This window comes from Eschscholzia californica, unplaced genomic scaffold (genome assembly GCF_041429995.1).
Source record: "Eschscholzia californica isolate CP2 unplaced genomic scaffold, dmEscCali1.0.p SCAF_4, whole genome shotgun sequence".
NCBI lineage: Eukaryota > Viridiplantae > Streptophyta > Magnoliopsida > Ranunculales > Papaveraceae > Eschscholzia > Eschscholzia californica.
The window spans coordinates 31,067,229-31,139,317 of record NW_028238461.1 but is presented as its reverse complement, the minus strand read 5'-3'; the positions used below and the strand labels follow the sequence as shown (position 1 = coordinate 31,139,317).

General features: G+C 40.1%; 2 protein-coding genes and 1 long non-coding RNA gene across 5 annotated transcripts; 2 read left to right on the top strand and 1 right to left on the bottom strand.

Moving 5' to 3' along the window:
* Window positions 1-12,335: 12,335 nt before the first annotated feature.
* LOC147544127 (uncharacterized) lies at window positions 12,336-17,369 on the top strand. The gene is made up of 2 exons (XR_015223261.1): window positions 12,336-14,376; window positions 14,484-17,369. It is a non-coding gene; the product is annotated as an uncharacterized LOC147544127 (long non-coding RNA).
* A 2,036-nt stretch (window positions 17,370-19,405) lies between these two features.
* LOC147544126 (uncharacterized) lies at window positions 19,406-27,955 on the bottom strand. 3 transcript variants are annotated; one of them, XM_086635953.1, is made up of 7 exons: window positions 27,477-27,955; window positions 26,011-26,247; window positions 24,425-24,561; window positions 23,768-23,867; window positions 21,259-21,810; window positions 20,479-20,816; window positions 19,406-20,029 (listed from the first exon to the last, which is right to left on the bottom strand). In XM_086635953.1, the coding sequence occupies exons 2-7, from the start codon at window positions 26,177-26,179 to the stop codon at window positions 19,874-19,876; spliced, it is 1,452 nt and encodes a 483-aa protein (XP_086492079.1). In that variant the 5' UTR covers window positions 26,180-26,247; window positions 27,477-27,955; the 3' UTR covers window positions 19,406-19,873. The 3 variants fall into 3 exon arrangements, with proteins under 3 accessions (XP_086492079.1, XP_086492080.1, XP_086492081.1); XM_086635954.1 differs by having other exon boundaries at window positions 27,513-27,858; XM_086635955.1 differs by having other exon boundaries at window positions 26,011-26,225; window positions 27,477-27,686.
* A 37,868-nt stretch (window positions 27,956-65,823) lies between these two features.
* On the top strand, window positions 65,824-71,247 carry LOC147544125 (BolA-like family protein). Its single transcript, XM_086674128.1, has 3 exons — window positions 65,824-66,006; window positions 70,754-70,776; window positions 70,854-71,247. The coding sequence occupies exons 1-3, from the start codon at window positions 65,944-65,946 to the stop codon at window positions 71,044-71,046; spliced, it is 279 nt and encodes a 92-aa protein (XP_086530254.1). The 5' UTR covers window positions 65,824-65,943; the 3' UTR covers window positions 71,047-71,247.
* The last annotated feature ends 842 nt before the right edge of the window (window positions 71,248-72,089 follow it).

Sequence of the window (72,089 nt, the reverse complement as noted above, 5' to 3'; positions counted from 1 at the left end):
TAATGCTAAGCTTCGCTATAGTCGCTCAGATGCATGCCTACAACATCATACTAGGCAGGAACTTCCTGAGAGAATCAGGGGCAATAATCTTCATGAACCACCTCATGATGAAATTCCCAATCCCAGGAACAAATCTCATAGGAACGGTCAGAGGGAATCAAGAAATATCCAGGGAATGCTACTTAATCTCTGCTCAGGGCTGCGAAGAGGAAACCACCAACACCAACCCGGCCACTGTCGGAGGAGATAACTTCTATGGGGACCCTACAACAGACATTCAGGACTGAAAACTGATGACCACGTAGGTTACCATCAATCTTTTTCCTTTTTATTATTACAGAATAAAAGCTGTTAGGCAGAAGAAGTAGTGCTACCAGCTACATATTTTACTAATAAATAAAATGTTTTACCAAAAAGGCGGTACAACAAAGGAGAAATCCTAGTTAAACTCATCTCGCTCTAGTCCAGCCGGTAGCCCTGATAGCGAAAGCGACGACCAGGGGACCCAAAGGTAGCCTTGGTAGCGAAAGCAACGACCAAGGCTCCTAATGTAAAAACAACCCTGATAGCGAAAGCCACGACCAGGGACAGGATAGCTCTGATAGCCACGGCGACGACCAAAGGCCCTAAGGAGAAGTCTTAGTTAAACTGAAACTTCATTCGAGTAAAACGGACCCCTCACCAAGGTCCTAAGGAGGAGTCCTAGTTACAACTGGCCGTGCTCAAGCTAGCAAAATTAGGTAGCTCTTGTAGCTAAGGCAACGACCAGAGGACCTTGCAAGGAGCAGTCCTAGTTAAACAGAAGACTTTACTCGAGTGAATCGCGATCCCCTTTGAGGGTCGTAAGGAGAAGCCTAATTAACCTACAACCCTGGCAAAGGTAACCGGCGGTATAAGGAGAAGTCCTTGAGAAGCTAGTCATGCGGAAGCAGACAAAAACAACCCTAGTAACCCAAGATACGACCAGGAATACGGGAGGAGTCCCGGCGAAAACTAGTTGCGCTCAAGCCAACGAAATCAGCTCTGGTAGCCCAAGCTACGACCAGAGGTTTAAGGAGAAGTCCTAGCGAAACTAGTCGAGCTCAAGCCGACGAAAGCAGCTTTGGTAGCCCAAGCTACGACCAGAGGTTTAAGGAGAAGTCCTAGCAAAACTAGTCGAGCTCAAGCCAACGAAACCAGCCCTGGTAGCGAAAGCAACGACCAGGGGTCCGAGGAGAAATCCTAGCTAAATTGGTTAAGACCAGACTAATAAAAGACAGCCCTGGGAGCGATAGCCCTGATCGGGGGCACAACCAGACTCGAAAATCACTATGATTCTCGGAGTTATGCTAATTTAGGTTTTATTTTGCAGAAGGAAATAGATTAGAGCATGATAGATTAAGTATAACTTTCTTTAGTTTTTGCAGGGGCGATCATTCGGAGCATGCGTAGTAAGATTAGGAATGCATTAGTAACACTAGGGCTTTCAACAAGTAAGTATTCCATGTTTAAGTATGTGCAAATAAAAACAGAATTAAAAGGAAAAGCGTCAAGAAATACCCATCATCAACTATTTACATGTTATACGAAGAAGAAGAAACAGGAGAAGAAGGAGATAAGGAGATTACATCGGAAGGGACTAGTTCTATAGAGGTCCGTATAATCACTGCCACGAGACGAACCAAGTATCCCATCACTTCAACGGCCACTCGTCGGTCGTCGTTCAGCACCCCTCTCTGGGAGAGTTGCAGAGGACAAAAGGGCTCGCCGAATAGAACCGCCTCTAGATTCTCAAAGACCGACAAGTCGATGAATCGGAAAACCCTGATCGGACCTTCACCTTCAACGTCAATGTGATAGCGACGGACGTAAAATCCGGGAGCAAGGAGCGTCAGGCGAAGACTAACTCTATGGTTGTCACGAGGGAGGAACCCCTAGATAGACAAGCTGGCCATGAAGGAACAGATGAAATTATCCACCCATCTGAGCCATATTTATAGTCCTGGGTCATGGGAAGACGGAACGAGCGGACGGTTCAACCGAAAAATATTGGCAAAGCAGTAAGTATGGGAGACGAATCATCGCTCGCCCACTAAAAGGTGGTCATTACTCGGAAGGTAACAAATGATAAGGGGAGAGCCATAACAGATAGATTCATTACTCAGTTAAGTCTATTATTGCAACATAAAGAACATCAAGAAGAGTGTGACCATCAGATCTATTATAGGAGAAATTGCTCGAATAAAAGAAAAAGAAGTTGACGGTAAGAAAGCATTAAAAGAGCAAAGGAACAAGCCCACAACGCGATCAGGAGGAAAATCCCCTCATTAAAAAGCATCACCCACGAGCAGCCGAAGAAGCTTTTAACCAGGAGCCAGGTCAAGAATGGTGTCCGGCCAGACTACCATTTTTGGGGCCGGACTCAAATCGGTATCCCGGGTAACTATCTCCATTATAGGAAAAGTTACCCTTAACTATCTCCATCACCGGAAAAACATCACCAAAGAAAACACCAAGTATGAATTCGAACAAGGGCCTCATATTGGAGCTCCAATGAGGACAGAAAGGAATTCACAAAGGAAAAACCTTCTTTTATTTAGCGTTCGACAATGAAGAGTTGAAGAACGAAGGCAGGTTATTTATACTTGAAAAAGGATAGCCAAGGGACTTTTTGAAAACAAACAAGGATCATTAAAGGCGAAGAACAAACACATCTTGGAAACACGCTAGCGAATAATGATCAGCGATACACACAGAAAAAGTTCAATTGGCAGATGGGATTCCAGCCTAAGAAGACGTGATAGTCTCACCACTAGCAAGACACACGCGTCCACGCATCAGCACTGAAAATAGGCAGTGAGAAGATCAAATACGTGACGTCACAGAATCACGCATGGGAAAGAAATTAATTACTCGGGCAGAAGTTGTAGCGTGTCTCGAAAAGACGAGCCACGCGTCAAACCGTCTAAGGCAAACGCAACTCAGGTCAGTTCTGGAAAATACGGCTATAGGGGAAGAAAGCTTTAGCACCAGCAGCTCCCACCAGCTCAGTACAGATAAGCCCAAAAATGCGCAGCTCTGGAAAATTAGAAGAAAGACCAAGCTTCACCAAACAACTCTGGTCTAGGTAAAATCCTCGTCTTCAGGATCTTCAGGTAAAATCCTCGACTTCTGGGGGCTCATGATGATGCATAAAAATGTCCAGACGTTGACTAACGTCTGAAGAGTCAAGATCAGACCTGAAGTCTACTGGGTCAACCCGGCTTAAGATAGCAAAATCGCTAAGCCCCTGATGGTCCACCAAACATTCCCTTAACTGGGAGGTCGGCCAGAAGAAACCATCCCTGCAAACGCCCTTGGCATGGACAGGTCAGCCCTGGGGTCTTCAGAGGAGTAAGGGGGGTCCAAACAGATCCGGCCAATGTCTTACGCCCAGAACTGGGAAGGCAGCAGCGCTCGGCGATCTATCGACTTAATACTGAATCTTCCAGAAGGATCTCAGTCGGCCACACATCTCGAAGTGTTTAAGCCCGCTTGAACTCCACGTAACTAAAGGAGGAAACTTTTCCTCTAGGATCTATCACATCGACAAGATATCTACGAAGAATCCTTGAACTTAGGAACTTTCACTTATCAAAGATCCGAGATAGACTCTAAGAGAAACCCTAGATATTCGAGAGAGGAAACTTTTTCTTTGGTCTTACGGCAGCCGCCTCACCACCGTCACTAATCAAAGTCGGCCTAACATCGCCTATAAAAGGACCCCCACATCGTCCTTCAAAGGACACAATCTCTTTACCCTAAAAAGATCACCCTAAACTCAGAGTTCCCATAACTCGTCCCCCAAAAGGATCAATCAATATTCATTATTTTACTGCAAAGAGCGCCCTGACTGGCTTGATCGTCGGAGTGGTTTTCGAACCCTTTGTAGGTTCTCCCCCTTGGGAGCAGACGAACAGGAACATGAGCTAGGAACGAGGAGCAGAAGCAAGGTGTAGAAGTAGGGAGCAAGGAGCAAAGCAAGAAACGTAGCAGGAAACAGAGGAGTAAGCAGAGCAGGAAGCAGAGCAGGAAGTGGAGGCACTGAGCAGAACAACACTCAACTTAACAGAACGATCACATATAACAGAGGCTGTCATGCATCAACTCCGTATTTCATGCTTATCTAACGGAAAACCATTGACATCAGCAAGTTGTGCTCCGGATTGCAGCTTTGTCTCAGAGATCAGCTCTACTTCTGAACCCTGCTTCCTATACCAGCTTTGCCTCGGTAATCAGCCATTGCCTTGTAAGCAGGTTGGCAAGTCGTAAAACGGGTTAGATATCAACCCGTATTCAAGACACTTTCAGCAATTCTCCACCTTGACTTGAATATGTCCCTCTTGACTTCATCTGCCACCATCATAGCTCAACGCCTCTAAGCCATCTCCCTCCAGCCCTTCCAAGTCTTGCCCCTAAAAAAGGCTCAACATCTGGAAATCTCAATCAAGTTTAAGCAATGCTTAAACTTAAAAGTTGTAACTTCCTTGGTCAACATATCCGCTGGATTATCTGTTGTAGACACCTTCTTCACGGTGATCTTCCCTTCTTCAATCACGTCCTTGATAAAGTGATACCTAATGTTAATGTGTTTAGTTTTCTCGTGATACATTTGATTTTTGGTCAAATGAATCGCACTCTGGTTGTCACAATAGACCTTTGTCACTTTCTGCTTCAGGCCCAAATCACCAACTAAATCACTCAACGATATTGCCTCCTTCACTGCCTCTGTTGCTGCCATGTACTCAACTTCTATTGTAGACAAGGCTACTACCGATTATGGCACTGTTCTCTAACTTATGGCACTCCCGCAGAGTGTGAACGTATAGCCCGACGACGATTTCTTGCTATCAAGATATCCTAAGAAAATCTGAATCCACAAATCCAACTACCGACCCAGAAGTGTCATCCCTTCTGTAGTAAACTAGACCAACGTCCCCAGTTCCTCCTGGATACCGTAGTATCTATTTCACAATCTGCCAATGACCTCTTTCGGGTCTGACCATGTATCTGTGACTACACTAACAGCATGTGAAATATCCGACTTTGTACAAACCATAACATACATAATGCTACCTACTGTACTTGCATAAAGAACCTGACACATATACTCTGTCTCTTCATCATTTGTCGGTGACAGTTCACTCGAAAGCTTGAAGTGTTTTGCCAATGGAGTACTGACAGGTTTTGCCTCTGTCATACCAAAAAACACCTTCTCGATGTACGTTATCTGAGACAAGAACAATTTCTCAGCATATGTGTCTCTCTATATCTCTATACCCAATATATTTCTTGAGGCACCCAAGTCTTTCATCTCAAACTCACCCTTTAACTGATTCTTTAACATGTGGATTTCTGATGCCTAGGAGACTATTTCAGTCCATATAAGGATTTCTTCAGCACACAGACCTAGTCTTCTTTCCCAAGAATCTCAAACCAATCTGGTTCACAAATATAGATTTGTTCCTCCAACTCCCCAAGTAAGAACGTAGTCTTAACATCAAGTTGCTCCAATTCCATATCATACAATGCAACCATAGCAAGTAATACTCTAATCCATTTATGTTTATGTTCAAGATGAACTACGCCATGAATGAATGGAATAAGTCCCCGGAGGAACTTCATACGATGCTCCTAGTATTTGAGGAGAGCGTAGCAATAGTATAACCAAAGAACGAGGCTCCAATGGTTCATAGGAACAAAGGCTTAAAACATAAGAAGAAATTGGTGTCCAAAGGAAGAGGCAAACGAGTTGCAAAATCCATGGACAAAGGTTGTACTTCTGAGTCTAAATGTCTCTACTGCGATATGCGAAGGACATTGGAAGAGAGACTGCTCTAAGTTCCCGGAGGACAAGAAGAACGTAATAGTGGTTTCGGGTTCAAGTATAAACAAGTGACTGTTACTTTAACAAATACTGTAATATCCCATTTCGGTATGAGATACCTAATGCTCCTATGATCATAAATTGAACATGAGCAACTGAGAATTGGGTATTTGGCTAAAGGAGAAAATATCCAAGAGGGAGCAGAAGCCAAACTAGCTAAGGATGCTGAAAGGGATCGAAGTCTTTAGTAGGCACTAGTCTATATTATTTTATTTTCTAGTTGAACATCGTCTCTGTACTATGTATCATAGAGAATCAATAAAGAAGTTTAGTTTTATATTGAGATGTCAACTAATCGAGTGATCTGACATCATAAGATACGTGTGACTCATAAAATAGAAACATCCTCAAAAGAGGATAAGGACATTGTGTCCAAAATAATCGAGAACGCTTCATAAAAGAAAAACTTGTTTCCTTCTAACGAAGCAGTAAATCGACTGACAAGAAAGAAGAGTCTTGATCAAACACAGAGGTTGATCATTACTTCTAATAAATCCAAATTGGAGCGTCCAATAGGATAGAGTTGAAGTCTATGGATCAAAGGTTGTCCTCCGAAAACACTATGTCTAGACATAACTTCCCACACGAAACCACATCCGTCTAAAAGCTAAGCCTATGTAAAACATTTACAAGGGTAAAAAATTAGCTAGTCTGATGCAATTTCTTGAGAAGAAATTTGACACATTCCACAACCAATCAGAGAAAAAGTGTTTATTGCTCGTGATGGTATTCTTTTAATAATTAATGCTTCGCCAGATTATCATAAAAATATTTGGGAGAGAAAGTACGAATCGAATTAGTTCGACCAGGGGAAGAGTCATGAGAAAGTCATGGAAAAGTACTGGTTGAATAAGTTCGACCAAGAGGAACAAACTGTTAAGAACAATTAATCGGGGTCCCTAAAAGGAAATAAAAGGTAACTATATATTAAACTCTAAATACCTACCGCACAAAATGAACACGATTCACAGAAGAACTCTCAAGTAGTTGAAAGTTGCTCATACAGAAATGTCTCTAAGTTTGAGAGCATTTTGAATAGTTGTTCATAAGCCCTTAGGGTCACAATAGTTTCTCTAACAAGTTCAGAAGACTGAGATCTTAGTGATGGAAGATAAAAGCCATAGACCTGCACAGACATAAAAACCAACTCTGGATTTTGGTTTGAAGCCAAAACAACATGGAATCCATATCTCAACAAGTTTTGGAACTTGATAATTTGGTGAAGGGAGTAAAACCCGACGAAGTTTCCAAAAACTAGACAAGGAGATAAGGATCACAGGTTTATACCGTGAGACTATGAACTAAATCTTTTTCGGTCTAAGTTTTGTCTGCACTAACATGGAAAGTCAGAACTGCCTTCCCTAATGAATTATGGAAGTTAAAAGGTTATCAACTTTAGAACTTAGTAAGGTACGCATGCTTCAGAAATCCATCGGTGGATTGAAGCAAGCAAGAGTTAGAATCTTTGATTCAGCAAGGCAATCAAAATGTTTGGTTCCTAAGAAATGAAGAGAATCTTGAATTTCGAGAATTCAAGAAGGTATGTGGGAGTAACAAGTTTCCAAGGTCCGGTGTGCAGAGAACGTACCCGAATTGAGAACAACATAGAGATGTTGAAAACAGTCAAGAACTGACTCAATAAAAGGACCACACACTAAAGGATAAAATGTTTTTGGGCATCAAAGGTCTACATAAATAGATTAAGATGATGATAGGATTAAGTTAAGAAATTCGGCACGCCAAGATTCTTAAAATCCAAACTGAAAAAATTTTATATGAGAAATTCGACCCAAATCTCATGACATAGAGCTAAGCAAGACTCAGAGTCTAATAGGCGATGATGAGTAAGCACCCATAAGGAAAAAAATTCATGCCCAGAACATGAAATTGATCATGAAGGATATGATTAGCATTTAGACATCTCGAATACTGAGAGTATAAACAGACGTCAACATCCAAATTCAGGTTACATAATCTGAAACACTACTAAAGGACATCCTAGAAAGCTCTGAGGATGAAGTAGTACAAAAGTTAAACATGTTACACATTGCAAACTTCCAGACATGGAAGGAAAGTAGGCCGAAAGTGGTTTCGAGCCGAGAATTGTTACAAACTCTACAAATCTAGTAAAGAAATTAGAAATTATCAAAGAAAATTGAAGTCTAGTTCAATTAATTGATAATTAGCGAAGTTTAACCAGATTACATCTGTTGACAACTAAACTGTCACCTAAGACGAAAAATGAAAGAGTTCATAGAAGGGTCTAAGGCATAAGGTATATTCTGGAAATAACCTTGACTTGTAAATTGGGTGAATAAAGGAGTTTACGGGAGATACTCAAAATTACAAACTCTCGTTATCGAAAATAAATAAAGCTATTTATTTCATAGTCGTTTGAGTTTGGCGTACTGTTTAAACGACAGTCCATGGATAAAGAAATATCCCAACTAGGTTTGGTCAGATACGTGATCTGACGAATGAAACCCTATTAAGTGAACTTGGAGTTATTTCATTATCATATCCCTACTCCAGGTTATTGCATGGACAACAATGACTTACGAAGACTAGCACGTGAGATCGACAAAATTGAAGGATATATGTCATAGGTCTGAAGGAAGATATCCTTTTGAAGGAGTCTCCTTCGGCCAAGATGGAAATGCGTGCAATTTGGAGAATAGGATGACGATGACCTTATCCGGAAGATCATCTAGTCCAGTCCAATTAGGGATCGTAATGCTTAGCTAGAAGCCGCATACGATCGTCGGATCACTTTGGTTATCCGCGACTAACATAGACCGGATCCTACAACGGGGTACATATTAGAGTTGTAGCTTGAATGGAGAGAATAGACTAGTGGGAGCTTTCCTATAGATGGATATGATCCAGTCCGATAGTGCCAAATACAAAGAAAAGAACCGGCCTCGAAGTGGAAGCCCGACAAGGCTTAAAAGGAAGTTTTGGGCCGGAAAGATCAAGCCCACTTAAGGCTTGATCCAACCAGTCATAACAATGGAATGGGCCGGCCAGGCCAAGCATATCAATTGGCTACTCTGGCCGGCCACGTAAGAGGGAAACCATAAATGGGAATCCCTCTCATTTAGGATTCCTTAAGTCAGATTATCTTTTCTGTGACCCATATTGAAACCTAATAGGAATAGAATTCTAGTTAGGGTTTCTCTATATATGGACCAGTTAGACAAACAAAAAAGGTGTGGATTTTTCTCAAAAAAATTATCTCTTTGGACATCTTAGAGAGAGGATTTTAGAGAAAAACTCCCAGATCTTTCTAACTAGTCAAGAAGAAGAAGTTCTTCATCTCAACCTTCATTAGGGTCCTCTTTGACTTAAAGGGAGGGAATTCAATCCAACCTACTTGGTGTCTCAAGTGTAGGAGCTACTCTTTTGAAGCTTTTGATCTTCCGAACAGGCGACGAATCTAGTTCGAGGGAAAGTGAATAAGGTATTCTTCTTTCCAAGTTTAGTTCGTAATTAGTTCATTAATGTGATCCCGGAAACCTAGTGTTAGACATATTAGGTGTCTGAGATTCTGCTAACAATATTAGGTAGTGGTAAAACCCAACAGTGGTGTCAGAGCCACTTGCACGAACTAACTTTGACTAAAAGAATTAGATTCAAACTTGTTCAGTTAGATAGATAAGTTTGAATAGAGATTCGAACATGTATTTGATTAGTTTGAATGTGATTTAGACGTAATCGAATAGGTTTTGAAAGAGTTTCAATGCATGGAATCATTAAATTTTCGATTTTTTTGAAAAGAGTTTTCGAAAACGAGTTTAAGTGTTTTTAAAAAGAGTTTTGAAAATCAAGTTTTTTGATGTTGAATCATCACCAAACAGCAGTTTGGAATCGATCAAAAAAAAGAAGGAACAAGAAGAAGGTCGAAAAGGCAGTTTCTAAAAAATTTAGAAACCGGCGGTCTGGCCGGCTAGGACGCGTTTGGGCTGGTTCCGCGCATCTCGGGTATATCCCGAGACACGGAATGACCTGTCTGGGGCATATCCCAGTCCGCGTCTGACTGGAGTCCGAGACGGACTAGGATGTTTGAGACGCGTTTGGTGTCCTAGCAGACCGAGATGGTCTATTAGACCGAATCGGGTCCAGACGCGTCTGGAAAGTGCCAAGACATCTCGGACTTCATGTCCGAGATGGTCTAGGCAACTTACTGCCCCAGACGCGTCTTGGACACGTCTGTACGTGCCTAGGTATCTCGGACCAGCAGACCGAGATGGTCTCAGGGCCCGTCCATAGGCCAGACGCGTCTAAGAAACGTCTGGAGCTAAAGGACATCGTCCTTTCCGAGAGCCAGGACGTGTCTTAGTCCGAGGGGCCAGAACGTGATGACCCTAGGTTGAGGCATGCTCGGCCCACACCAAGCCATGCCTTGGCCCGACCCGAGAACAAGTTATGGGTCTAGGCCGAGAGTGTGTCTCGGCCTTGGCTGGACCTTGTCCCGAGCCATTTCGAGTACGAACTCGGATTTTGGACTAAGATTCTTCGGGTGTCGACTCGAGTGGGAGTTTTTCATCTTTTTGCCAATTTTCTCCCGATTCCACACAAGTTTTTCTATGAGCGATTCTGTGACCTCACAGATCTGATTCTCTGATCACGCGCTTCCAGCGTTAATCTTTTAGGTAACTGCTCACGATAACTCTGTTGCCATGCGTGGATACGTGGCGTTCCTTGACTGGAGAGGCGAGCCTGTTTTGCCGAGTCTCATTAATACCTACTCTGACTTGTTCAGTCTTGAGCCGTCAGTGATTTGATCGAGCAGCGGCGGAGCGTTCAATTTCTTAAACGTAACCTTCTTTTTGTTGCCATGGAACCCCTGCTTTTATGGCAGTGGCAACTGCTACCACGTGTTTTCTTTTCATTGGTTTTTCCGTGAGAAACTTTAAGTTCGATAAATGGTAACTTAACAAAGGTGTGAAGGCGCGGACTTTCATGGAAACCAATGAAGGGGGGCTGCTCCCCCCTTTCCACCCTTCGCTGACGGGAAATGAAACACAAGGAAAATTTCAAGAAACAGTTACAGCAAACGAATCATCATCAACAACAGCAACACACCAGCAGAGGGCTTCTCCCTCTCCAAGCTGGGCGCAGCTGTTCAAGGAACAAGACTTGCCACCGACTGAAGCCAATGCCTTCAAAGCGCTCACAATAATGGATGGTGAGAAAGTTATGTTTGCAAACCTAGAGGAGTTCCATGAGGAACAGAGAAAGTGGGAATAACTACTAGTGGGGGGTGTTTGTGGGGGATAATGTTCCATATTCAGTTGTACGAAGCTCACTACAGAGAGTCTGGAAGCAAATAGGAGATATGAAGATCACCATACATGGGAAAACATCATATGCAGGGGCGGCTTTGGGCCCCGAGCTAGAGAAGGGCCCAAAATCTTATAGAATCCTATAAGCACCTTTATTAATGGGTTGTAAATTACATCAGGACCCATAGTTGCTTATAATTGATGTCAAAGCATGAAGTTTCCTAACCTTGATATAAATTTCACACAAACAGGTAGCCTTCATTAGGTAATTAAAAAGTCAAACTTACCATCTTCAAGTTGTAACCTAATAAGGTTGAAATCATTCTCTCACTAAAATCTGAACTTTCCTTCTTTTTCTCTCTCACACGCACACATCCCTATGATATGTGTTCTCCCTAATTTTTCTCAATAAGGTACTCTTTCTTGCTTATTATAGATTTATTCTTTTTTTTTTCTCTTACTATAATTTTTTGTTTCAACATATTTTTACTTTGAGACTTTAAAAATTATAATCTTATGTTTAATTACATTGTTACACCAAGTTCTTTAATCACATTTTTTGCTTGTATCGGTATATTTTTCTTTCAAATGTGTTGATTCGTTATTAGTCCAATTGTCATTTTTCTTATATGAAGTTTTCTGATAGTATTGTCATTACGAATAATTATACGACATTTGGTCAAAATCTTTATAAATTTTTTGTTTTGGTGGAAAAAGATAATTAATTTGTTTTTCTTATCTTCATCTCTTTAAGTATTTTTTTCCTAAAATATAGATATCTGAGTTTCAACCAAACAAAAAAAAATGGTTTCAACAAAACACAATGTAGCTTGTCTTTTTAACATTAAAAAAACTTAATAGTGGGTCTTAGGGCTAATTTTCAGTAATTTTTATTTGTGTAGAAAGGACCCCTTTTTCTAACTTTGCTTTAAGCCTCCCAAAGACTAGGGTCGGCCCTGATCATATGTTATTGAATTTTCAAGACTAGGGCGGGCCCTGATCATATGTCATTAAATTTTCATTGGATGAGGACAGGAGAAGTATTCTAATGAGTCCCCCAGACCCCCGTGTTTATACGCAATAAACTATTCATTGTCAAACCATGGAAGCCTTTTATTGAACAAGACTTAACTGAGCTTGAATCCATCCCATTATGGGTTAATTTTCACGAGGATCCATTAATTTTCTGGAATAAGAAAGGTAAACCTCTAATTGCTAGCTACTTTGGACAACTGCTCTCAATGGATCAATACACAACTACACAATCTCGTCTCATTTATGCCCGAGTTTACATCGAGCTCAGTAAACATCAAGACTTGTTCGATTTTATTCCAATCAGAGTAAGTAATAATAAGAGAGTAAACATAAGAGTAGAGTATTTGTGGAAACCACCAAAATGCTCTTTGTGTAAAGGTTCTGGCCATATTCAGCAACAGTGCACACAAAGTGTTCGAGAAAAGTCCCCAGCTAGAACTGATCAGTTTAACACAAGAAGTGCAGAGGTCCAGGATGAGGCATCTCCTACACAAGTTGTGCCTATGTCAACTGAGGATACTACCCTACGATAGGAGGACATGAGAATGCACTGGTTATACATGACACACGTCGAGCAGGCCCCAGACACAGTGAAATGGAGTTGTTAAAGAAGGGACCAATTACAAACTTAATAAATGTACAACAACATAATGCAGATGCCATCTCCAATAGCTGAAAAACTAAATCCAAAAATTCAAGAGAAGGACCCAGTAAAAAATTCAGAACAGGGTGGTGAGTGGTCTCTTGTGACCCATAAGAAGGGAAATAAGTCAGCTCGGTTGCCCAGCATAACCTCACCATCTTCAAGTAAGAGTCGGGACCATTGGTCCAATCAAGGTTCCAAGAGACAATGTGTACAGAAACAACAGTTGGAGAAGGAATCGATTCCAAGCACTTCTACAGTGATTCATTATGCAGAACACCCCATGGTGTGTGATGATAAGACAAGTAAAATGATGGAAACCTCAAGTGAGAGTGACTCTGGGGGCGAATACATACCGCAAAAAAGGGGTTTTGGGGACCAAGAACTCGGGAGTATGGCTTAATAATTCAGCTAGAAGAAAGGAATTGATGGAGCCAAAGGGCAGATTACTAGGTACCAGGACCACCGAAGATTCAAAATTGAAAGGTCGAAAATGCTCACGAATTATAAATGGCTAGTGTTGGTTGCTGGAATGTCCGAGGACTGAATGATGATAAAAGGATCATGGAGGTGCGAGATCTTATACGTGTTAGAAAATTGAGTTTGTGTGGTATTGTTGAAACGAAGGTTATGCGAAGTAAGAAAGCTAGAATTCAACATAGTCTCAACCCTTTTTGGTCTTATTTGGACAACTATGATGAGGGAGGTGATGGTAGTATATGGCTTATGTGGGACCCGAATGTGTTGTCAGTTCAGAAAATACATATTTCTACCCAACTGATTGCTTGTCGGGTGGATTGGAAAGGACAATTGTTCATGATAGTTGTAGCATATGGCCATACTTTCTTAGCTGGTCGGGCTCTCATGTGGGCTGAGATTGAAGACCTAGTCAGTGGGTCTGATTTACCATGGTTATTTATGGGCGATTTCAACTCAATACTTCATGCTGATGATAAGGTAGGGGTGATGAGGTGCGTCCGAGTAACTACTATGATTTTAATCAATGCATATAGAATAGTCATCTCCTAGACTGCCCATATACAGGTTTCACCTGGACTAATTCTCGGGCAGGTGATCAGAACATTCTATCAAAACTTGATAGATGTCTCATGACATTAGAATTACTTGGAGTTATTTCAAGGTATCAAAGTCGAATTCCTCCCATCAGGCTGGTCAGATCATACACCCATGGTGGTTTCTTTAAAAGTGATCCGAAATTCCGGGAAAAGACCTTTTAAATTCTTCAATTTCTGGATGGAGGAGTCGGGTTCATTGATATGGTTACACCAGCATGGGCGGTTGAAGTACAAGGTAATCTGATGCATCAACTGGTCTCTAAACTAAAGGCGGTCAAAAACAGGATTATTCAATGGAAAGGTATGAAGGTTTGTTAAAATGCCTAATCAGGTGGACTTGGCTAGAACAAAAATGAATGAATGTCAAGACGGGCAATTTGAGAATCCCATGGACCCAACACTACGTCGGGAAGAAAGAATCTCCATACGGGAGTATGTTGCAAATACCTACGGAGTGCTCCAGTAAAAAATAGCAATCACGTATTAAATGGCTAACACTTGACGATCAAAATACTCGTTTTTTTCATTCTTCTGTGCAGGTAAGAAGAGCTCGAAATAACATTACAAAGGTACTAGGGGGTGATGGGATCGAGATTTCTGATCCTGAAGTGAACCCAACCATGTTTGCGAACTACTATGAACTTATGAAGGCTTGCTAGGAACGGCTACTCCACATGAGGATGAAGATACTGTCCTAATGGGCTTTGTGTTTCCTCACACCTTAAACCCGGGATCAACACAACTTCTTGATGCACCGGTGACACGGGATGAAGTGTCAGAGGCATTATCGGCTTTGACAAAGCCCCGTGTCCGGATGGCTTCTCGTCTATGTTTTTCAGAACTCTCTGGGATCTAGTGGGTACTGACTTCACTCGAGCTATACAGTGCTTTTTCCGATCAGGATGACTGTTAAGGGAGGTAAACTCAACCTTCATCTCTTTAATTCCTAAAGTTTCTAACACTTCGTCCACGAGTGATTTCAAGCCTATTTCGTGCCGCAATGTAATATATAAGTGCATCACAAAGATACTGGCGACCAGGTTGAAGAGATACATTGCCTCATTGGTAAGCGAAAACCAATTAGCCTTTATCTCAGGCCGACTAATTCAGGATAACATCATGTTGGCGCACGAACTAGTTCGAGATTATGGTAGAACATAGGGTTTTGATATATGTGCAGTTAAAATAGATCTTTGGAAGGCATATGACACAATCTGATGATCGGCACTATTTAAAATATAAAAGAAATTTGGGTTGCCGGACCGGTTTGTGGGCTGAATTATAGAATGTGTCTCGACACCCAGGTTTTTGATTATGGTGAATGGAGGCTCGCATGGTTATTTTGCTGGAAAGAAAGGATTATGACAGGGTTACCCCCTTTCCCCCTATCTTTCTGTCATGGTCATGGAAGTCTTCTCAATGTTGGTTCCCCACGAGCAGCAGAATGGCACATTGAAACTTCATCCTCGATGTAGAGACCCAATAGTTACCCACCTTTGTTTTACGGACGATCTCCTGGTTTTTATGTGTGGGGATGTTGGATCTGCCCAGGCTTTACATATGGTAATTAAGAAAGTTTTTATAGGCACGGGACTTGCAGTGAACGAGGGTAAGAGCTCTATATTTTGTGCAGGCATGTCTGAGGAACAGAAAGAGTCGGTAAGGGTGTTATTATGGTTCCAGATTTGTACCCTTCCTATTACGTATCTCGGGTTGCCACTTCTAGCATCTCACCTATCATACAACTTATTGAAACAGTATTTGCCAGCATGTTAGTTTTTTGGTCTTCGGTTTTTGTTCTCCCGACGCGATCTTATAAAGAAATCAATCGGATTTTCAATAGGTTCCTGTGGAAGGGTCTGGAGGAGGGAAGCAATAGGGTGGCGGTGAATTAGCTAGACATCTGCTTTCCTAGAAATGACGGAGGTCTAGGTTTACGGGATATAAAGACTATGAATTGTGCTTTTAATCTTAGGCATGTATGGGATATTATTAATGAGAAGACCACATTATGGGTCCGATGGGTAAAGAGGAACCTGATTAGGGGTCAGAATTTCTAGACCATGATGGTTCCATCTACTTGTTCTTGGTGTTGGCGACGTGTATTGCATTGCAGAGATTTGGCAAAGGGTCTGGTTCAATACCTTATACATGATGGCAGTAATACTTTTTGGAGGGATATATGGCACCAAACTGGGTCATTGCCTGATTATTTTGAGTCACATAGGCGGTTCTCATCAAATGTAAGAGAAGATGCAAAGGTCTCAGATTTCCTTTTAAATGGAAATTGGCAAGTGCCAGAAAACATTCGACACTCCTTTAGTGAGGTCTTCGATACCCTAACTGACTTTGAGTTAGGGGGATTAAAAAAGGACATGGTGGTTTGGAAGATAATTGCTTCAGGAGAGTACACTGTTCGAGATACATACAATTCGATATGACGTAAGAAGCCTCCGGTCACGTGGTCAAACTTAGTATGGTGTCGTGAAGGGATACCAAAGCATTCGTTCATCACCTGGATTGCCATCAAGAGAGGACTGAAAACAAAAACCAAACTTCGCTCTTGGGGTCTCGAAGAAATCTGGTTGAAGCTGCTGAATTTGATGTGTATTCGAAGAAACCTAACGGGTAATTGGACTGAAGAGATAGAGTGGTGTATAAAAACTTTTCATGGTAATTCGGTACTTGGTCGAATGGGTGGTTTAGTTGTTAAAGGCTACTTTTATCATGTGTGGATGGAGCGTAACAATCAAGTCTTTAGAGGTGAGGTAAAAACGCAGCAAACACTTCTCCAGTTAGTGTTCCGAGATATTAAAACAAAGGTGATGGCTTGGAAAAAGAGCCCTAACACGATGGACGGGGCCCGACAGATTATGGACCGATGGAACTTAGTAATCCCGCTAAGTCTAAAAGCAGCCACAATTTGTAAATGGGTTGGGCCTGGTATGAACCAGATCCTTATTAATAGTATGGAGCTTTTGATGAATTTACTGGTGGGTTTGGCGCAATTTTAAGAGACCACAGCGGTGATTCTATCGTGGCAACAGCAGCAATGACCTTGAGTGTGTCAATGCTCATGCACGAACTACAGGGTATTAGTCTAGGTTTACAACTAGTGTTCCAACATGGGGTTCGAAGAGTCAAGGTTGCGACTGATTCCTCATTAACTGTGTCTATCTTGACAAACACGACAAAGACTCCACCTTGGCAAGTTCTCCGATTATTTCGAGGATCTGAAAAGGATTGTGAAAGAGGACAAGGATGGTGTTATTCGAGTCCGGCATACTTAGCTCTGAAGTTAGTAATTTTTGTTGTCTTTTTGAACAGCTCAGATATGTTTTTTTCTTGATTTAGTAGTCGTCTTTTTGTTAAGGGTCGGGGCCCTATATCCCAGTTGACGAAATCAAATAAAATATTGGTTTTTCCGTGTTGGCATCGATTAGCGCCTAATTCCACGCCAAGGGTTGTTTTATAAATATCCCAATTATTGAGGGGTGTCTTCTTTTTCCATCTTTCCAATTTTCTTTTTTCTGATTTCCTCTGTCGGTTGTTCTTGTGAATCCCTCTCTCTTCCTACTTTTGCTAAAGATATATATGGGTTTTAATCAAAGCCTACATTGATGAGCTAAAACTTTAACTTTTTTACTTTTATTTTATATTTTCGTTTAGGTAGTTTGAAAGAATACAAAACGATTTAAAGGCAAAAATTCGAAGTGAGGAAGAAATTTCCAGAATTTCGTGGGAAATCCACGAAAATATGCTAAAATTTTCGTGGCAAGTTTCCTTTTGTCTTGCCAAATTTTCGTGGGAAATCTACGAAATTGGCAAGTCAGAATTTTTTTTTTTTTTACAAAAAATCAGAAGTTAAGATCTCTCGTGTTTTGTCGGTTTTCCATGAAGCACGAGCAACTCTACTTGTTTGTAAAAATAAATCTAGGATTTTGAAATTTTTTATTTCTAGGTTTTAAAAGTTTAACGGGTTTTAGGGTTTTTAGATCTGATCTTTCTGGTTAGGAATATCCTTGAACAATTCCCTTCCCTTTATTTGATGTCATAATCTTCTCCAAAAAAAATTCTCTCTCTAGAATTTTAGGTTGATGATGAAGATGAAGTAGTAGAAGAAGACCAAACTTACTTAGGGTTTATGGAGAAAAGGGGAAGGTATTAAAATAATACATCTAATTCGAAGAGGACTTGAGTGAAAATAATAGAGAGTTGTCTCCTTAGAAACTGGTGTCCATATAAAAAAATTAATTATTTTAGTTGTCCACATAAGATAGTTGTCCATATTAAAAAAAAACGGTTGTCCACGTATTGGCCACCTTTCCAATTGAGCCCTAATGTCGTGATGAAGATCATGGCGTTTTATCTTCTCTGTCTTCAGAAAGGCGAAAAGGTTAGTCTATATGCTTTCGATAAGATTTTTTCTGTCAAATCTAGTGATCGTTGCTGGTATTACTTTTCTTCTCGTCTGGGCCATTTTTTTCGGCTCCCTATATCCCCAAAGATTATAAGGAAAAGTTTCTCTTCGTTCATCCTTCTCTCGCTACCGAAGAGTTCGGCTTTATCGCACGTACTGCTAATCGTTTCATCGAACTTCCCAAAATTATTGCCGATGCTCGGGACGTCAAATGCTTAAAAGTCTTGACTGCCTTGGACAAGGGGAAAGAGGGGTTTTTCGATAAAAACTGTTGCTTGTTCGATAGGACAATCATGCTGCTTTAAAAGAAGGAAAAAAGGAAAACAAATACCAGTGTGTTCAAGTCAAACATCAAGTTTTCAAGACAAACATTAATGTTTTCAAGACAAACATCATTTCATTAGAGACAAAAGGTTGTTTGTTCAAGACAATCATTAGTTTGGTAAATAAATACTAAGTGTTTTTATCCGCTACAACTATAAAAAACAAACTGTGGTTTGTGACAAAAAGATAGTTAGTTTCCAAATTAACTCTAACATAAAAGAATGGCCAAAAAGGCCAAAAAGTAATGTTTTCTAACTTAAGCAGTAAAACAAAAGGGAAATGGTAAATGTACAAAAAATCTTTGACAAGATTCTTAACAAAATGCTAAGTGAACAATCCCGATCAAAGTCAAACTTTGATCAACTTTTGTCTTTTAGTGAAAATGAGTCATTAAGTCAAGAATTTTGTCAAGGACTTTGTACATGTAGCACTCCCGAGAACAAAAACTAGAGAAAAGCCTTGAAAAACAGACCGAACAAAAGAAACGTTAAAAACAAAAAACCGATTAAAAAGAACACCTAAAATAATAGCAAAACGACAAAAAGAACAATTCGAGAAAGTATTAAAAAATTTGAAAGAAACCATTCCAACAATAACAATAACAAATTAAAACAGTACAAATTTTAAAAAAAATTATACACTAAAATATAAATGCCATTTTCGGAATTTTTGTTGTGTTTCTAGTAATTTCACAATTGGCCACCTAAACAACTCAAGGAACCCAACATTTCTCGCATATAATCACAAACAAGAGTAATGTCTACACCCAAAACAGAAATTTTGAACTGGGAAACTTAACCACCATATACGGTACCAATAGTAGCACGGTACCAATAGTAGCACAATAAGTGGTAAGTCAAATAAACGACACTCCTGTATTGAACTAACTAAGCATATATCTTTATCTGCACAGACACAAGGAAAAGAGAAGCACACAAACAAAGCAGCTAAAGTTTTGACACATAGTTACAGCTCTACTGCAGAGACATTCTGCAAGGAGAAAAATGAGACAAATGGAATGGCAGGTATTACCTGAACCAACCCTGAAAGAAGAATAAACTATACTTTTCTTGATTTTTAGTTTTATCATCAATGAGAGGTTCAATAAGTTGTGTATTTGGAGACAAGGGTTGCGGAGTCTGACTCACGGACTAACTGCAATTTGCTGAAAGTTGTCGTTAGCTGCTACTCTTCATTGTGGAATCTGGCAATGATTGGACGAACATCATCTGCATCCACCAAAGTCTCTAGAAAAGGAAGTAATGTGATTAGCACCCTGTCGGATGGATCGTCAAACCAACTCTTAATAGGAATCCCATTATCAACTTGTAGTCGAAAAACCTGAAATCATAGAAATGGAGAATCAGGCCATCTTCAGGGTATTAAACCCTTTGTTATAAAAACATATCAGTGTAAATACCCCTATTACTGGACCACAGGGACGGGGTTACTGGACTGCAACGTTTAAACTTGAAGTTAACATCAAGCAAAATTAAGATACGATTAGATATAACCAAACACGACCAATCCAATCCAAATGGCTCAAACCAACCCATCCATGCACCGGCTTGATGCGATTTTAAAACTTAAAAGCCAAACGGTTTGGACTGTTCCCAAAGCAAACCATGAGAGGTTTGGTAGGGTTTCGAATATCCATTATCCAAACTGGATCGGATAATGGTTACTCATAAAAAATCAGTAACAAACACCAATGGACAGCCCTAACATTTTGTACCGCAAAATAAGGAATGTCCAACCGGAGTATCATTGAGGATGACAAAACAAAGTACCTGCGGAGAATTATCAATTATGGCAATCTTTGCCAAGTCAACTCCTAAAACTGTCAAGTCCTTAGTATAACTACCATCCGAGAATACGCATGATTCTCGATAAGCACGCCTAGATATAAGCTTTCCACTTGGATCCAGTATATTCAGGAGTTGTTCAGCATAGCTGCTTTGACTGGCTGTGAATATAACAACCTCAAACATCTCTGCAACTCTCTCCAAGAACACCTGAAGATATGGTCTTTCTCTTACATAGACTGTGTGTTCTTTCATGTTAAAGAAAACCGAAAAGGTGAAATCTGCATCATCACATTGTTCCAGGGTAGAATGGACGAGTGTTTCTGCATACATCAAGTAAAACAAAATGAGCAGACTAACTCCAAGGGGAGGCAAAAAAAGGCGATTTCAGAACTGAAAGTATAAAGTTAATGAGGCTCACTTGGTGACTCTTAAGTCATAAGCTACCATATTTTCGACTCAGATTAAAACCATAGTCTTTTAGCCGTGAAGATTGTAAGACACTGCTGAGACCTAGCCTTACCTAAATTCTTAACTATCAGAACTCAATGAGGCTGTATGAAGACAGAGTACACACATTGAAGAAATAAGCCACTTTACTTATTTAGTTTTGAAAGGGGGATGCAGTTGCGAAAGGTAGTTGTCATTATTTTTCCCATAACAGGGATGCAACACATATATGAATAGCTTATGGAAAGTGCTTCTGAAACACCATGTTTATCAATGTAAGAAACACAAAAGAAGTGCAGAGGTTATCTTCTTTACCATCCAAGTCAAGAACCAGAGTGATTGACTTCTTTTTTCCAGTTTCTTGTTGCAAGAATGACGGCCACAAAGACGGAACAACATCAGACAGGTCAGGTAAATTTCTAATAAACAAGTGTGGATCAAAGCAATCAACTTCATCTGAGCCAACAGACTGAGAGTTTAAACAAGATTCTTCTCCACAAGATCTTTTCTGGTGAATGGCTAGATATGAGCAAGCATCATCTGACTTTATAAAGGGTTCTTCACTTATTGCATTTTCATGGATATTGCTTGTTTCAATAGTTTCCTCAAGGAGAGGAAGTGCCATGTATTTTTCAGCCAAATCAAACATGGTATCAGAAAGAGAAAATCCATATTCAGGAAAAGAATCGAACCCATTGATATCTTCTAACCCTGTATTTCCATCAAATGGTAAACCAGCCACAGACATGTCTGAGATATTGACATCTGATATATTGCATGTTTGATACCCATATGACCTTGTGTTGGACTCATCATAGTTCTCAACAACCACTAAATTGAGACTGTCCTTTATGGCAAAAGAATAGCCTGCATGTAAATTGGCTAATATCTTTAGTGGCAAAATTTGATTACAAGCACGCGTACCCTCTCAATAACTTCTCGAAATATCAAAAAATATGCTATACATAATACAAAGAAAAATTAGATTGAAAAAAAAGATGCATGCATTTGACAGATTTTTTTCTTTATAACTCGGTATAATTAAAGTGTCTGATTAATCGATCAGATCACAACTGAGGAAGTATCAGAAAGAGAAATATTATATAAACAGAAGAAAAAAAATAACCCTGGTGCTAAATGTCGACATATTTCCATTTAGATGACCGAATTGCTCCAAAATGAGTTCAAAATGAAATTTCACTTATACTTTCCCTTCGTAAATAATTTAACCAAAATGATAAAATATAAAAACCTAAATATGAAGAAAAAGAACATCCAAAATTTCAAATTCAGTATAAGAGTGGTCCATTATTCAAGCAATAAGAATTAAGAAAGATTTAAACATAACGTACAGCAAAATTGCTTTAGGATCCTAATAGTCAGCAGTTGCTAGTAGAGGCCGAGGAATGTATAAAGCTCTGACCAACAGTCTGCTCCAGTTAAACACAAACCTCAAGAAACTCTACTATGAAGGTATACTTGATTCGTGCAAAACTTGATAATAATCTAGGACTTAGGCGACCATGCCGCTTCAAAGTAACCAATGATCCAAGGCATATACATTTTTTAGAAATGGCAGACTATTGGCACGTTTCTGAAGCTTTGTAAATGTTTACACAACTAAGGAAATAGAGTATATTTCTTTCCAACAAGATAAAAAATTTTATCCACATCCACAATTTAATACCTAGGAAATAACTAACATCATAGACTTATATCAACACCTTTCCAGATTTCTGAACAAAACTAGTAAAAGAAATGTCACCTATTGTCAATGCAACCTAGTTCCAATTTTATCATCATGAAAATCTTAACAAAATTAATACTCTTAAGAAAAAGGCACTTGAAAGACGATTTGATATTCAAGGTAGAAATAGCATTACCACAACCTACATGACTACAAAATTAAAAAGGAAACCAGGTACTTCACGAGAGCCTTGGAGATGTTTCTAATGATCTAAATAAAGAATGGAGAATAATGGATTTCTTTAGTAATTAAGTGACGAAACTGAAAGTTTTCTAGGCACATTTTGCCTCTTAATGTGTGGATTTAACCCCAGTAAAAAGATATTTATGTAAGAGAATGGATGTCTGCAGTCAAATCTTGAATAAGGAGCTCCAATTATACGAAAATGAAAAAGTAAAACCTATCGTAACCATATGACGCAGGCAGCTAAATCAAGCATAGCCAGAAGTTGTTTCTTTTCAGAGCCAACAAGATACACAGAAAAGAAAGGGCAAAAATTGCGTTCACTGAAACATGACAATGCATCAGCCAGATTGTGGTGACCCAAATTTAGTCCTTATACTTGTATTAGTCATTGTTAGAAAATGTATAATTATTTCAAATCTTTAACAAGAAGTTCCAATTGGAAACAACAATAAATAAATAAAATCTGTGGCATCCATGAAGCAGACAGCTAAATGAAGTAGAGCCATCCATAGTTTCTTCTTAGAGCCAACCTAATATCCAGAAATAGAAAAGACAATAATATTGGAAGTTTGCTGCAAGAGGCAGCACATATACGGATATACCTTAGCGCGAAACTTACTATCTTTTAGTTATATGAATTTCCCTTTCAAACCCTCCAGTCAAAACGATAACAACAGGTGGTGTTGGTGATGAAGAAGAGTTTATCAGGTAACTCTATCTAGGTTCATTTAGTTTTATTGATTCATCAAAATAGTTTGATTATGTGTCAATAAGCTGTGATCTACTCTCCACACAGGCATTAGCACGCTTTGTAATGCAACCGTACTCAGTGGTTAGAAAGGGAATTGTAAAAATTAAATCCCGAGCGCAAAAAAGATATTGGTATGGTACCTTCCTGATTTATATCCGGTTCGCATCCATCTAGATTGAACAAGGGAGAGAAGATTGTTTCCACATTTGATGCGCAAGTAGCTGGTAGGAATTGTTCCTCCTGCGGACACATGAAACTATTATTTTGAATCAACTGAACAAGACAAAGGCAATATAAACTACTCATAATTTATAAACTAAATAGGAAGAGAGCAAGCATCAAATACAAGTTCATCAAATCATATCAGGATGAATTGATCCTTTCTTTTAATATAAATGAAATGGGTAAATAATAGAAAGTGATTATACGAAAGCGGCAGAAGTAATAAAACTGACTCAAAATAGAGAAAAGTGCAAGGGGTTGAGATATTTGTATTCTAACTAGTATACAACTTAATTATCTGAATAGTAATATTTTGCTATCTTTAATCTTAATGATTCTTCCATCTTCCTAAGGACCGACTGCTATACACAAGGAGAACAAACCTCTCCTGGTTGGTTTCCTGATCAAATTAGAACCTAATCTGAACAAAAATTATACCATAATTCTATTATGGTTCTTGTTAACAATTCCGAAAAACAAAAAAGGAAACCAACATAAACCGGAACTTACAATTTTCTTTAATATATTCGAAGCATTCTCAATATAACATAATAATAGTATTTTAACAGATTTACCGCTCTTCCTATAGATGGAGAATCTACAAGACACAATCGTGACTTTTGAGAGTGATATGGTTCCTTTTCCGACAAGCTTTTATGATCAGCAGATTTGTCGTGTTCAATTTCCAGGTATACGTCAATATTGGAAAAAACTGCAATAGCAAATTAAGAATATCTTCAGTAACAAGTAGGTACCAATATAATATTTAGTCTATAACGAAGCAGAAATGATTTCGTACAACCACTATTTCCCCTTGCACCAATGAAAGATAATCTTGAGTTCAATATGTTGGTTGAGGATGTCAACGGCAAAAAAAAAGGCGAGCCTAGGACTGTACATAAATGTTTCAGAATGGACGTGCACCGGATGTATATATATATATATATATGAATATATCCTCATAATAAAACACATTTGACGTTTTTGGGATTGGAGATCGGATTATGTGGGACGTGGTCGACCCATTTTGATATTAAAATCGAAAGGGTTTTTTGAGCTTACCCCCTCAACACTAATTAGTGATTGAGTTTACCTCCTTTAGAATTTGTATTTGAGCTTATCTCCTTGGATTTAAAATTTTTGTCAAAATTACTAAGGACATGTTTGGCTTGTGATAATAAAATCATAAATTTAAATACTATACAACAAATAAGTCTTTATTAATTATATTTGCGACCAAATCAAACAATAAAGTAAGGTGGAATAACTACTAGGATTCATATTGAAGAATAATTGCTCTAAGTAGTTAGAAGTATTGCACGTACGCGAAACACAAATTTTGTGTTTTTATCAAAAATAGTAAAACTAAGGGGGTAAGCTCAATTACGCGTCATTGAGGGGAGTAAGCTCAATTACGCATCATTGAGGGGGTAAACTTAAATACCAATTAGTGACGAGGGGGTAAACTCAAAAAACCCAGATCGAAATCCAATAGTTCCAACCTTCAAAGTTTTCTCTTTTCTCTCCTTAACTAATTTCTGTGTTCCCTGAATCTCTCTTAACTCTCCCATACGTGGGTAATTTCCAAGAATCAGTACTCCAAATCTCATGTAAATATTTTTCAGAAAAAAAATTTCAAGAGTTCTCCTATCCCACAAATTTCTCCCACCTTACACAAAGTAGTTCCTATTAACATATCTCCATCAGTAATTAAACAAAACTATCTAAATACCTTTCACTCTCTGTCGTCTTATAAGTACTTCCTTTACTTCGTTTATTATTTTTTGTTGTAGAGGGACAAGAAGTTACCAATCGTGGGCCGCAGTTTATGCCCAATATTTTATATTACATTGTGTATTGTAATATGGCTATAACAAACAATATGAATGATAAATTACTCAATCAAGTTAATGATAACTAATTAGTATACAAAAGAAATACAATTATTTAAATAATAAAATAACAGAGGTTTATATAGTCATGTATGTTCCTTTAGTTTTCAAATCTGAAGTTAAATACTACAACTAGTTCATGATATTTAGAGAGAAATAATAGGGGGACGAAACTGAGCTAAAAAGTCACGAAGTATAAATCCCTTCAGCCGATTATATGGCCCGTCTAAGAAAAAGAAAGGTATAAACTAGATATAAAGGCTGCCTACCGTCCTCATGATTTTCGATAGACGTGTCAAGCTTTGCTGTTTCTTGAGATACCCTGACTTGAGAGCACAAGTTCTTAAATACTTTATTTGACTTCTGGCAAGTATGGAGACTTCTTGCTTCTCTTGGACAAACACTACATGGTTTAGTCTTCATCTTTAATGCTGGCATGACTAATTTTTGCAATACGTACTAAACCTTGTTTAGAAATATCAATCTGTATAATTTCTAGAGTCAATCTGCATCAGGTGATTTATGCACGAATAAATATAGAGAAAAAAAAAGAAGTATGATATGGAAGCAGTAAAAGAAAATATCCTGCCACCAGGAAAAAGTTATGCTACACTTGACTAGTTTATATGTGAACCTTAAGTTCATATAGATATTGGGTGGCACAATCAGAAGAAGTAACACGAAGTCTTCCACTATGGATTTATGAAAATAACAAACAGGAATTCACTATCATTTAGGGTGTTCAATTAAACTATAAAAGTAAGATCTGTAGGAGAATAAAACATTTTTCTGTGGTGACAAAAAAATAAAACTGTTAAAGACCGTGCATGTTGAGAACCTTGGAGTATTAAATTAACATAAATTAACAGGTAGGAACCACAAAGTTGCTAACTTGTCTGCAAGCTACCGCTTGCGGATATGAAATCTGAAACAAACATATAATTGAGTAGTTTGCAGCTTAAATCTTCCTAGCTAATTAACATTTCAGATTTTACTTGGATATTTAAGTTTCTATTTTCTATCTTCCCTGCACTTAACCTTGTAAACGTCTGAAGTATGATGCGTCTTACAAATTCACCCATCATATCCCCTACTCAGCTTAATCTATTGTTTCCCCACATTGTGTTACATTGGTAACAATGATCGCGTGGACGCACATAAGCAACAAGAGATACCTGTCACATTTGAGTTATCTAACATCTAATAACCACTAGTTTCCAATTTTAAAATTTAAGAAATTTTTTGCACACAGTTTATTTAGGACAAATGCTTATCAGATATTGTTGTACTTCATGCTTCCCCATGATGCAGCAACATCTGATACAGTGGTACTTAAACATTTAAAATTATGACTTTGTATTGAATGTTTGTAAGATGCTTCCAAATCTTTGGAAACTCAATCAATTCAAGAATTCTTATATAACCTAAAATATGTTGCCCTAGAAAGAACAAGTACTAGTATGGTGTGATGGGGGCATCCAAAACGATTTCTCATACAACTTATGAATGAAGAAGAAATTCTAATCAAATAACAAGGCAATCCTACAAAACCAAAAACCTATAACAAATCAAACTTTTGGAACTCTAGCTTGAGAACTCAACTAGTTGTTGGTCAATTTACAACAATAACAATTAAACTCCATCAATTGTAAATAATTCAAAAGAAATCCTAAATTTAAGATCAACAGGGACCTTAGAAACGAAAATTCCCTAAGGTTGTGAGAAACGCTGATACCTAGTGAAAGAAAATGAGAACGCAGATGAATCTCACCGTAGCTTTAGCAGCTGAACTATAAACCCGTCTCTCCTTATTTCACTCTTAAACTGATGACTTGAACTTTAAGAGAGAGGTAAAGAAGAAAATAAGTGTTGAATTTTGAAAAGAGTTGATGTTAGAAACCCTTCAACCTCTCGGTTTCAGTTCCGTCTGAAACATGAGAGGAGTAAGAGGAGAGAGGAGAGAGGAGAGAGGAGAGAGGAGAGAAGAGTTAATGTTATATAGTGGAGTACATTATTTGTCTACAACTCGATGGTCAAAAGTCGTCGCTGAGGATCGATCATCCTTCCGCCTGGAAGGGTAGACGGCTCGATTACGACAATCGTTCTTTCTACTCATCGACCGAATAAATTAAGGATTATTTTCCTTATAGCCCTCAATTTTGGGACCGGTTTCCTGCCTAGCCTCCTACTTTATTAAAAGAGTTGATGGCCCCCTTTTTAAGATTTCATTATAACACCGTTAAATAGTCATCATTTCTCTCTCTTCCATCTCATCACCTCTCTCTGCCACCTCATCTTCTCGCCACCTCATCGTTTTCACCGGCAAGGTCGCTTTCCGGACAATTTTTCGACCAGCGACCTTCAAATTATTTTTTTTCCTCTCTCTTTCTAAAAAAAACATTTTTTTTGTTCTTTCCTCTCTCTATCTCTAAATTTGTTCTAGAGAGAGGAGGTATGTTCTTGAACAGATCGGTCTATTTTAGAACTCTTTCTCTAGAACAGATCTAGAGAGAGAGGAAAGAAAAAAAAATGTTTTTTTTTGAAAGAGAAGAAAAAAATTAAAATTTTATCAGGTTTGAAGGTCGCTGGCCGGAAAATTGGTCGACCGGCGACTTTGCCGGTGAAGAATATGAGGTGGCAGAGAGGCGATGAGATAGAAAATAGAGAAATGATGACTAGTTAACGGTATTATAATGGAATCTTAAAAAGGGGGTCATCTGGGTATTTTTAATAAAGTAGAGGGCTAGGTAGGAAACCGGTCACAAAGTTGGGGGCTATTTGAGAAACAACCCATAAATTAATAAATTCATTACATTTTCACAGGCGGATGGCTTCTTGAAGATCGTTCAGGTACGTAGGCCTACCTCCAACCTGGGAGTCTAGCTTAAGCTCAAAATACCACTTTTCACCCGAATTTTGAAACTTCAGCTCAGCTTAAAAAACTCAGTTCTGATGTCAGCCTGTGCTTAAGCCTAAAATTTGTACATGTGAGAAACGCGTGTGTAGATTTTTGTGGGTGTGAGAAAAATGTGTGCGATCTTTTATATGTGTGAAACACGTGTTTGAACTATTTTCAAAATAAAAAAATTTAAACAAAAATTAGTTAGTTGAAGAAAAAAACTAATTGGATTTTAACAAAAAAACTAAAACTAAAAATTAATTACATTAATTATGCCCATTAGAGCAAATCTAACGGCAGGATTTGGTCCCCCAACATGACCCTTGGGGTATCCCCAGCGGTCATGTTGGGACCTTCAACCGACCCAATCTCTTGGTCGCACTAAAGAGTCTAGTTGGTCGTACTATAGAGTCTAGTTGTTTTTGCTTGTTAATAGTTATAAAGTATAGTTGGTCGTACTATATGTTTGCTAAAGATTTTTCCACAAATTTCGAGTCTTGAGGTAGTCTATGGACTAGCCTCGTAAGTGTTATATAGGTTAAGAGTAAACATTTTAAAGAGATCTAGCTTGATCATTAGTGGAGACTTAACCCTTTTGAGATTCTAAGCCTTTCCAATTTGCTTTGACTAATCTTTTCTGCGTTAACTTCGAGTAGAATGAAGAGCTACTCAAATTCGCAATACTAAAAAGAGCTCATTTGATCTCCTGAGTTTAAATTTTACAACTAAAAGGGATGCCCTCAGGAGTGCAAACCTTTCTCTTGTAGTTTAAGAAACTTGAAAATAGTGTCAATAAGAGGAAGATAGAAAAACCCATCTATCATTTAGAACGCTGAGAATAAGCATGAATCAAATGAAAAGAATTTGACCCAAGGAAGGAGTATTATTACCATAGTCTGTTAAACAAATGTCGAGTTCTCAGGATCATCCTTAGTGTCTTTTGACCTCGAGGAAACATTGTTAAAAAGTAAGGTGAGAAGAGTTGGTAAGTTCTGCAAAAGGTCGGATCAATCCGACGCGATCTCATCAAACCATGAGCGCCGAACTAACTCACTAAACGCGACACTTCTCGCGAACAAGTCCCCACCGGACACGGACGGGGCTACAAATGCAACAGAATCGAACAGCGAATCGGCCTCTACGACTTCAAACTACTCTATAAGTCTCCTCCGCACACCGTCAACTTAGAGAGTGGAGGACAAACTGTATGAGTCAAAATACGTCACTCGGAGCGCCCAGAAATCCACGATTAATGGGCTTACATGGTGACCAAGCCTATGAACTAATGGTTAATGGGCCCGACCTATTTATCTTCGGGCACCTCGAAGGAAGGTTAAAATAGACAAGCATATCCAACCCTGGATAAAGAGGTCAGTTTTCACCTCCTCAGCAGACCTCCCTCCGTACATTCGTTGGGGAGACGTTATTGTCATTCAAGATGACAATTTCCCGGATGTACCCGTTAAGGGGTTACGATATATGTATTGATGGTGACAACTTCGCCTTTTACCACATTAAAGACGATAGCTCATCACCGTGCAGTAGTCGACCCAAGCACTATAGAACGACTGAAGGAAGAATGATACAGAACATCGAATAATTGGCAAAAGCATCTGATTATCGACTAATACATCCGATATACATTTGATCATTAGCAGACAAATCGAACTTGTTCATGTCAAAAAGTGGTTTTCCGTTAATCAGTCAAGAAATAGAGACTTGTTGCATGACAGCATCCATTATGATCGAATATTCTGTTAGGTCGAGGTTCCTTCTTCTCGCTCCTGGTCCTGGTCCTGCTCTTTGCTCCTTGTAAACCTGGGAGGAAACCTGCGAAGGGTTCGAAAACCGCTCCGACGCTCAAGACAGTCAGATTGCTCTTTGCAGTAAAAGATTGAATATTGATTGAACCTTTTGGGGGCGAGTTATGGAAACTCAGTGTAAGTGATTGTGGTAGAGATCGTGTGTCAGCTTGTCTTGTGGAAGATGATGGGGGGCCCTTTTATAGGATGAATTAGACCGACTGTGATAGACGTTGTTGATGAGGCGGTTATGATCCACCGTTTAGGGAAGTTTCCCATTGTTCGTGGTTAGAGTTTCCCTTGTAGTTTATCTCGTATCTAGGATAAAAAGAAGTTCCTAAGTTCAAGGATCTTCGTAGATATCCTGCCGAGGTGATAAATCTTCTAAAAGATGTTTCCTCCTTTAAGACTCTTGAAGTCCAAGCTTGCTTAAACAGTTAAGATCTTCAACCGACTGGGATCTTTTAATGAGATTCTGTGATTGAGTCGGTAAGTTTGCGGCGCGCTTCTGCCTCCTCATTTTAGGGTGTGAGGCGTCGACCTAGCTTACGTGGACCCCTCATTCCTTTAGAGATTTCAGGTTTGATTTGATCGTAATGTAGATGAAATAGGGTTGATACCTCTTAGCTGATTCTGGCCGACCTCCGAATTCGGGGCGTAGGTGGCGGATGTGGGTTCAGTAGTCCTACTACCTTAAGTCGGGTTGACCCATTGGACTTCTGGTTTATTCTTGACTTCTTGATGTTAGTCAACGTCTGGGCATTTTATGCATCATCACGAGTCGCGCTACTCCTTAGTCGAAAGTAGCGAGATTAAGGAATAGAATTGGCTCTCGAGTTTTGATATGAAATATCTTAAATAACCCTAAACACGACGGGTATACCTGGACCAGAGATGTTTCGTGAAGCTCGGTTGTTCTTTTGATTTTGTGAGCTCCGTGTTCCGGAGCTGCTTTTAGCTGGGTTGTTTCGAAGCCTTGTCTTTTGTTACTGCGCTGATGTGGTTCTGCTCGTCGGGGTTGTTTTGGCTAGAACAAGCCAAGTGGTGATTTCTGAGGGATGTACCCACGCATCATCTTTCGCGTGACACGTTTTGGTTTCGTGCCTCATGAGATTAACTTCCGCTTCCATGCTTGATTGTATGACGTCATAGTATAGATCCTCTGATCACGCATTTTTGGCGTTGATCTTTTGGGTAACTGCCCACGGTATCTCTGTAGCCATGCGTGGGCTATGTGGCGTCTTGTAATTGGAGGGATGAATAGGTTTTGTCGGATCCCATTAATTCCTTTCTCTGACTTGGTCAGATTTTAGCTGCGATTTGACGCGCAGTCATTATGACTTGGTGCGTTATCGAGATGCTTTTTGTCGGGTTATGTGGTCTCCTAGTGTTGGTGGCAGAATCTCGGACATCTAACATGTCTAACACTAGTATCTGATGCACCCAAAAAGGTTACAACCCAAACGGAGGTATCAAGTAGTAACCCGGCAAAGTCGGGGTCGATCTAAGGATAAGAAGGTAGTTCGAATATCGAACGGTCTCGTTCGCCTGTCTACGAGTCACTCACTATCTTAGACTAAAAATAAAAGGTGTCAATTTGGATTTTTGATTGGTTTATAAGAAATAAAGAAAACAAATAAAACTAGCTAAACAATTTAAGTAAAAGGCGAGAGAGATTTTATAGAAGAGTCGGAGGAACAAGAGTCGAGACAGGTAAGAATCGATTCAGGCAAAAGTCGATTGAGAGGGATACTTCGATCCACAAGATCGAAGGTGATAAATACTACTAATCTATTCGCATAAAAATGTAATTAACTTCACTCACATTGGCAATCCTAAGCATCATGTGTCTAACTAAGCATAATCGATCAAACGTCACTAAGCATCGACTATCAAACTTACACACACTATCTAATGAATTGAAAATGAATAAGTATGACACTAATAAGTATAATACGTCAAACTAAGTATAATCGATCAAAGGTTAGTAAGTATCGATTATCAAACTAAGTACGCATTATCAAACTTTGTGTCAATAGACGATTAAGATCAAGGCTTCTAATTTATAAAACTAGACGAAGTCAATTAAACTCACATGTAAACAAATATTAAGTCATTCGTCACATCAAATCATGCTTCAAAAGTATCCGAAATACAAGAGTTAGACAAATATAATAAATGAACAATAAATAGATAGAAAATGATGAGTGAAACCCCCTTTTTTGATGAGGCGCCAGGCTAAGATCGTCGGAAATTATAAGTCTTTAGTTGCAGCTGATCTCCCCTTAGTAAAATTTTGGATTCCCTTCAGAGGTACCAAAATGGTGTCCCCGAGAAAAAATCAGAGTTCCCCTTAGCAATCCTCATCATCTTCTCCATTTATCACAAACCTCTATTAAAGTTAAATCCTAGTTTTCTCACTCTAGCAATTTCTAACCCAAAATCAAATCAAACCACATGAGAAACAATATCATGGCATGGGAAGTAAAAGCCATAAGGTTTCGGACCAGGAAGGTTTTCGGAAAAGCAAGAAAATCCGGCCAAGTTTTCGGCCAAAAATGCTTGAAAATCCGGCGCATCCTGTCCCTTGCTGGTCCGACCCGCAGATGCGTCCCGTGAAGGCATCCTTGTTGTCCCGTGTGCCGGCCGCAGTTCGAGCTCGAGAACGAGCAACACAGCCCGAGCTACAGAAGCTCCAGTCCGTGCTGCAGGGTTGCAGCTGCAGCTCTCGTGGAAGATTCCTGCGCCCGCAGCAGCTTCTTTCCGTGCGTTATGTTGATGCTGCCGGAGCTCTTGTGGTTGCGACTCATTCCTGGCCATCCTTCCCGAACTTTGTGTCCGGCCAAGCTTCCCCTCTCTTTCTTCTCTCGAGCAAACCCTCAAGTAACTCAAACCCTAGATTTTTTATGGAGAACTCTAGCCTCCTTTCCTCTCTCTCTCCCTTGGTAGCTTGGTCAAGAAGATGATGAATAGTAGCTCTTTTACTACAAAAACCCTAAGACAAGACTTAGTCAATTTCTTTAGACTTTGTTGACTTGGATCCATAAAGAGATGGTGCTCATAAAATCTTTCCTTGTCATTCTTCCTTGGGCTCTTGGGCTTGGACTTGGTTTTGGGCTTTGATTTAGAGACCAAGATGGTGCCTCCATCCTTGTCTCTACGCCTTCAAATTCTCACAAAGGACTCAAATACCCTCGGACTTCTTTCTTTCATAACTTCCCCGTCCGAACTCCAAATTGACTTCCGTTTTCACCGTCGGACTCGTCATTGCCTCCTCTTGTAATTTGATTTTCTTGAAATCTTCTTCTCTCGTTTTGGGCACATGAAATGATAGTGACATTTTGTTCCCTTTATTCCGATTTACATGTTTATCTCCAAATATGATACCTAACAAGAAAAGTACATAATATATTATTTATAATACTCGAAAGGAACTAACTCATCGAAGTTAAGTGACCTAAATGTGGCATTTTCACGCCATATCAGTATCCCCAGGATCTCAGGCATAAGTTAATTAATAATCATAACTAAGTTAAACTGCATAAATACCTTAATCGCTAGTTTTCCCTTGAACCTTTCCAATCGCTTTTGAAAAGATCAAGAGCTCCAATTGTAGCTCCTCTACTTGGGACACCAAGCAATCACCGTGATATCCCACCTTGTTGTTAGCTAGAACTCCAATGGTGGTTAGATTGAAGAACTCATTCTTCTTTGACTAGATAGATAGTTGGGAATTTTCCCTCTTTCTTTCTCTACTTGATGTTGTAGAGATTGAAAGCTCCTTCAGAATTTTCCACACCTTACACCTTATTCACGTCTCAAGAGGTATTATATAGAACCCTAAGTTAGAGTACAACCCTAATTAGATTTCCTAAAAAGCCCTTTTGCATAAGATTTAGGAAACCCTTGAAAATGGAAACTAGTTTCTGTTTTCTAGTTTCCCTAACTTGTGGCCTCCCCATGCATGCCTCCTTGGGCAGATCTGTCCGGCCCTATGAGGGCACTCGATCAAGCATGGTCGGGGCATGTGGGACATATCTATGGGTGTTACCCAACTATATATATGTTTCATCCCTCTAGCCATATCTCCTGATCAAGTTGACACTCTTTGTGTAACCCGACGTAGGATCCGGACGAAGTTAGTCGCAAATCGCTTCGTGATTCGACGGTCCTAGTTGGTTTCTAGCTAAACACCATGACCCGTAAATAATCCGGACTTCATTATTGTGAGGGTAAGAATTTGCGAGTCAGGAAGTCAGCGGAGACCGGGCCGTTGACCGGAAGTCGAACATCCACTTGTTAATATTTCTGCGGGCACCGAAGACGTCTTTGGGCTTAACTTGTGACAAAAGAGACAACAACACACGTAACCACAAGATCTTAGGGGACACCGGGATGGTGCCTGCCTAAGAAGGCTTCGACGGTCAAGTAAGGGAACTTGGCAAAGAGTAGATAAGAACTGTAAACCAGAGTTTGAGCTATGGAGTTAAATAAGTTGCTTGAGCGAGTTGGCCGTTGGGAGAAAAGGTGATACAGTCAAGTGTATGCCTGCCTTAGTTCTCTGGTGGTCGCGTGAAGTAAAACGCTTGCACCCCTTAGTCGTCTGGTGAGAGAAATGATCAGTCGTTTCCCTTGAAGAATTGGTCGTTAGGAGAGAGAAAGATCAGTGGCCTTCTTAGAAAAAGTGATCGTAAGGAGAGAGAAGGATCGTTCGTCTTTCTTGAGCAGGTGATAGTCAGGAGAGAGAATGATCACTCGTCTTCCTTGGGAAGATGATCGTTAGGAGAGAGAATGATCACTCGTCTTCCTTGAGCAGGTGATGGTTGACTGTCAGTGGTGTGGATGATCGATAGTAGAGAAAAAATAAGTCGTTAGTTGATTACGAGTGAATTTAGAAGTCGGGTGTTGTTATCCGTAGTTGGATGCCTTAGCCGATTACCAGTTGATCCTTATATAGCGTTTTGTGGTCAACTGTCCGTTTTGGTCAACCGTCACCTGGTGGTGAGTTGTTGCCTTGAATATGGTAACGCGTGGAGTTATTACCATGAATGGGGATATCGTAACTCCCATTCAACGGATATATTGGGGATATTGTCATCTTGAATGACGATAACGCTTCCCAACAGATATATGTAGAGAGGTCAGCTGAGGAGAAGAGGACGAATCTCTTCTATCCAGAGCTGGTCGTACTTCTGTATTTTGGTCTGCTGAGGTAGTGAGGACGGACCTCTTTATCCAGAGGTGGATGCACTTCCGTACTTTGGCCTGCTGATGAGGACGGACCCTTTATCTAGAGCAGGATGTACTTCCGTACTGTAACGTTGCTTCGGGATGCCTGAAGATAAATGAGTCAGGCCCATTGATTATTAATTCATGGACTTAGTCACCGCGTAAGCCCATCAATCGTGGATTTTTAGGGGCGCCCCTGGTGACGTATTTTGACCCATACAATTTGTCCCCGACTCTCTAAGTTGACGGAGTGCGGAGGCTTAGAAAGTAGTTTTTCAGAGTCGCAGAAGCTGATTCGGAATTTGATCCCCTTGCATTTGTAACTTGGTACGTGTCCTGGGGGATGTGGTAGCGAAAAGTGTCGCTTTTTGTGAGTCAAAGACGTTTGGAGATCGATAAGCTATTGTCAGAGCGATCTGGTGCTTCTATAGAAGTTTGCGAATATTTCCCGTCGGGGGGTATGAGTCATCACTATGAGGCTTCAAAAAAAATTTGACAAAAGTGATAGCCTTGCGACAAAATAATATGACCAAAATGTATTGTAAAAAATATTTGACCACGACGACATTAGTTGGCTGACCAAAAAGAGTCAGGGTCGAAGGTTGGAGGTTGGAGGTTGGTAGCGGGGCAAGGATCGACGCAGGTAGGCCAATGGACGCGATTGACCATGGTAAGCTTAGGTTGACCTCAGGTCAACTGTGAGGTCAGCACATGTTGACCCGGGGTCAAGCGCGTGACCCTGGTCAGCGCGTGCTGACTAGCGCGCTGACCTCGTGTCAACTGCGGGGTCTGTGCGCATTGACCCGGGGTCAAGCGCGTGACCGTGGTCAGCGGGCGTTGACCAGCAGCCTGACCTCAGGTCAACTGCACGGTCAGTGCGGGTGACCACGGTCAGCAGTTGCTGACCAGCGCGTGACCCTGGTCAGAACGAGCTGACCCACGCGCTGACCTCGGGTCAACTGCGCAGTCAGCGCCTGTTGACGAGGTAATTTGATTCTTGTCTGATCGCCTGAGCATCATACTCTGGGTGTTGAAGTCCGTCATTTATTCTTCTTGGTAGGGGTGTTCGTTGGTTCGGTATCCGGTATTTTGGTGACATCCGTTACCAAACCACTCACGGTTTGGTTAGTGATTTTTTAAACCGTTACCAAACCGATCAGAGTTTGGTTCGGTTACTAACCAAACCATCATAAGCGGTTTGGATACTACTGGATACCAAACCATCCATAAAACGCAATTTGTTCTCCATGAAAATCGGCGAATCGAGTTACTTTCTTCATACATTGACGTATAAAATCAAGACAACACTCCTGAAAAACCTGAAGAAACAATCAAACTAACATAATGCATCGAAAAAACATTTGAAACATGAAAGATATGTGCAGGTCCATGGCCGAAATATTATATAGTAGCTAGTAACATTGATGATACATGAATTGTTTTAATCTAGTACTAGCTAGTAACATTATATTGTAGTAGTGTTGTTGTTTTGTATGGGTAGTAGTTATTCTTATTTATAGCAACTTGATGAAAGATATGTATTTGTATGAAATTATAGAGATATGATAGATGTATTTTAGAAAAAATTATATAAATATATAATTATATATATATATTAATTGAACTTGACTGGTTCCGTTTGGTTTTAATGGTTCCTAAAAAATGCATCCACTTACCGAACCAAACCTGTTGGTTTTTGAAAATATACAACCGTACCAAACCACTCGTCGTTTGGTTTGGTTTGAAAACCGACTGGACCGGTTTGGATTGGTTTGGTTTGATTGGTTCGGTCTATTTTTGCACACCCCTACTTCTTGGACAAATACAATGTGAACGGTCACTCTAAAAAATAGACGACATGGTAATATTTTGAGCGGATCAACATGGTTGTCCCTCTTTCTTCAACTGACTCTTTCATAAGAGTTTGCTCTTCTTTCTTTCTTATCGGGGCGAGGCAGACTCATGAAAAAGTGTTACTAGTTGAAGCAAGGCATCAGTAGTCTTTCCTTAAATATTTTAATGAGGCAGGATCATGGGATAGGACTTCAAAGCAAGGCATTGCCAGGTGTTCCTATGTAAAGATTTTAATGAGGCGGGCTCATGAGGTAGGACTACCGATCGAGGCAAGGTATCTGCCTGTAGTCCTGACCTAAATTTTTAATGAGGCAGATCCGGAGCTCCTGGCGAGGCAGACCTAGTGCTCTTGGCGAGGCACATGCATGGCTGTCAGTCAAGGCAAGGCTTATAAGCCAAATGCTCTTAATGCAGACTTAATGGTAACTACTCAAATCGGGGCGGGATTGTAGAGTAAGGCTACTGACCGAGGCATGGCTTAAAAGCCGACTGCTTATCGATTGTAGACTTTTAATGAAGCCCACTGTAATCAAGGAAGGCTTGCAAAGTAGGGCTACAGATCAAGGCAAGGCTTACACACCGAATGCTTTTGACCGTAGATTTTTAATGAGGTGGAGCTGGTGTGCCGATCGAGACATGGGGAATCTTGTCGTTCAAGGCAAGGCGAGTTTGCCGAGTGCTTTTGATGTGGACTTAGCTGTTCTACCGAGGTGGAGCTCCGCCGACGAATGCCTCATATCCATAAGGGTAAGGGTATTACCCTTTATAGATATATATTGTTTGCCTCTTTTATCCATAACGGTAAGGGTATTACCCTTTACAGATAGTTTATATTATACCTGCATTGTGTTTGGCGTGGCCAAAGCTTGGAGTGTTTTGACGAAGCGTGGCTTGCCTCGTTTGAATACTCGAGTCAGTGTATGCTGGGTGTCATAACGCGTTTGAAATCCATGGAGGATGACTGTCCATTTGTCCCCCCTAGTCTGAGCTTAGAGCTTGAGAAGGTCTAGGGTTAGACAAAGTTTCGTTGCTTTGAAGCCCTTAGTCTGCTTTGCATAGACAAAATATGACTTGAATTGAAACATCATTGTATTTGAAATAATATTGTATTACACGAGAAATATTCATGTGATACGAGCATTGTCGTTTTAGTAAAGATCTTTTACATCAAGACTTTTACATGTACTGACGCGAGTAGGAATGAAGTCTGAAGTAGTGCGGAGCTGGCTTGCAGAGCAGAGTCGACTTTCAGAAGAGTTGGGGTCTGAAGCAGTGCAGAGCTAGCTTGCAGATTTAGGCAGTAGGTAGAAACCAAAGTCTAAAGTAATGCGGAGCTAGCTTGTAGAGCTGGTTGTCTTCAAGTGGGGCGGATGCGGAGTTGTGTTTATCCTTGTTCGTCTCTTGGAGAGATAGGTAGTTTCGTCGACTTTTGCTTGGCAAAGTGACAGTTGTTTCCTTCCGTTTGTCCCCCAGTCGAAGCTTCGTTGCCTGCACGCCCCTTAGGGGGGAAGTCGATGGCATAGCCATCGACCCTCCGACGCCCAAATCAGTAAAAAGGGGTAAATAAATTAGTGAAATTAAGTTAGAAATAGTACTGTTTTAGGTGTTTTGCATTCCAACTGTTGTTGATGTTGAGACCTTCTTGTGAGCGGAGCTTGTATGCTGCTTGTCCCATTACTCGGGTGATGAGGGAAGGCCCTTCCCAAGTGGGAGCTAGTTTGCCTACTCCTGATAGTTTGGTGTTCTGAAAGACCCTTTGAAGCACCCAATCTCCAATTTTGAAGGATCTGATTCAGACATTGTGTTGTAGTCAGACGCTACTCTTTGTTGATAAACAACGTTTCTAATGGCCACTCTGTCTCTTAGCTCGTCAATTGTGTCGAGGTTGTGGTTAAGCTCGATCCAATTGCTTTCTTCTTCCCCTTGAAGGATGATCGTGTCATTTTGCCCACTAAGCATGGTTCACATGTATCTTATGATTCTAAATCACATGATCCCAGAAGTCCATTCGCATGAAGCTTCTGCATGCGTTTCATGTTAATGTGACCCAAACGACAATGCCAGAGATAGCCTTGGTTAGAATTGTGAGTACGAAGCCGTTTCGTGTCTATGTTCAGGATTTCGTCTTCTATGTTCATAACATAAAGACCATTGCTTAGTCTAGCACTGGTATAGAACATCTCATCTTTGTAGAGAGAACAACATTTGTCCTTTATTATTACATGATATCCCTCTTTGTCTAGTACAGACACAGAGATGATGTTCCTTGAAATAGTTGGTACATAATAATAATTACATAGCACTAATATCAATTCAGTTTCTAGATTAAGCTTATAAGTTCCTACAGCCACAGCAACAACTCTTGCTTTATTTGCGACTCGTAGAACCATTTCGTTCTATGTCAGATACCTGATCTCCTTGAGCCCATCTAATTCCGAGATTATATGTGCTCCACATCCGGTACAAATACCCATGAAGGAGAGTCAGCCGTATCTGCCAAATTGACCTCTATAACATAGGCACCGATTTCCACTTCCCTTTCTGGTATCTCTATTACGCTTTCTTCATTCGAAGCATCGAAAACTCTTCTCTTATCTTCCTCCCAATCTAGAAAGTCGTATAGATCTCTATCTAATTGTGAACTAATATTATATGTCATCTCTACTCTACATAAACAAAATAAGAATATTGCTAAGTACTACATTCAATGTTTAAGCAAAAACAGTTTTTGCCATATTATTCAATGAAAACCGTCCCCCTTTGAATAATATGATTCCAAAATCCCATTCCTATGGAGTTAAGCGTACTTTGGCACTGCCCTTAACTCCACCCTCCTCGGTGAGTAACTCTTTACTGATCATACTCCTATGACTCTTGGTTGATGAATAACACTTATGTGTTAAATTCATCCTTTTGCCTCGAAATCCAAAACCCTTTTGCTGACTCGTTGAGAATAACCATTTAGACGCGTAGACCTCTTCATAGATCTACCCGTATTGTACCAAGGTAAAAGATGGCACCCTGCTTTGGCATGACCCACCATCGATGAACAATGGCTCAACAGGTGTCTTAATCTGGGTAGGCATTACTCAAAATTCTATTTTGGGACTTTTACGTTTTTAGCATGCATGCATTACTGTGAACTCTAACATAATCATACACGACATAAAACGTAAATAAGTAAATGCACGCGAGAAAATAAATCAAGCAGACATGATCCTAGTATGGCCCCTAACCTAAAAGATCTAATCTTCTTAGGTTCTTGCTTGTTTTGCCTTTGTTCGCCTGAATCTCCATCCTCGAACCTCCATTGAATTCTCTCACTCGAACCATGATCTCATCCTTTGGCTCTTCAATGGACTCTTGGACCCTTAACTCTAATTGCAGGACTCAACGATTCGCAGATCGTATAAAACTTGAAATTAAATTAATTACATCGGGCACCCATTCGTGCTTAAAAACAAGAATAGAACAATTCTATGGCCATACTAGAACCCGCATTCACATTCATACATACATAATAATATGACATTCATAAAACACCCAAGTATGTATGAGATTCGCTTCCTTAGGTCGAATTTAGGTTTGCTATGTTCTAAGTAGCTATTCGGGAGATACTTTTGACATTTCTATGTCTAACGTGCCTTAAGTTTAATTTTCGTAAAATTCAGACAAATGGCTCGTTTTGGTTTTATCCTAAAAGATTTTGAGATCGTTTTGGAAAAACTCCGTTTTGGGCTTTCGATTGACCCTGGTCGCTTTCGGAAAACATATGGTTAAAGTCGGAAGAAGAAAAGTCGAAACCTCCCACTTAAGTCAAGACCCAAAAGGCCCGAGTCAAACTCAAAAGACTTAAGTCAAACTTGGTCAAGGAACCCTTTGACTGGTCCACGGAAGACCAAGTCAAGTCACGGTCAAGGTCCGAGCCAAGGTCGAACCCGGATTGGCACGTGCCAGAACGTGCCAAGTCCCTCAGGTGGACGCGTCTTGGCCCTAGGCCAGACGCGTCCCAGCCCTCAGACGCGTCCTAGACGCTCTGTCAAAGTTTATACATCTCGGACAGGAAGTCCGAGATGGCTCTGGTTTCTTCAGACGCGTCTGGAAGGGATAATGTCGGTCGCATCTGGATTCTCAATCCGAGACGCGTCCGGACTATTCTGGTCGCGTCCAGGTGACGCGACCTCACGTGCTGGGATGCAGATCTCTCGGGATCCCAGTCCTAGACAGTCTCGGACTCCTAGTCCGAGACAAACTCGGACGCGTCTTTTGTCCGAGAGGAACTCGGACGCGTCTGTCTGAGACGGTCTCAGATTCCCAGTCTGAGAAGGACTAGGACGCGTCCGAGACGTCCGCGACTGGCCAGACGCGTCCTGGTCAGTCCGGCTCTTGGACAACACCTTCGCCCTTCTTGTTTTATTGTTCTAACCAACTTCAGCTGCTGTTTTTGATGAAAATTCATCAAAAACAGCAGATTTTGAAAACTCTTTTAAAAAACCATCTTCTTTAAAAACTTCGTTTTGAAAACACTTTTCAAAAACTCGAAATTTTAAAGTTCTCCACATTGAAACACTTTAATTTTCTATCCAATTACGTCTAAATCTAATTTAAACTAATCAATTTCATGTCTAAATCAAAATCTGAACATAAAATTATCTAATCAATCAAGTTCGAATCTAATTCGACTAGCAAAGATAGTTTCATGCAACCGGCTCGTGATGCCAATGTAGGAATTTGTGTGTATCTAATACACTATCTAGTGTTCTAAGCGGAATCTCAAACATCATATGTTAACACTAGAATACCCAGAATCATAAGCATGAACTAATCAATGAACTAAAAGAGGGATAAATACCTTGAACGCGTTTTTCCCTCGAACCTTTCCAATCGCGTGTGAAGATCGAGAGCTCAAATTGTAGCTCCTCTACTTGAGACACCGAGTGTGTTGACTTGATCTCCCTTCCTTTCAGACTGCTAGAACTTACTAGAAAGTTGAGAAGAACGTTTCTTCTTGACTAGATTGATAGAACGGAAGCTTTTTCTCTACAATCCTCTCTCTCCACTAGCTGTATTGTGAGAGAGAGAGAGAGCTATATATTTTTCTTCCACAGAAAAATCCACACCTTTTCTGTTCTCTAATGACCCTATATATAGAGAAACCCTAATTAGAGTCATATTCAGATTAGGTCTTCCTATTTTCGGGTCACAGAAAAGATAATTACCAAAATACCCTTTTTAAGGTATTTTGGCTATCCCCTTTAGTGTGGTCAGCCAGGGCAGCCCACTATGGGCCTTATATGGCCGGCCCAAAAAGCCTTACTCCTCACACCCCTTTTTGGGCCCGGTTCTTTCTATCTTGTTCTGAATCTCCATTCGAACCTTTTTGGCCTTTTTAGTTGGATCCAATCCATCTTTAGCCTGTTCCCGTCTAGTCAAGTCTCTCGATCAAGTTAACACTCTTATGTGTAACCCGTTGTAGGATCTGATCTATGTTAGCCGTGAATCATCGAATTGATCCGACGATCGTAGTTGGCTTCTAGCAAAGCATTACGACCCTTAATTGGACCGAACTGGATGATCTTCACCGTATGGTCATCGCTATCCTAGCTGACAAATTGATCCCATTGCCATCTTGGTCGAAGGACACTCCTTCGGAAGGACATCTCCTTCAGACCGAACGGATATATCCTTCACATTGAAAAACTCGTCGGTCTTTCTCTTGATTGTGGTGCTTCCTCGAAAGGCGTCGCAGAAGACCTGGGCAAGTTGCCCGAAGGACTTGATCGAGCCCGGGGCCAGTGCTTGATTCCATGCTTGGGTTGGGCCTTTCAGGATTGTAGCGAAGACTACACACCATATGTTTTGGTTAGTCGTATATAGGTTCATTCCTGAGGTGTAATTGTTAACTAACACTACCGGATCTTCCAGGCCGTGGTAATGATCCAGTGCTAGACATTTGAAATTCTTCGGCTTCTCAGATTCCAAGATTTCTTGACAGAGGGGAGTTTGAAATTCTTCGGCTTCTCTCTCCCTTTCTCGAGTAAGCTCTCGTATCTGATGTAGGAGTATCTCACAAATGGTTGGGCCGTCCATGCATCCTTCGCCAATTCCCTTCTTTTTAGGGATGTATGGTCGGTTGGGATCTAATACTCCATATCCTTCCAGGATGATCTCCAGACGCATCTGGTCTCCCGACTGTAATGTCAGATCTCCTGAAGAGAATGCGTTGCCCGGTGAGAAGAGTCTTCGTGCATATTTCTTGATTACTTCTTCTTTCTTTTCTGGTGATGTAGCGTTTTTTGCCGTCTCTGCCTTACGAAGCTTCTCCTCCAATTATCTCGCCTCCTCATTCCTCCGGAGGTAGTCAGCTTTGACTTGAGCTAGCTCGGTCATGAGGCTCGTCTGTGCTGCAGAGTCTGTGTGGCGACCCGCGTGGGGTGTGCTCCTTCGAAGACATGTTTGCCTGAGGGGCTCCGAGAAATAATTAGTTTGAAAAGTCTTAGATAGGGATCGGGTTACCGAAGTGGTGATTTTGCTGGAGATGCCCTCCTTCTAGCGCCAAATGCTAATGTCAAAAAATGGCTTTCCGTCAGATTAGCATGAAATAGGGAGTTGATGCATGACAGCCTCCGTTATGTTTGATTATTCTATTAAGTTGAGTGTTGTTGGGTTAGAGTTCCTGCTTCCTTCTCTGCTTCCTGCTTTGCCTCCTGCTCTGCCTCCTGTTTTGCTCCTCTTCCCTGCTCCTCCCTCCTTGTTCCAGCTCCTTGTTCCTGTTCCTGTTCGTCTGTTCACAAAGGTGGGAAACCTCCAAAGGGTTTGAAAACCGCTCCGACGCTCAAGCCAGTCAGGGTGTTCTTTGCAGTTAAAGAATGAATATTGATTAATCCTTTTGGGGAGAGTTAGGGGAACTCTGAGTTTTTGGATGATCTTTTTGGGTAAAGAGATCATGTCCTGGGAAGGACGATGTGGGGGGCCTTTTATAGGCGATGTTAGGCCGACTATGATTAGTGGCGGTGGTGAGGCGGTTGCCGTTCCGACCAAAGAGAAAGTTTCCTCTCTTGAGTATCTAGGGTTTCTCTTGGAGTCTATCTCGGATCTTTGATAAGTGGAAGTTCCTAAGTTCAAGGATCCTTCGTATATATCTTGCCGATGTGATAGATTCTAGAAGAGAAGTTTCCTCTTTTAGTTACGTGGTATTCAAGCTGGCTTAAACACTTCGAGATGTGTAGCCGACCAAGATTCTTCTAGAAGATTCAGGATTAAGTCGGTAGATCGCCTAGCGCTGCTGCCTTCCTAGTTCTGGGCGTATGACATTGCCTGGATCTGTTTGGACCCCCCTTTACTCCTTTGAAGACCCCAGGGCTGATCTGTCCATGCCAAGGGCGTTTTGCAAGGCTGGTGTCTTCTGGCCGACCTCCCAGTTAGGGGAATATCTGGTAGACCATCAGGGGCTCAGCGGTCCTGCTGCCTTAAGCCAGGTTAACCCAGTAGACTTCAGGTCTGATCGTGACTCTTCAGACGTTAGTCAACGTCTGGACATTTTATGCATCATCAGGTGGGTCTTATCTTCTTCCCACCTTATCTTCAACAAGGCTCTGGACAGTACGTCATCGAAGGTCGTACAATTGAACTTGGTCAGTTCTTTGTACAACTCCCCCTCATGAAGGAGTCCCTTCCTGAAGGCATCCACAACAGTTTCGGTGTTGCAGTACGAGATTGACACCTTTTCCCTGTTGAATCTTCCCACGTACTCTTTAAGAGGTTCGCCTCTCCTTTGTTGTATTCGGTAGAAGTCGCCAGACAACTTTTTGATCTTCTTGCTACTAGCGAACTGCTCAACAAAAGTATCAGTTCGTTGTGCGAAAGATGAGATACAGTTATTAGGAAGATTGGTATACCACTGTAGAGCTGGGCCAACGAGGCTAGAGCCGACGCTTTTACACATGCAGGCCTCCCTTAGGTCTCTTGGTATAGCGGCGGTAAACCTACGTTGCTTGTAAGAAGCAATGTGGTCAGCTGGGTCTGACGTACCATGATACATCTTCATATTCGGGAAACTAAACTTCCTGGGCATTTCAACAAGAGCGATGGCGTCTACAAATGGTGAGTCGGCATAGCTTTGGGGAAGACTCTTTTAAAATGGAGTCGGAACCCCAGGGATGCGTGTAAGTAAGGCCTCTAGGTCTGCGAGCCTTTTTGCCAAGCTCTGCTCCAAAGAATTATCTCTAGGATAGTACGGGTGTGTAGGGATGTAAGTCCCATTTGTCTGTAATATAGGTACAATAAGTAATGGGGGAAGAGCAGGGGAGTGAGGAGCAGCCATGGTTTTCGTTGTTGGGCGTTGGTTCTCATCCAGGTATGGTTGAGTGACTGGTCGGCTGGAGGTGCCGCCTACTTTTGTCCTGGTTAACTGTTCCGGGACTGTCGAACGAAGGATAGGCTGGTTATGCAAGTCCCCTGCTTCGGTGGTCCTTTCAGCCCGTTCTTCGGGATTCAGCTCTGTCTACCTAGGAGCAACTGCTCTTCGAAGCGGTACGGCTACAGACAACTCCGTGATTTTTTCTTGTTATAATTGATTTTCGGCTCTGGCTAAGGTTTTGTATCGTTGCGTGTTCTCATGCATTTGAGTTGTTAGCATTGCAAGTTGGGATGCTACGTCGAGTGGAGTGTTGGTCATCTCTTGTGCCATCAGGGTGTAATTAGTAGACGGGGCCCTCCTTCTAGCGCCAAACTATGAGGGTAAGAATTCGCGGGTCAAGAAGTCAGCGGAGACCGGGCTGTTGACCGGAAGTCGAACCTTCACCTGTTAATATTTTTGCGGGCACCGGCGACGTCTTTGGGCTTAACCTGTGACAAAAGAGACAACAACACACGTGACCGTAAGATCTTAGGGGACACCGAGATGGTGTCGGCCTAAGGGGGCTCTGACGGTCAAGTCAGTGAACTTGGCAAAGAGTAGATAAGAACTGTAAACCAGAGTTTGAGCTATAGAGTTAAATATGTTGCTTGAGCGAGTCGGTCGTTAGGAGAAAAGGTGATACAGCCAAGTGTATGTCTGCCTTAGTTCTCTGGTCGTCACGTGAAGTAATGCACTTGCACCCCTTAGTCGTCTGGTGAGAGATATGATCAGTCGCCTCCCTTAAACAATTGGTCATTAGGAGAGAGAAAGATCAGTGGCCTTCTTTGAACAAGTGATCGTAAGGAGAGAGAAACATCGTTCGTCTTTCTTGAGCAGGTGATAGTTAGGAGAGAGAATGATCACTCGTCATCTTTGGGCAGATGATCGTTAGGAGAGAGAATGATCACTCGTCTTCCTTGAGCAGGTGATGGTTGACTGCCAGTGGTTTGGATGATCGATAGGAGAGAGAAAATAAGTTGTTAGTTGATTACGAGTGAATTTAGAAGGGTGTTGTTATCCTTAGTTGGCTGCCTTAGCCGATTACTAGTTCATTCTTATATAGAGTTTTTTGGTCAACTGTCCGTTTTGGTCAACCGTCACCTGGTGGTGAGTTGTTGCCTTGAATATGGTAACGCACGGAGTTATTACCATGAATGGGGATATCGTAACTCCCATTCAACGGATATATTGGGGATATTGTCATCTTGAATGACGATAACGCTTCCCAACGGATATACGGAGAAAGGTCAGCTGAGGAGGAGAGGACGGATCTCTTTATCCAGAGCTGGATGCACTTTCGTACTTTGGCCTGCTGATGAGGACGGACCCTTTATCCAGAGCAAGATGTACTTCCGTACTTTAACGTTGCTTCGGGATGCCTGAAGATAAATGAGTCGGACCCATTGATCATTAATTCATGGACTTGGTCACCGCGTAAGCCCATCAATCGTGGATTTTTGGGGCGCCCTTGGTGACGTATTTTGGCCCATACAATGATCTTCTTCATCAGTTGTCCTATCCGACAAATTTCTCGCATTGCATCTTTGGTCGAAGGACATCTCCTTCGGTCTCCCACTTGTACTTAAAACAAATGCAACGCTCGATTCTCGTGTCAATTTGTATCCCATCTGATACGTCACATCTTTCAGACTTTCTTGATCTAGAGTATCAAAACGAATAATTAACCTTTTAATTCATTCGAGCGCAACCACGCATTGTCAGTTGCTACTCACCAAGTGGCCCCGAGATACGTTTTCCTAACTTAATTAGGATGATACAATCCATTCTTGTACTCCCACTCAGCTTCATTCTATCATATCTTCCTCAGTATCCGCTTTTATAACCTCCTTTTACGGTGTGGTGTTTGGCGGAACCAAAGCTGGGCATTCCTTACATAAGATGAGTGGAGCACTCATGTTTTGAGGAATATCTCCAATACTGTCAATGAGAAGTTTTGACCTTCATCATCATAAATGCGCTTCTCATTCGTGGGGTATCCAGTGTATATTCCCAATGATACACCCACGTAGTCTACCTGAATACCATATTCATATAACCCATGAAACATCGTTATTTTGTCGACCTCACGTGATAGTCTTCGCAAGTCATTATTGTCCATGTAATGACCTGGACTAGGGAGATGATAATGAAAAACTTCAAGTTCACTTAATAGGGTTTCATTCATCAGATCACGTATCTGACAAACGTATTTGAAATATTTCTTTATGGACTGTCGTTTAAATACTAAACCAAACTTAGACGACTATGAAATAAATAGTTTTATTTCCGATAATGAGAGTTTGTAATCTTGAGTCTCTCCCGTAAACTCCTTTACTCACTCAATTTACAAGTCAAGGTTATTTCCAGAATATACCTTATGCCTTAGACCCTGGTATGAACTCTTTCATACTTCGTCTTAAGTGTCAGTTTAGTTGTCAACGGATGTAATCCGATTAAACTTTGTTAATTATCAATTAATTGAACTTGACTTCAATTTTCTTTGATAATTTCTAGTTTCTTTACTAGATTTGAAACTTTTCAAGTTTTGGTTTGTAGCGTTTGCAATAGTTCTCGGCTCAAAACCACTTTCGACCCACTTTCCTTCCATGTCTGGAAGTTTGCACTATGTGACATGTTCAACTTTTGTACAATTTCATCCTTAGACCTTTCTAGGATGTCCTTCAGGTTATGTAACCTGAATTTGGATGTTGAAATCTTTTTATAGTTTTAGTATTCGAGATGTGTAAATGCTAATCATGTCTTTTCATGATCGATTTCATGTTCTAGGCATGAATCTCTTTCTCATACGTGTTAGCTCATCATTGCCCATCAGACTCTGAGTCTTGCCTAGATCTATGAGATTGGGTCGGATTTCTCTTGTAGAGTTTTCGAGTTCAGATTTTAAGGATCTTGGCATGCCAAATTTCTTCACTTAATCCTATCATCATCATCTTGACCTATGCTGATAGATCTTTGATGCCCAAAAGCATTTTATCCTTTAGTGTGTGGTCCTTTTATTGAATCAGTTCTTGACTGTTTTCAACATCTCTATGTTGTTCTCAATTCTGGTACGATCTCTGCATACCGGACCTTGGAAACTTGTTAACTCCCACTTACCTTCTTGAATTCTCGAGATTCAAGATTCTCTTCATTTTTTAGGAACCAAACGTTTTGATTGCCTTGTTGAATCGAAAAGTCCAACTCTTGCTTGCTTCAATCCTTTGATGGATTTCCGAAGCATCCGTACCTCACTAACTTCTAAAGTTAACCTTTTAACTTCCTAATTCATTAGGGAATGCGGTTCTGACTTTTTTTGTTAGTACGGACAAAGCTTAGACTAAAAAAGATTTCGTTCATAGTCTCATGGTATGAACTTGTGAATTGTGATCTTTATCTCCGTGTCTAGTTTTGGGAAACTCCAACGTTTCCATCCTTCTCAGTTTTCTTCTCTAAAAAACCAATTTTCGTCGAACGGGTTTTACTCCATTGACTCAATTATCAAGTTCCAGAACTTGATGAGATATGAATTCCATGTTATTTTGACTTCAAGCCAAAATCCAGAGTTGGCTTCCGTCTTTGCGCAGGTCTATGACTTTTATCTTTTATCAGTAAGATCTCAATCTTCTGAACTTGTTAGATAAACTATTGTGACCTTAAGGGCTTATGAACAACAATTCAGAATGCTCTCAAACTTTTGAGACATTTCCGAATGAGCAACTTTCAACTACTTGAGAGTTCTCATGCGAATCGTATTCGTTTTGTGCAGTAGGTATTTAGAGTTTAATCTATCGTTACCTTTTATTCCTTTTTGAGAACCGCGATTGACTGTTCTTTAACAGTTTGTTGTTCTTGATCGAATTTATTTGACCAGTACTTTTCCTTGACTTTCTTATGATTCTTCTCATGGTCGAACTAATTCAGTTCATACTTTCTCTCCCACTTATTCTTATGATAATTTAGTGAAGCACTAATTATTCAAAGAATACTATCACAAGCAACAAACACTTTGTTCTCTGATCGATCGTGGAATGACTCAAATATCTTCTCAAGAAATTGCGTCAGACTGGCTAATTTTGTACCCTTGTAAATGTTTTACACATGCTTAGCTTTTGGACGGATTTGGGTTCGTGTGGGAAGTTATGTCTAGGCATAGTCTTTTCGGAGGACAATCGTTGATTCATAGGCTTCAACTCTATCCTTTTGGGCACTCCAATTTGGATATGTTAGAAGTAATGATCAACTTCTGTGTTTGATTAAGACTTTTCTTTCTTGTCAATTAATTCACCGCTTCGTTTGAAAGAAACAATTTTCTTTCGTGAAGCGTTCTTGATTATTTTGGACACTCTGTCTGTATTCTCTTTTGAGGATGTTTCGGTTTTATGAGTCACACGTATCTTATGATCTCAGATCATTCGATTCGTTGATGTGTCTCTTTCACAATTATAATCAAGTTTAGAATCTATCGGTATAAATTGTTAATTTAACAATTTCATTACATCTCAATATAGAAACTAAACTTCTTTATTGGTTCTCCATAATATTTAGTACAGAGACGATGTTCAACTTAAAAAATAAAATAATCTAGACTAGTGCATAAAGAAGACTTGATCCCTTTCAACATCCTTAGCAAGCTTAGCTTCTGCTCCCTCTTGGACCTTTTCTCCTTTAGCTAAATACTCAGTTCCTAGTTGCTCCTGTTCATTCATAATCATAAGAGCATTAGGTATCTCATATCGATATAGGATGTTACAGTATTTGTTAAATTAACAGTTACTTGTTTATACCTAAACCGAAAACCAATACTTTGTTCTTCTTGTCCTCCTGGAACTTAGGGTAGTTTCTCTTCCAATGTCCTTTGTCATCGCAGTAGAAACACTTGGTGTCAGAAGGAGGACCTTTGCCCTTGAATTAAGCAACTTGTTTGCCTTTTCCTTTGGGCCTCGGTTTCTTCTTCTATTTTCTACCTTTGTTGAACACTTTGTCATTTTGAACCATAAGAACCTCTTTCTTATGTTCCACTATTGCTACATTTTGTTCAACTGTCTGAAGCATCGAATGAAGTTCCTCTAATGTCTTGTCCCATCCATTCATGTTGTAGTTCATCTTGAATTTATTGAAACCACTATGGAGGGAATGAAGGATAGTGTTGGTAGTCGACTCTTGGCTATAAGGAAAACCCAACTTTGGTAGCTTGACAATTAGCCTAATCGTCTGTCGTACATGAGGCCCTACTGGTTTTCCTTTCTCGAGGCGCATGTTCAGTAATGTCCTGGTGGTTTCGAACCTCTCTAATCTCGACTGCTTTTGGAACAAGTCCCTAAGTTGTCGTATCATGGTGTAAGCATCCATCTCAACAGTCGAATATGCTTTTCATGCTCCTTATCTTCAACAGTCGAATTAGCATACAATTTTGAAATTGGAGTGTCCAAAACATTCAACTTGTTCTCCAACCTGAGAACTATTCTCAGATTCCTCTCCCATTCGAGGAAGTTGTGCTCATTCAGCTTCTGCTTGTCAAGGAGCGAGCGAAAGTTGAACCCGCTTTCTTTTGTCATCTTAAACTACATGAAAGAATTGCAAAATTTTAAACTCGTTATCGTTATGGAAAAATTCAGTTTTTCCACATTATTCAATGTAAAACCATCCCTTATTAAATAACGTGATTCCAAGATCCCATTTCTTCGAAATTAAGTCGACGAGGGCCCTGCCCTTAACCCCGTTGTCCTGGGTGAGTGAACTACTTCACTGATCATACTCTTATGACTCTTGGTTGATAGATTGCATCAATGAATGCCAAAACTATCCTTTCGCCTCGAGCATCCAAAACTCTTTTCTTGATCTCGTTGAGTAAAACAATTTAGACATGTAGACCTCTGCCATAGGTCTACCCGCATTGTCCTACGTTAATGACGGTACTCTACGGAGGCAAGCCCGCCATCAATAACAAAGGAATCAACGAGTGCCTTAATCTGGGTAGGATTTTTACTCAAAATTACTTTTAGGGACTTTTACTTTTTTTTTTCTAGTATGTGTTTTAGTGAACTATTTAGCCTAACTAACATTCACGACATAAAACGTAAATAAATAAGTAAATGCACGCGAGAAAATAAATCAACCACATATGGATCTAGTAGACCCCTAGTCCTAAAGACTTAGTCTTCTTAGGATTCTTCTTGTTTTCTCCATGGTTCGCCTGGATTGCCATCCTCGATCCTCCATTGAATTCTTCCACTTGAATCAGGATCCCATCCTTGAGCTTCTTCAATGGGCTCATAGACCCTAAACTCTAATTACAAGACTTGAACGATATGCAGATCGTATAAACTTGAAATTAAAATTATTACAAATTTGTACCCATCCGTGCTTAAAACAAGAATAATTGAACAAATCTCTATGGCCATACTAGTTTCCGCATTCACATCACATGCATTCATATAATATTCAAGGCTAACAATTATATATGCATGATTATTGGGGAGATACTTTCGTCGAGATCTCTATGTCAGATGCGGACCTTAAGTCTATTTCGAAAAATTTGACTAATGGTGCACTTCGGTTTTATCTTTTACGATTTTTCAAAATCAATTCTAAAAAGAAATCCGTTTGGGCCTTTCGATGGGCCCGAGTCAATTACGGAAAAAATTGGTTTAACTTTAATGATTTCCAAAATCAATTTTAAGAAAAACCTGTTTTGGGCCTTCGGGTGGCCCGAAACAATTTCGGTGGAACTGGGAAAAAAATCGAACTTTCGTTGGAACTCCCATTCGGGTCAAGGCTCGAAAAATCTCGGTTCGTGGTCCTAGGACGGACTCAAAATGGTCCGGGACAAACCTTAGTCAAGGCCCAAGACCTAAGATCAAGGCCCAAAAGGTTTGTCAGGCCCAATGGCCTAGGTTGTGTGTAGGTCCGACCCAAGCACAGTTAGGCTCAAGGGCAATCTATTGGGTCGTGCCTATGCACAGTCTGATCGAGACCGGACGCGTCTAGGCAATGGCCAAACGCGTCCCTCGGCCAGGACGCTAGCTTTTGGCCCTTACGCGTCTGGCCAAGGGCCAAGCCTATCTGGACGTCTCGGCCAAGGCCGAGACTTCCTAGGCCGTCCCAGACGCGTCTGGCCCATGGCCGAGGTCCTAGGCCAATCTCGATCTAGGACCGAGATGCCTAGGGCACTCTAGACGCGTCTTGTGAAGTCCCTCCGCGTCTCAGACTCATTCCGAGACGCGCTCAGGTTTGCTTGGGGCGCGTCCTACACTCGCCCTGAAACCCGAGACGCAACCGTCTCGGTCAACAGACCGAGACGCGTCCAGGTCGCGTCCGGCCAGACTTAGGCAACTTTTAAAAACTTGAAATCTTCAAGTTTCATTTTTTTTTCTTTTGCTTCCATAAGTTGTTGTCCTACTTGTTTAGAAACTTCTAAGAACCCAAATCTTGTTTTTAAACAACTTCTAAAAATTGATAAAAACAACTTTTGAAATACTTTCCAAAACCGAAATAGATCAAAATTTTACTTTTGAAACCTTTTTCAACAATCAACTTTGAAAACAATTTGAATAATCTTTGCATCATAATCAAAACTAATCAAATTGGTATGCCTAAAACACTTTTAGACACAACTATCTATCTAAACAAGCATGAGTTAGTCTGAAACTTGACAAAAAATTAGCTACAACGCCAAATGACCACAAAACTTCGAGCATTGCTTGTTAATCTCGCTCTAACGACATTTAAGACCCTTCGAAGCACGACTTTGGTCTGTACGTTCGTTGTAGTGATTGGTAATCTTGTTGCAAAAAAGATCCGCTCTTTGATCATTTCAAATAACCCCATCGATAGAGATATGTAAATAAGCCTGAACGAGCACACCATCATCTACATGACTATAACACTTAGCAGTTACCGATGAGTTTGACGTTTCATTTAAATCAAAATTTGCTTCAACCCCATCATTCGATAAACCAACTTCCCCACAATTGTTTAACATGTCTAAAAAAACTTTTATTATTATTATTTTCGGAGTTTGGACTAGCCATATAAGTGAATAAAAAGATGAAGAGAGAAGATAGATCGGATAGAGAGAAGATAGCTTGAAATAGAGAGAAGATAGAGTTGAAGATAGAAAAAGAAAGAGATTTAATTTTTTTTGGGTGGATCCCTTTGAAAGGGGATCCACCGCAATTGTACCGTTAGGAGTCCCCAACAAGCCGTTGGAGAGTGGGAGAGTGGGAGCCCGGGCTGAGGGGATCCCAGCCCCACCTGGGAGCCAGCTCTGGGTAGGGGTGGGAATCAGACCAGACAAGTAGTTCACAGACAACCTCCCTCCCCGTCTGGGCGAAACGGACACATGCCATCAATGACCGCTCGGACTGGCGGACAAAATGGACGGACTAAACAGAAATTTCCCCTCAAAATGTCTGTCCGTGTCCGGTTAAAGCATCCGGACTTGCTGCGCAACGAGCGGCCGACCATCGGATTTATAGCACGAAAAGGCCAAAAAATAATGCAAAACAAAATTTTACATAAGTTACAAATTTTACACGGTTACAGTATGATTTGATACAACAAGGTTAAATAACAAAAATAAGATCCCAACAACAATATATGATGCAGTTTCAGTATAGGTTAGCATCAATGCAAGTGTTCTTCTTTCCCTGAATGCATTAATCTGAAAACCAAAAAAATAAGAAATGTTTAAAGTTATAGATCCGAGGTGAAACTAATAAGAAATCATAGAAGATGATGAAAATAATTAAAAATAAACATAAAATGATAAGATACTTACACTTAGTTTGTAAAGATCTCGAAAAAGAGATTTTCAATCAATTGACGAAGAGTCGATAACAAGAACTAGGATTTAGAGATTATTGATTAGGGTTTACTAGTTTGAACTGAAGAAGAAGAACCCTAGTTATTAGTCGAGATTCGAGAACAAGAAATATGGGATTACTGATAGGGTTTATTGGTTTAGGAACGAACAAAGGTATCAGATGAGAGAGAAAGATGCGGTAGATTAGAGGAGAAGAAGAAGAACCCTAGTTTGATCTTTGCGGATGCGGACGTCCGTGGGCGGATCCGGGTCGCAGACAAAAATCCCACCCCAAGCTCTGGGCTCCCGGGTTGCAGCACCCAATGTCTGGGCTGAGATTAAATTTGGGAGCCCTAGACCATACACATTGGAGATGCTCTTAGGACCCCAACAACTGTAACCGGAGGAGATGGGAGCCCAGAGGAAGGCCCCCCTGGCCCAGAGGAAGGCCCCCCTGGCCCAGAGGAAGGCCGACCATCGGATTTATAGCACGAAAAGGCCAAAAAAGAATGCAAAACAAAATTTTACATAAGTTACAAATTTACACGGTTACAGTATGATTTGATACAACAAGGTTAAATAACAAAAATAAGATCCCAACAACAATATATGATGCAGTTTCAGTATAGGTTAGCATCAATGCAAGTGTTCTTCTTTCCCTGAATGCATTAATCTGAAAACCAAAAAGATAAGAAATGTTTAAAGTTATAGATCCGAGGTGAAACTAATAAGAAATCAGAGAAGATGGTGAAAATAATTAATAATAAACATAAAATGATAAGATACTTACACTTAGTTTGTAAAGATCTCGAAGAAGAGATTTTCAATCAATTGACGAACAGTCGATAACAAGAACTAGGATTTAGGGATTATTGATTAGGGTTTACTAGTTTGAACTGAAGAAGAAGAACCCTAGTTATTAGTCGAGATTCGAGAACAAGAAATATGGGATTACTGATAGGGTTTATTGGTTTAGGAACGAACAAAGGTATCAGATGAGAGAGAAAGATGCGGTAGATTATAGGAGAAGAAGAAGAACCCTAGTTTGATCTTTGCGGATGCGGACGTCCGTGGGCGGATCCGGGTCGCAGACAAAAATCCCACCCCAAGCTCTGGGCTCCCGGGTTGGAGCACCCAATGTCTGGGCTGGGATTTAATTTGGGAGCCCTAGACCATACACATTGGAGATGCTCTTAGGACCCCAACAACTGCATCCGGAGGAGATGGGAGCCCAGAGGAAGGCCGCCCCCCGACCCAGAGGAAGGCCGACCATCGGATTTATAGCACGAAAAGGCCAAAAAAGAATGCAAAACAAAATTTTACATAAGTTACAAATTTACGCGGTTACAGTATGATTTGATACAACAAGGTTAAATAACAAAAATAAGATCCCAACAACAATATATGATGCAGTTTCAGTATAGGTTAGCATCAATGCAAGTGTTCTTCTTTCCCTGAATGCATTAATCTGAAAACCAAAAAGATAAGAAATGTTTAAAGTTATAGATCCGAGGTGAAACTAATAAGAAATCAGAGAAGATGATGAAAATAATTAAAAATAAACATAAAATGATAAGATACTTACACTTAGTTTGTAAATATCTCGAAGAAGAGATTTTCAATCAATTGACGAACAGTCGATAACAAGAACTAGGATTTAGGGATTATTGATTAGGGTTTACTAGTTTGAACTGAAGAAGAAGAACCCTAGTTATTAGTCGAGATTCGAGAACAAGAAATATGGGATTACTGATAGGGTTTATTGGTTTAGGAACGAACAAAGGTATCAGATGAGAGAGAAAGATGCGGTAGATTAGAGGAGAAGAAGAAGAACCCTAGTTTGATCTTTGCAGATGCGGACGTCCGTGGGCGGATCCGGGTCGCAGACAAAAATCCCACCCCAAGCTCTGGGCTCCCGGGTTGGAGCACCCAATGTCTGGGCTGGGATTTAATTTGGGAGCCCTAGACCATACACATTGGAGATGCTCTTAGGACCCCAACAACTGTATCCGGAGGAGATGGGAGCCCAGAGGAAGGCCCCCCTGGCCCAGAGGAAGGCCGACCATCGGATTTATAGCACGAAAAGGCCAAAAAAGAATGCAAAACAAAATTTTACATAAGTTACAAATTTACACGGTTACAGTATGATGAAGGAGTTGAAGGAGATGTCCTTCGACCAAGGTGACAATGCGAACAAATTGTCGGATAGGACAATTGATGTGGAAGATCATCAAGTCCGATTGATTTAGGGATCGTAGAGTTGTAGCTAGAGACCAACTACGATCGTCGAATTACGAAGTAATTCGCGGCTAACTTCGATCTGATCCTACAACGGGTTACACATAAGAGTGACAAATTGATCTAGGATATGACTAGTGGGAGTGAGATATAATCATGGGGGTGTCCCATAAACATATCTCATAGGCCTAAAAAGGAATTAGGCAAAGATAGTACAAAAAGGCCAAAAACAGGGTTTTTGGGCCTAGACCGGTTCGGGTACTTCTAGGACTCGGATTGGGCTGAATTTTGGAGGGTTAGTTGCTGATATAATAAACATTATATCTGCCAATTTTCGTGGTGTTTGGGCACCTCCTCCTTAGGGAATTGAGAAAATACCAATAGTTGCTATTTTCGACTATTTCCCTAAATCTTATTCTAAAGGGTGTTTTAGGAAACCTAAAAGGAGGTGGATTCTTATTAGGGTTCTATATAAACACTCTTAGGGCAGAGAATAAGGTGTGGAATTTCTCTCTAAGCTTTCTTACTCTACCACATCAAGTAGAGAAGAGAAAGTGAGCTAATTCCCATTACTATCAATCTAGTCAAAGAAGAAGGTGTTCTTCTATCCAACCACCATTGGTGTGCTAGCTATACAACAAGGTGGGAGATCAAATTGATTGCTCGTGTCCCAAGTAGAGGAGATACACTTGAAGCTCTTGGTCTTCTTCAATCAATTCAACTAGTTCGAGGGAAAAGCGATTAAGGTAATCTACTATCTCCATTAGATTAATTACTAGTTTTGCATGTGATCCTGGGAATACTAGTGTAGACATTAGATGTCATATTTCCGCTATAAACACTAGTAGAAGGGTATAAATCCCAACAGTGGCGTCAGAGCCTCTTGCCATTAACTAGTTTTTGCTAAGAATCGAACTAATTAATATGCTTAATAGTTTGAAAATTGAGTTTATAAAAGTATTTTAAAAGATGTTTTTAAAAGTATTTTAAACTCATAATTTGATGGGATTCAATAAATTTTCAAATTGAGAATCAAATTGATGATTAAAAGTGTTTTAAAAGACTCAATTTCATTGAATTTCAAACTAATCCATGCTTGATTATGTTGATAGTTATATTTAAAAAGGTTTTAAACATAAAATTTGATTAATTATGAATTGGATTCAAAGATTTTTCAAATTGATTTCAAAATTGTTCTTTGAAAAATTTCAAAAACCTAGATTTTGATCCAAAATTGGTTTGATTAAGAGTTGTTTTTTAAATTTTGGAAACTTTTGAAAAACAAAGATTTGGAATTTTAGAAGTGTTCTAAAAAGAGTAGTTTTGAGTTTGGGAAACTCTGAAAACAAATTTGGAAAAATTTAAAAAGTTTCTAAGAGTTTTGAAAAATTTTAGAAGTGTTCTAAAAGGAATTTCAAAAATTTAAGAAAAGTTTTAAAATTGGAAAATAGCAACTTAAAGTTGCATAAGAAAAAAAAAAAAAATTTCTTTTTAGAAACTAGGGTTTTGAAAAACCCTAGTGTCCGGCCAGGAAGCTTCCTGGCCGGACCAGAAGCTCCTGGATGCGTCCTCTGGACGCGTCCAGAGCAGCTGCTGAGACGCGTCTTGAAGACGCGACCAGCAGCTGCGACAGAAGCTTCTGGACGCGTCTTGAAGACGCGTCCAGAGCAGCTACTAAGGACGCGTCCAGGTCGCGTCTAAGACGCGACCAGCAGCTGCGAAGGAGCTTCCTGGACGCGTCCAGAGCACTCGACCAGACGCGTCTTGGAGACGCGTCTGGGAGGTTCTGGGTGTCTCGGACTAGTCCGAGACACCTAGTGCTGGTCCGGTCCAGTACCAGACACGTCTAGAACGCGTCTGGTACATGGACTAGCGTCCTGGCTCCGGCCAGGACGAGACCAGGCCTTGATAGGCCTCGGCCAGGACATGCCGGCCCTATGGGCCGTGCTATGTCCGGACCTTGTCCGAGCCCTTTTTTGGGCTTGGGCCGGGACTTGTCTAGGACTTGTCCTGGGCTTTTTTGAGGCTTTTCGGACCACGAAAAGGGACCATCATTCGAGTGGGAGTTTTTGCCAAAAATTTTTTCCGATTCCAACCAAATAATTCCAAAATCAATCCGGGCCATCCAAGAGCCCAAAACGGATTTCTCTTTAAATTGATTTATGAAATCATTAAGAATCGAACCAATATTTTTTCCGAATTGACCCGGGCTTTCTCGAGCCCAAAACGGAGTTTTTCTAAAAGATGATTTTAATCATAAAACATAAAACCGGAAAGCACCATTAGTTGAATTCTTCGAATTTAGACTTAAGGTCCGCAATGTGACATGTGATGTCAACAAAAGTATCTCCCAAGATAATCATGCATATATAATTCTTAGCCTTGATATATTATATGATTGCATGTGATGTGAATGCGGGAAACTAGTATGGCCATAGATTTATTTCCTTATTCTTGTTTTAAGCACGGATGGGTGCATGCTTTGTAATTAATTTTAATTTCAAGTTTATACGATCTGCGAATCGTTAGAGTCTTGTAATTAGAGTTTAGGGTCTATGAGTCCATTGAAGAAACTCGAGGATGAAATCCAAAGGCGAGTGGGAGAAATCAATGGAGGTTCAAAGATGGCGATCCAAGACGAACCAAAAGGCGAAACAAGAAGAAAACCAAGGGAGATTAGATCTTCTAGGTTAGGGGCCATACTAGGATCCATGTCTGCTTGATTTACTTTCTCGCGCGCATTTACTTACTTATTTACGCTTTATGTCGTGGATGTTAGTTAGGCTAAATAGTTCACTATAACAAACGCCAGACTAGCGTAAAAGTCCCCAAAAGTAATCTTGAGTAATCGCCTATCCAGATTAAGACACTCGTTGCGCCCTTGTTCGAGGAAGGTGGGTCGGCCTTCGCAGAGTACCTCCTCTACCGTGGGACAATGCGGGTAGGCCTATAGAAGAGGCCTACACGTCTAAATGGTTCTACTCAACGAGATCAGCAAGAGAGTCTTGGATACTCGAGGCAAAAGGATAGATTAGTCATTCATTAATGAAATCTATCAACCAAGAGTCATAAGGTATGATCAGTGAAGTAGTTCACTCACCCGGAACGACGGAGTCAAAGGGTAGGGCCTTCGTCCGCTTTACTTCGAAGAACTGGGGTCTTGGAATCACTTATTCAATCGGGGACGATTTTTATTGAATAATGTGGGAAAACTAATGTTTTTCAAAAACGATAACGAGTTTTAAAACTTTGCCATTTCTTTTATGTAGTTCAAAGATGACAAAAGATATTTTCAACTTCCGCTCACTTCTCGACAAGGAGAAGCTGAATGAGCACAACTTCCTTGACTGGGAAAGGAACCTAGGAATAGTTCTCAGGATGGAAGGAAAGCAACATGTACTAGAAACTCCAATTCCTTTATTGGATGATAATTCGACTAAAGAAGAGATAGATGAAGAAAGGAGTGTGCGGAAAAAGGCAGAGCCCGTAACTTGCTTAATGCTAGCAACCATGGAACCGACTCTGCAAGAGCAGTTCATAGACATGGATGCTTACTCCATGATGCGACAACTTCGGGAAATGTTCCAGAAACAGTCGAGATTGGAGAGGTTTGAAACCTCTAAAGCAATTATGGACATGCGCCTTGAAAAGGGAAAACCAGTTGGGCCTCATGTTCGCCAAATGATCAGGCTCATAGGCAAGCTGGCTAAACTAGGTTTCCCTTATAGCCAACAAACGGCTACCGACACTATCATTCACTCCCTCCATAGTGGTTTTAATCAGTTTAAGATGAACTACAACATGAATGGATGGGATAACACGTTGGAGGAACTTCATCCTATGCTTCTAACAGCCGAAAAGGACGTCGCTATAGTGGAGACTAAGAAGGGCGTTCTTATGGTACAAAAGGACAAAGGGTTTAAGAAAGGTGGAAAACAGAAGAAGAAAACCGCGTCAAAAGGTAAAAGCAAACGAATTGCCAAACCTAAAGACAAAGGTCCTCCTCCTGACACCAAATGTTTCTACTGTGATGGCAAGGGCCACTGGAAAAGAAACTGCCCTAAGTTCTTGGAGGACAAAAAGAATGGAACAGTAGCTTCCAATTCAGGTATAAACAGTTAACTTATCAAATACTGTAAAATTCCCAAATTATGGTATGTAATACCTAAAATTGCCCTTTCATTGTGAATGTACAGGCGCAGCTGGGAACTGAGTATTTGGCTAAGGAAGACAAGATCCAAGAGGGAGCAGAAGCCTCGACTACTAAGGATGCTGAAAGGGATCGAAGTCTACTTTAGGCACTATTCTAGATTAATCGTTTTTCTAGTTTTTTTAACATCATCTCTGTACTAAGTATTATGGAGAATCAATAAAGAATTTTATTTCTAAATTGAGATGTTAATAAGTGCTAAGTTTAACAAACTATACCAAAAGATTCTAAACTTGGTCAAAAACCTATAAGATAGGTTCATCCCAATCGAAAGGGATGAGGACAACAAGTCCACTATAACCAAAACATGAATCAAACTGACAAGAAAGAAAGCCTTGAGTCAAAAACAGAGATTGATCTTCAAACGTACTTCTAACCTATCCATATTTGGAGTGTCCAAAAGGATTAAGATGAAGAACACGAATCAAACTCTATCCTCCAAAATCCATTTAGTCTAGACATAGCTTCTCACAAAACTACCAAAATTCCGTCTAACAGCTAAGCTTGTAAAAGCATTACAAAACTAGCTAATATCTGACGCAATTTCTTTAAAAGAAATTTGGGCTTCTTCCATAACTAATCAAGAGAACAAAGTGTTTGTTGCTCATGATAGTATTCTTCTAATAATTAGCACACCTAGTAGTCTGGGAGAAAACACTAATTATTAAAAGAATAAGTGGGAGAAAAGTACAAGTCGATTTAATTCGATCATGAGAAAAATCATGGAGGGTCATGAAGAACAATCATGAAACTTGTACAAGTCGATTAAATTCGACCAAGAGCAACAAACTGCGGCTCCTCGGAAAAGGAAAGATTAAAGACATGATCTTATAAACCCACCGCACAAAAGCGAATGTCATTCGCCGGAGAACTCTCAAAACAAGTGAAAGTGTCTCTAAAGGAACATCTCAAAGTAGTTGAGAAAATTCCAAATTGTTGTTCAAAAGCCCTAAAAGGTCAAATCTCAAAGACACAGAAAATAAAGGTTATTTCTGAAGAGATAAAAGACCTGCGCAGAAACGGAAACTGACTCTAGATTTTGGCTAGAAGCCAAAATCATCGTGGAATCCATATCTCGTCAAGACATGAAGCTTGATAATTTAAGTCAACAGATGACCTAAATTGGTTTTCCAAAATAGAAAACTGAGAAGGATGGAAACATTCGTGTTTCCCGAAACGAGACAAGAAGAATAAAGATTCTTCCAATCAAGTTATGTCCACAAGCATGCTTCAGAAATCTATCGACGGATTAAAAGCACGCAAGAGTTAGAATCTTCGATTCAAAAGGCAATCAGAGAAATTTGATTCCTGGAGAATGAAGAAAATCTTGAATCACGAGTTTCAAGAAGGTAAGTGGGAGTAAACAAACCTTCTGGGTCCGTATGCAGAGTACATACAAAAGATTGAGTACGACATAAGGTGTTGTATAACAGTAACGAACTGACTCAATAAAGGACCACACACAAAAGGATAAAATGCCATTTTGGGCATCTGAAGATCTATAAGCATAGATCAAAAGGATGATAGGATTAGAGAGACTCAGTACGCTGAGATGCTTGAGATCCGAAACAGAAAATCTAAGACTCGGAAAGTCTAAAAGAATTTCGACCCAAAAACTCATGACAGAGGGCGTTGCAAAACTCGGAGTCTAAAAGACACCGATGAGCTAGCACGCATGAGAGAGACATTTATGTTCGAAAACATAAAGTCAATCATGTTGGACATGATTAGCATTTAAACATCCGAATTCGGATTGGAAAACCGAAACACTACTTAGTACATCCTAGAAGGCTAAAGGATGAAGTAGTACAAAGTTGAACATGTCATCGTAGCAAACTTCCAGACATGGAAGGAAAGTAGGCTAAAAGTGTTTTAAGCCAGGAACTGTTGCGAATACTACACAAAGAATTAAAGGCCTTAACCCTAGTAAAGATTACTAGATATTATCAAGGTTGAAGATAGTAATCTTCAAATTAATTGATAATAAGCAAAGTTTAAAACCGACTACCACGGTGGTCAAACTAAACTGTCACCTTAGACATAGTATGAGATTCATACACAGTCTAAGGCATGAGGTATAATTTTAAACCTCGACAAGTAAAACTGAGTGGGTAAAAGGAGTTTTACGGAAGAGGCTCAGATTTACAACTCTCGTTATCAAAAATAATAAGAACTATTTCACCAGTCGTCTAAACTTGGTTTAGTGTTTAAACGACAGTCCATCGATAATAAAACGTTCCGAATAGGTTTGTCAGATACGTGATCTGATGAATGAAACCCTATTAAGTGAACTTGGAATAATTATTATCAAAAATCCCTGGTCCAGGTCATTGCATGGACAACAATGACTCACGAAGACTAGCACGGGAGTCGATGGGATAGCGCAGTTTCATGGGCTATATGAATAGTATATTCTATTCGACTACGTGGGTGTGTAAAAGGTTTATACACTGGATAACCCTCAAATGAGAAGTACATCACTCGTGATGAACGTCAATACTTCTCATAAAGACAATTGGAGAGATTCCTCAAAACATGAGTGCTCCACTCATCTTATGTAAGGAATGCCCGACTTTGGTTCCGTTAAACGCCGCGCCATAAAAGGAGGTTATAAAGACGGATACTGGGAAGGACAGGATAGACATGAAGTTAAGTGGGAGCGCAAGAATGGATTGTGTCATCCTAATCACATTAGGTACAAAGTGTCTCAAGGCCACTTGATGAGTAGCAACTGAAAATGCGTGGCCGCGCTCAAACGGATTAAAGTTAATCGTTTGTCTTTTACAGTTGTACTCGGATATCAAAAAAGTCTGAATGACGTGACGTATCAGATGGGATACTAAATTGACACAGGAATCGAGGCATTGCACTTGTTCTAAGTCCAAGTGGGAGTCTGAAGGAGTTGAAGGAGATGTCCTTCGACCAAGGTGACAATGCGAACAAATTGTCAGGTAGGAAAATTGATGTGGAAGATCATCAAGTCCGATTAATTTAGGGATCGTAGAGTTGTAGCTAGAGACCAACTACGATCGTCGAATTACGAAGTAATTCGCGGCTAACTTCGATCGGATCCTACAACGGGTTACACATAAGAGTGACAAATTGATCTAGGATATGACTAGTGGGAGTGAGATATAATCATGGGAGTGTCCCATAAACATATCTCATAGGCCTAAAAAGGAATTAGGCAAAGATAGTACAAAAAGGCCAAAAACAGGGTTTTTGGGCCTAGACCGGTTCGGGTACTTCTAGGACTCGGATTGGGATGAATTTTGGAGGGTTAGTTGCTGATATAATAAACATTATATCTGCCAATTTTCGTGGTGTTTGGGCACCTCCTCCTTAGGGAATTGAGAAAATACCAATAGTTGCTATTTTCGACTATTTCCCTAAATCTTATTCTAAAGGGTGTTTTAGGAAACCTAAAAGGAGGTGGATTCTTATTAGGGTTCTATATAAACACTCTTAGGGCAGAGAATAAGGTGTGGAATTTCTCTCTAAGCTTTCTTACTCTACCACATCAAGTAGAGAAGAGAAAGTGAGCTAATTCCCATTACTATCAATCTAGTCAAAGAAGAAGGTGTTCTTCTATCCAACCACCATTGGTGTGCTAGCTATACAACAAGGTGGGAGATCAAATTGATTGCTCGTGTCCCAAGTAGAGGAGCTACACTTGAAGCTCTTGGTCTTCTTCAATCAATTCAACTAGTTCGAGGGAAAAGCGATTAAGGTAATCTACTATCTCCATTAGATTAATTACTAGTTTTGCATGTGATCCTGGGAATACTAGTGTAGACATTAGATGTCATATTTCCGCTATAAACACTAGTAGAAGGGTATAAATCCCAACATATGATTTGATACAACAAGGTTAAATAACAAAAATAAGATCCCAACAACAATATATTATGCAGTTTCAGTATAGGTTAGCATCAATGCAAGTGTTCTTCTTTCCCTGAATGCATTAATCTGAAAACCAAAAAGATAAGAAATGTTTAAAGTTATAGATCCGAGGTGAAACTAATAAGAAATCAGAGAAGATGATGAAAATAATTAAAAATAAACATAAAATGATAAGATACTTACACTTAGTTTGTAAAGATCTCGAAGAAGAGATTTTCAATCAATTGACGAACAGTCGATAACAAGAATTAGGATTTAGGGATTATTGATTAGGGTTTACTAGTTTGAACTGAAGAAGAAGAACCCTAGTTATTAGTCGAGATTCGAGAACAAGAAATATGGGATTACTGATAGGGTTTATTGGTTTAGGAACGAACAAAGGTATCAGATGAGAGAGAAAGATGCGGTAGATTAGAGGAGAAGAAGAAGAACCCTAGTTTGATCTTTGCGGATGCGGACGTCCGTGGGCGGATCCGGGTCGCAGACAAAAATCCCAACCCAAGCTCTGGGGCTCCCGGGTTGGAGCACCCAATGTCTGGGCTGGGATTAAATTTGGGAGCCCTAGACCATACACATTGGAGATGCTCTTAGGACCCCAACAACTGTATCCGGAGGAGATGGGAGCCCGGAGGAAGGCCGCCCCCCACCCCACACCCCCCACCCCCATACGGGTCTTCCCAATTGGGGCTACGGCTGGGCTTTCAATGTTTTGAGTTTAAAGAGCCCAGCGGTCTGCCCTTACGTTTACTACGTAAGAAATTAGACGTCTCCAGCTCTTACGTTGACTTCTGGGTCCCTGGAAGATCCCTTTTGTGGTGGAATAGAGAGAAGAGAACAGAGTAGAGAATAGATAGTAAAGAGAAGAGATGGGCGTGACGAAGGAAGGGGTTGAAGCTACTTTGACATCGAAATTGAATCCTTTTCATCTTGTAAGCTTATCTTATACTCTTCTTTTTACTCTGATATTGGTATCTGCTTAGTTTCCTGGTTCCGAAACCCTATAAAAAATTATCTTTAAGAAAAAGAAATTTGAAAAATCCATTTATAGATCGTTTTTATCTATGTTGATAAATGTAACTGTTCAGCAGAAACATTGGCATTTCTTGCATCTTATTCTCAGTAATAATCAAAGTCGGAAGATTTGAACAAATATCATTTTTTGCTTTCTTTTTTCCTGTTTTCTTTTAAACAACGAGACTAAACTGGGTACAATAGATAATCATACCTCAATTGTCTTGAATACATCATAAGGATGGAAATATGCAATATGCCCATATCTGCCATGATATTTTCCTAAAGCAGTCAATCAGTCATACCCTCTAAAGGTATAAAAACTGCATTACAGACCCTTATTTATACCCTAATGGCACAAAATCGAGAACTGATAGATCAGGCCTCGACCGAGTTTCCACCGCGTGACTCTAGGTTTTCTGAGGGGATGCACTACCTTGGAGCAACACCCCAAGTGCAACTCCTGTCAAAATTATTGTAACACTATGTTGATTTTTGGATCAATACTGGTTATTCTATTACAAGTGGTGAATCAAAAATTGACAAAAACCAGTAGAGTACTAGATGTTTACGAATTTAGTGAAACTCCAAGAAGATTGTCTTTGCTTCCTTGAATGTTCTTTAGGTTACCTTGCCCATGAAATGAACTGATTGATGTGAAGAGGGCATCTGAATTCTACTCAAGGCGCCAAAAAGTGAACTTAACATTGTTCTGATAGTTTCTCATCTCTTAAAATAAATTTATGCGAGTGAATATTTATTTTTTTGTGATTGTAATGACGCAATTTAGTATTTGTGATGTAGGACAGAACTGGGAAGTTGGAAATAAGGAAGAAAATAACTTGATTATATTATAGATATAAGAAATAACGCACTAGTATCACACCAGTACAAACTAGGAATCATTCCTAGAGCCCTTAGGCATCACACCTTTGGGGTATTTGCATCACACAAACACATAAAGCTTAACTAGCTGCTGGAATACTCTCTGTCTGTCCTCAAACAGCAGAATACAACCCTTATATATAGCCTAAAACTGACCCTTAATATCCCATACTTATAGACTTTTAAACTTCTAAACTCCTAGGACATAAAAGACATTAAAGAGACACTAGATGACATTAAAGACATTAAAGAGACACTAAAAGACATTAAAGACACTTAACCATCCTAATACTTAGAAACTAGTAGAATCTCCACAAAGACATGTGGATCAGGCCTGCATTATTCAAGGTTCTAAGTGGGCCATTCATGCAAGACACGATAAATCAGAATTTGGATCTGGCAATCCTTCTTTTGACGTCTCCCATATGCCTTAAACAGTTGCTGCCATTCATCTCTATCAATTCTCCCGGGCTTTAGAAAACTCGACCCCGACGAGTTAAATGCATAAAATTTCTCATCAAGGTCCTGGTCAAGTACTTTGGACTCATCATCTCTATCAATTCTCCCGGGTTTGAGAAAGCTCGACTCTGGCGAGTTAAATGCGTAAAGGTCTTCGTCAAGTACTTTGAACTCATCATATCTAATCCTTGTATAGTCAGTAAGTGGGTGCCCCTTCCAATTAATCCAATATCCTTGATGGGAATCCACCTCGATAGAAACACTTTGATGATCAACAATGTCTTTAGTTTCTTCGTTTTCCACTATTAGAGATGTGGTAACGAGTCCAACAACAGATACATGGGAATTATTTTCTTCCTCCTCTAGGTCATTATACTCATAGATTCCATAATCAAATAAAGTTTCATTTTCTAGAGTTTTCTCTTCATTATTTCCGGCTTGCTCATCTCCTTTTGCAGTTTCAGGATGTTTAGCAAGATGGTGTGTTCGAGTTTCCATCTTAGCTAGTCTGGTTTGCACGTCTTTGAGTCGTTCTGTAATTTCAAAAATGATATCGTCTCGTTCATTCTCAGTTAACCTTCTCCTAAGTCCGGATCTAGTTGCCATCATGTAACCTCGCTCTGATACCAAACTGATGTAGGACAGAACTGGGAAGTTGGAAATAAGGAAGAAAATAACTTGATTATATTATAGATATAAGAAATAACGCACTAGTATCACACCAGTACAAACTAGGAATCACTCCTAGAGCCCTTAGGCATCACACCTTTGGGGTATTTGCATCACACAAACACATAAAGCTTAACTAGCTGCTGGAATACTCTCTGTCTGTCCTCAAACAGCAGAATACAACCCTTATATATAGCCTAAAACTGACCCTTAATATCCCATACTTATAGACTTTTAAACTTCTAAACTCCTAGGACATAAAAGACATTAAAGAGACACTAGATGACATTAAAGACATTAAAGAGACACTAAAAGACATTAAAGACACTTAACCATCCTAATACTTAGAAACTAGTAGAATCTCCACAAAGACATGTGGATCAGGCCTGCATTATTCAAGGTTCTAAGTGGGCCATTCATGCAAGACACGATAAATCAGAATTTGGATCTGGCAATCCTTCTTTTGACGTCTCCCATATGCCTTGAACAGTTGCTGCCATTCATCTCTATCAATTTGGTATTGCTGCAATTGAAAGTTCCCTTCCCCAAGTAAGCGTTTACCTCCCAAGGGAATATATTTTGGTTAAAAGTGAAGAGTAGAAGAGAAGAAATGTCAAAGGAAGGAAAGGAACGAAGAAAATGGAAATGTGGATTGATAAGTTTGTGCTTTTACCTGTGTAGAGAAAATAATTTACATTTTAGTGATAGAGAGAATATTAAATTAGTAGAACTCAGAAATAAAGGACTAAGGGAGTTGTCAGACTAAGTCCTACTTTACTAGATTCCTAACGCGTGAGAATCTAAGTTGTATTTCCTATAAACTGATTCGGCGATCTGTGAGTTGACAACAACTCATGGTTGGACACTTGAACTCAATGGACAGGCCTGTCAGAGCCTGACTTTTTTTAGCGTAAAGAAAGAAGTTAGTTCCCACAAACACTGAGCCACCTGTCTCAAAAGTCAAACCTGCCGATCGTCTTTCCTTCAGGAAGCATACCGACATACTAGCATTATCTCTATCCGCTACTCTGTGAGCCCAAATGCACTCCAATCTAACACTACTCATAGTCTCATACTTTCCCACAACCATAGGTTTTTACCATCTCTGGATCTACTTATCCTCCTTGTAGCATCTCTCTTACCTATACCGAAGGACAGCAAATTCAAAAAACTGATCAAGCTTGTTACTCCTTGAAACAGGGTATTAAGGGACCATTCACTATAATACCCTAGCTCAGAGATGATGTAGCTTCCACTTTTAGCCTTAGCCAGTCAGAATCTCTTGTACTCGATAGATATTCTCCATCCTTGAAAATGGTGGTCGGGTTTTCTATCGGAACGTGCAGTTTCGCGAGCTTGTATGGCTCCCTCTCTTTCTCTCTCTCATCCCTCTCCCAGCTTAATTGTTACTCATAATTCACATTCAAAAAGTCAGTGAGTTAAAAAAAATCAGCAATACTCTAATACGCATGATTCGGCACAGGCTGTATTTTGATTTTTTTTTTTTTTTTTGCACGAATCAGCAGGCTAAGGGAGCTAGAACCCATAATACATAGAGTTACAAAGGCAAATTGGCCTACCCACAAACACAGAACTCCAAAATTTAAAAAACCAGAAGCTCTAACCCAACCACCTATACAAAGTAACCTAGCAGCCATCTATACATAGTAACCCATCAATTTTGAAATGTTTTATCTTCTTATTCTCTCCAATGAAAAGTATGTGTTACTGGAATCATTGGTTTATGATCACAAAATTCTAGTGACTATCTCAGTTGACTTCTTGCTAAAATCTTTTTCAGGTTAATATCACGCTATACTCGTGACAGAAACACGTTGCTTTAACCTTGATATCAAGTCTCTTTATTTATTCATACTTTTAGACTTCCCTGTTCTTTGCATATAGTATAGACGACCAATTGTAATCTCAACTGAAATAATAACAGTTGCCATATTCTGTGCTATGGATCGAATTCAGCTGTGAAAAACCGGTTGATTTTCCATGATAAGGGCATAACTTGGAGATCATGTTTGAGGGATTACAGTGCTCTCAGCAGTTGAATTCGCTGAGGGCAACTTCTTAGCTTCGATGATAAAATCAGAGAAGCAATGGAGGGCATTGTCTTCGGACGGGATTAGGGAGGCTATTTCTGCTGATCTTTTCTTTTGTGCTGACTCATGTAGTTTGCTCTAGTCGGCCGTTTCTTTCATCCGACACTCTAAAATTAAGGAAAGAAATTACTTGTTGAAAGGGAATAATCGTATCCATGGAATTAAAGTACGTGACCATGTCATGTTATGGGGCTTTTGAGAAGAAAAAGTGTTCGACACTTTGATTATTTTGTACATTTTATTCATGTTTCTTTAGTTACTCTATGTCAGAAAAACATAATCTGTCCATTTTTGGTTCAATATTGTTACTATGTATCAAAAAGGAGAGGCTAGAGATACTTTATAATAAAGTATCGGAGCAGATAGACTGTTTTTTCACAATATGTCCCTCTGCAGGAATCCTTTATATAAATGTCTAATTTCTATATTTTTTTTTAATCTTAGCATTATTCTCTATTTTGTATTCTTAGCATTATTTTCTGAAGTCTAATTCTTTTTGTACTTCTATTAATATCATTTGTACTCTTTTTTTTTTTTTCAGGTAGTCATTGATACATCTGGAGGGTAACTACTTCTTCAGTTCCAAATTTAGTTTTGGTTTGATTTTTTATTAACTGTTAATTCCTTCGTTCTTTTATCAGGTGCGGGGCGAGTTTTGTAATCGAAATTGTGTCTGAACAATTTGAAGGCAAGAGATTACTGGAGAGACACCGGATGGTAAATCATGCTCTAGAAGAGGAGATGAAAGAAATACACGCACTCTCTATTAAGAAAGCCCTCACACCAGCTCAGTGGAACCAACCACAGGATCCAGTCGCTAAATCTGCTGCCTAGGTATCCTCTAGGATGTCGACGGGAGATGAAAACCATAAGACAAAGCTGTAAGTGTGCTATGTCCATTAAGTACTTAATATTGTCTCAGATGATGAGAGTGTTAATAAATGCTTTAATCTTATTTATCACTTGGAATCTTTGATATTCTCGTGTTAATGGAGTTAATCCTAAATCACCATTTTGCGGGAGTTCCCCGATGAATCCGCATCTTATATATACCACTGTGGAAGTTAACATTCTTGAACTATCTCCTCATATAGTTTCTTTTCCTGTGTATGGTTTGTTTTGTTTCAATTTTCACAACAAATTGCTCTTTTATGCAAATGAGAGAAATTGGAAAAATTGTTTTCACAGCAGAGATGACACAAGTCAGCTGAGAAATGGGTCTAGCAGGAAAAATATAGATCGACTTCTACCTCTTTGTGCCAGAAGTTATTGTTCAGTTGGTAAGAACAAGCATTTAACTAATAAGATCGAAAAAGAAAAGAGTGGTGCTAAAGGCTCGTGAGCCGATATGGATATATCCTAACTATGACTTCTTTGAGTTCCTTGTCCTCCTAACGACATTGGTGCGCCAGTTTATGAGAAAATGAAGTAAACCTGCTGTTTATACATTTCGATCTGTACTTGACCATAATTTTATCTGTGGTTCTTGTTGTTGCTCGTAAATTAAGTATAGTCGGGGGGTTTTTTTGAGGAGAGAGTTTGGCGATTTTTTCTCCCCCTCCTTTCTTCACAAACCCTAGCCGTCGCCACCACCACCACCACCACTACCACCACCATCTTAACTTTTGCATATAAGCTTACAGGTCTTTTTATATTTGTAGTAACTTCGACTGGTAATCTTAATACTTAGTTTCGGACGGTATCAATCTATTTAGCTTCTATTATGGTGCATTAGTTTTCATTTTCATAGTTTTCTTGTTGTTGTTACTTTCTGTTTGTATTGTACAGTTTTACTAGTTAATAGTAGTAGGTGTTTTCTCCCTGTGTGAGTTCAACTTCTGTTTTAGACTATTACCTGTTTAGTCATTGTTTCTCCC

What these genes read in the sequence shown, in the direction of transcription:
- LOC147544125 (XM_086674128.1), top strand. Translation starts at nt 65,944, where the DNA reads ATGGGCGTGACGAAGGAAGGGGTTGAAGCTACTTTGACATCGAAATTG. An exon ending in AATTGAATCCTTTTCATCTT is followed by an intron (nt 66,007 to 70,753) that starts GTAAGCTTATCT and finishes TTTTTTTTTCAG; the next exon opens with GTAGTCATTGATACATCTGG. An exon ending in GTCATTGATACATCTGGAGG is followed by an intron (nt 70,777 to 70,853) that starts GTAACTACTTCT and finishes TTCTTTTATCAG; the next exon opens with GTGCGGGGCGAGTTTTGTAA.
- LOC147544126 (XM_086635953.1), bottom strand. Translation starts at nt 26,179, where the DNA reads ATGCCAGCATTAAAGATGAAGACTAAACCATGTAGTGTTTGTCCAAGA. An exon ending in TATCGAAAATCATGAGGACG is followed by an intron (nt 24,562 to 26,010) that starts GTAGGCAGCCTT and finishes TTGCTATTGCAG; the next exon opens with TTTTTTCCAATATTGACGTA. An exon ending in ACCGGATATAAATCAGGAAG is followed by an intron (nt 21,811 to 23,767) that starts GTACCATACCAA and finishes ATTTACATGCAG; the next exon opens with GCTATTCTTTTGCCATAAAG.